The sequence below is a fragment of the Ascidiella aspersa genome, chromosome 3 (genome assembly GCF_963924565.1).
Source record: "Ascidiella aspersa chromosome 3, kaAscAspe10.2, whole genome shotgun sequence".
Taxonomy (NCBI): domain Eukaryota; kingdom Metazoa; phylum Chordata; class Ascidiacea; order Phlebobranchia; family Ascidiidae; genus Ascidiella; species Ascidiella aspersa.
In genome coordinates, this window is record NC_139449.1 from 8,756,940 (window position 1) to 8,815,040 (window position 58,101).

The following is a 58,101-nucleotide window of genomic DNA, read 5'->3' on the forward strand; positions in this document are numbered from 1 at the left end:
CACGTAAATATAGCATCCGCATGAAAATAAGTCGTTACGTTTGATCCGCAAAAAGCTTTATCCGGTCCCTCGCCATATAATGCGAGTGACGTCATCTAAAAAATGCTTAACTTATGTTTATGATCGAACATCTTCCGTCATCGTACAATAAAACGATAAACGCCTAAGAAGGAGATTAAAAACAAAGGGTAATAAGGTTTAGGAATGTCCGACTTCCGAACCTTAAATTAAAGGTGAACCTAATCCTACAACGATACTGAATAATTCATAATTTAACTCATTAATCTCGTCCTCGGTGAGGAATTGTCAGATCCGATAGCAATTGTTCCATTACTAATATAAACTATATATAAATAACCAAATCTGAGCGCTAGAATATCATAATTATTAAACCAACGCACAATATTTGGGTGAGGGTGTGAGTTAGCGTTTGGGTGTGGGTGGGTAAAGCATTAGTGTATTCATTATATAATAATAATACTTAACCCACCCTAACTCAAATCGCTTACCCGCACCCTAACCCAAATAATGTGCGCTGTGGTAGGATTCTAGACCAGCGCCCCAAATCTGTATGCGGGAGACATGTAAAAAGAAATAAGTTATTTTTTAGAGTAAACTTACCGTTTTGTTAATCAAAATATTAAATTTGTCTCAAGAAAAAACACTACCGGTACATCGACCTATACAATGTTTGGTATTACTTCTGACCTGTTACCCTTGTATATTACTAATTAGGTCTACTTTTTACGGCGTCTAATCGTTTCGACTGACTATAAACCAAACAACCTCAGTTCTCAATATTATTTTGATGAAAATTTCGTAATTAAGTCGAATCAACCAAACCAATTTACCTTGGTGGTGTTAAAAATGCGGTACGTTCGCATCCAAGTGGAACGGCTTAAAATTGAAGCAAACGTAAACATTCAGCCGACTGAATCACGTCTCTGACTGACACAACGAACGATTAATTATCTCTTGTAGTAATTATGTAGCGTTTTTCGCTGATTTTTCTTTTAAAAATATAACCCGACAGGCGTTCATGTCACGAGCTAATGGTAAGCAAAATAGAAAACAATGGAAAAATCCCGTGCGATACATCACTCATTACGCTTTTGCAGGCTTGCCAAAATTCAACTGAACATATGTTCGCGGTGGTTAATACGCTTGGCTACATGCACTAAAAACAAACAGCCCTAAGACCCTAAACCAGTGGTTCTCAACCTTTTTTTTTCGTGGCCCACTAACGTTTCAAAAAAATTCTGTGGCCCAATAAATTTTTATAAAAGAATAACTGTAAACGCATTTCAAAACAGATTATTTATTCAACCGTGCATTAGTGAGATACTTGCGGATGAACAATAAATTTACATTCCTTTTTAAATCCTCCCCAAGCCATTATTCCTGTAAAATGAAATATAGTGACACAAATGAAACTTAATCTAGCTTTTTTAAATTGGTCTGTGGCCCACCAGTGAACCATAGCCCCTGGTGGAAAACGGTTGCCCTAAACGGTCCGTGAGTGTTGTACAAGTTGTAGTATGACAAAGCGGGCTTTACATTATCGTTGTTTCTCGGTTAAGTTGAAAAGTGTAAACATTACTTAAGCTTTCTAAATATACTAAGGATATCACAAATAAAAAACAAACTCAATACGGACATTGTAATATTGCAAAAGATACATTCACTATCACGGTTAAGAATTACCGTAACAGATTGACAAACGCAACGGTTCAAAAACTCGAACCATCTTAACCAACACGCTACGATTGTACTTAGAAATAAAACACTTTGACCTGCAGTATATTACTTTACGTTTATCAAGCGCCCATAAAACAGCCCACTGCATGCGCTGTCGCAGACGCTTGTCTTTATTGACCATCCGCTGCATCTGCGTCAATTAAACCTATAATATAATGAGCCAAAGCGCAATAATAAGTTCGTCTAGGTTTCTCTACAACGCTATGGAGATTACTCCTTGTAACCAACGACGCAAATAGAAAGTACGGACCCCGAGGGCAGAATATTGACATTGAACTTGTTGCTTTGTGCGTGACATCGGCTGGAAACCGATATTATCGCGTCTTGGCCACCGCAATAGTTTTAAAATGTGTCAGGCTGCCAACAAGTAGACGACGACACGTTTTCCCAGCTATATCATTTTGCTGCAAACGGCTTGCGAAACGTGTACTTAGTCGCCCATTTGGCTTCTTTTTCGAATTCGGGGTATATTAAGTCGGGGCGTTGTCGACTTGGAAGTTTACTTTATATTTGCCATTTTAATTTGCAGAATACAGTTGCATACTGGCTAAATTGCCTTGAAACACGTTATATCTTCCATCTTTTAATGCTATCATTTAGTAGACGACTATTAATGCTGTACTTACATGTGTTATTGGGAATGAACCTTCTAAAGCGGTACAGTTTCCACTGCACTTATATGTCTATTGCTAAGGAAAAATAGATTTTTGTAAATAGTTTAATGTGTTTTACAAAGGAATCATAACGGATTACAACAATGCCAAAATAATAAGAATGTATTACAATTATTGTAAAATATATGTACAACACAATTTTCGATTTTACTTGAATTTTAAGGTTTGTTTTACAGCATCCAATACAACGCAACCAATTCGAGGATTTGGAAACCGCTTCGTTTCCAGGAAATGCTCCATAGAAATTTATTTGCCTGGGTGATTCATTTTTCCAAGAAACCTGGCACTGCAAAATAACCCACGACTCCATTCAACTGCTATTCGTGCGATGCACGCAGACAGATTTGAAAGTGTTTGATAAACGTTGTCAACACGTTATCGGCAGTAAGCGATTCTTTTTTCGAGGTCACTATCCGCGATAACGTTAAGCAAACGTTTATGGTACGGGTGGGAAATTACGCAAATCATGCGACCAGACTTATAAATCCAGTTTTAATTTAAATTAATTGGAGCAACATTTGACTAATTTTAATTCTAATATAATTTGTGAATTGACTGTGTGCTCTAATTCAAGTTCGTATCTAATTCAGCTGCGATTTAAACTAAATTGATTGTGAATAATTAAAATAATTCCAGTTCAAATTTTAGTTTATACTTAGTTTTTTCAAAAATTCAGTAATTCTAATTCTAATCTAATTTGGGAAAATTCTGAAGGATCTAATTTTAATCCTAATCTAGTTTTGAAAAACCGACATGATCTAATTGTACTTCCAATCTAATTTTAAACAGCTAAAATGAATCTAGTTGTCCAAGTCTGCATATGGCCCGCAACCAATTTTACAAACTGAGCACGAGGCCATTCTTCACATTTTTTTTCGACTATTTCAACTACGTAAAAGTAAAACAAATTATGGATTGCGCAAATCTTGTTCCTGCATCGAGTGTGGCATGTAGTTAGATCCTTTTTATTTCAAAACCGCCTTAGTTTTATCCCTGTTTAACAGTCGTTGCAGTTGTTATAATAAGATGCGTACACAGGTAAAAATTGAACGGCCCGCAGAAACCTTTATGAATTTGATTTTGGCCCGCGACTAGAAAAAGGTTTACCACCCCTGGTTTATTGCATACCAGCGTATTATATTTACTCGAATATAATTGTCATAGTGAAAAAAACTATTTAATCAGTGGTTCCGAACCTTTTTGGCTTACGATTATATAGGGGTGCGGGTGTCCGATAAAATCGGATCGGAGCCCTTACCCGATACCAAGTGATAGTATCGGTACTCGTCCGATAATAGGTTGGTAACGCTGCCGATTCGATACCAAATCTATATCGAAATTCAAGTCATGAGTGGCGATGCGATTTCTACCTAAAAGGTAAAATTGTCAAAAATCAATAGGTTGGAAGTAACTTAACTTCTTACCACTTAAGCAAAGTTTTGCCTAAAAACAACAAATAAGAAATACATATGGTGTTGCTACCAGGCATAGTATATTTAAAATAGGTTCCTCTGGCATATATTTCTTTAACCAACGTTTCGGCTTACTATCCGGCAAGCCTTCGTCAGGGACTAACACACAAAGCCAACGGGGCGCAAAGTAAAATCACACAAAGCCTGCAGGCGTTAACACGGTATTAATTTTGATGGGGGCACTGTTGTTGCAAGAGAGAGCGACTACCGAAAACGTCTGTTTAGGGAATCCTGGCATATCCACTATAGGCCGGATACGATGAACATTAAAACGGACGTTTTGCTTCCAGCGCCGTACCGACAGGTGCTAAAAGATAGCCACTAAATTGCGCGTTGTCTTATCGCTTTACATATTGAACGTTGTTTCATCGCCGTACATTTTGAACGCGTCTCGCACATTTTTATCTCCTTTTTTTTGTGATTTTACTTTGCGCCCTGCTGCCTTTGTGTGTTAGCCCCTGACGAAGGCTTTTTGGTTAAAGAAATATATGCCAGAGGAACCTATTTTAAATATAAAATAAAAAATACGTTTGAAGGTTTCAATCCAACTGTTTTTTTTTGTTTGAGCACAGTTATGACGTCATCTGGTACCGAATCCCAAACATATCGTAACGATATTGGAAATAAATGTTGAGTATTGAGCATCCCTAAAGGACAATGAACCAACGAATGGCTGTCAGTTAATACATTTCTATAATACGAAATTTGCTCACTTTGGCTTAAGTTTTATATTGTCATTCATGATTTGATGCTCATCTTTGTAATGACAATAATATATTTTTTTTAATAATCATTATTATATTTAAAATTTTAGTTTGCTTTTTTTGCGAAGCTCCTTGTAATAAATGATGAGTTATGTTATTTGAACAGGCGTATTGTAGCTTTACGTGGTTACTTGGTGCCGACGAGCATTTTACTGGTGATCTCTATAATGTAAACAACAATTGTTTCACTAACAAATAAGTCAAAACTTAGAATCCTAAAGTAAAGCACCCAAAGTACTTCTTGGCACCTTTGAGCGTTAAGAAGGAAACAATCAAGGAAGTAATCCCTGTTTGAATGTTAAACAGGCTAATATGTATTTAACTATCCAGTTCAGCACTGTTGTTTAATTCTTAAGCCGCCGTTATTTTTAGGTACTTGACATGTTACACTTTTCATGGTTTTTAGAATATATAGAGATGTCATACTTTTCTAATAAATGTTTTTCCCCACGTATTTTCAAGTAAACTAGCTATTTAAAACACTTTAAATGTTCATTAAAAAAGGAAAACAAAAAAATAAACCAACACTTTGGCTACTCCACTTGAATACGATTAAAAGAGCAAAAATTAACGAAGGCGATATCATACCCTGAAAAAGCTATTTTGTCATCATGCTAATCAACTAGGGCGTTGTATCATGTCTGTTAAGCTGAAGACTAAACCTTGACTAAACGTTGTGAACCAGCAGGACGAGAGAAAAAATCGAAGAACGCAAGAGAGAAGAAACAGAGATGAAAAAATGCACACCGAAATGCACACCGCGAGCAATGAAGGCACCTTACCTAGGCTAGGGAGACATATGGAACGAAAAAATCCGCGCATCCTTATAGACTAGTGGTTCTCAACCGGGGTTCCTCGGCACACTGGGTGCCATTTGTAATGCCCAAGAGTGCCGAGAGATATTTGAGAATCTGATTTTTGCTCAACTTAACATTTTTTTTGTAAAGATTAGAGTGGAATAAATTCAATTATAACTTTCTGCGTTGTGTAGGGTTGATGTATGTTGTTCCAGTTCCGATTATTGTAACATTCTAGTTAATTACCTACGGAAAAATCTTGTATCGCAAATCTGTTTGTTATTTCTGAGTGGTGCCACTAGCCATGAAAGGTTAAGAAACAATGTTATAAAACTTAAAAAGCATTGAATTAGGTTTGCCATTGCCACAAACGGAATACACAAGAGTCGTCTCATGAAAACGAGCAGCGCTGAACATCTAATGTGGCTGTCCACGGTAAAAACAGCTTGAGAAATGTTTGCCTTGTAAAATATTGTTGACGAATTGGTGACAAGTACATATAGTTTGCAAACTGTGCGTGCCAAAACTGTTAAAGGTTTTACAATACACACCTTGAGATATAGGGATCGTATATTTTACTTTATTCCGATCTTATTGCATAGTATTTGTGGCCAAAAAATACCAGCGATTCAAATTTAAACTATACTAAGTTCAATATATATTATATCGATATTAAACATTTTTTTACTAGGTGTGTGCTCCAGCGTTGATAGGCGTATAGAATGATTTGTTAACTATATATCTTGTCGAGAAATTTACGTTTTAGGGTGGTCAACGTTGCGCTTGATCGCAAATTAAGGTTCAAAGTTTGCTTGTTTGGCACTTTACTGGCAACAATATTACCCCGGCATCTGCCGACTATATACCAATAATAACATATGGTATCTGGTATCGAGTGAAAAGGTTGTCATTAGGTCTATAAAAATTTGTCAAAATTCACAAAAAAGGTTGTCATTAGGTCCATAAAAATATGTCAAAATTTACCGTGCAGTCCAAATCAAAATTATTTCAAGTCAAAATCGTCGACAAAAATAACAAAACCGGTTTTGCGCTTTTTACAATTGTGGTTCAGTTTATTATAGTACAAAAAATGGAAAAAAATTCAAGTTTTAGGTAAAAATTTCTCATTTTCAGGTCAGAAAACAAACGCCGTATAAAGACTAATAAGATTTAAGAAAGTGGGTTATCAAAATAGTTCAAACTTGATGTAACGCAATTCGCTTGAGGCACGATAAAAATTGTGATAATTCCTATTTATTTATATTTTCAATTTTATAGAGCCGCTCCGGCGGCAAAATTAAAGTGTCTGATGACCCTGAAAATCCCGAAAAAAGTCGGTCTGTATAGTGTATATTATATATAGAGTAGATCATACAGAACAGGCATATGGATCATCGTTAAATTTTGGCCCAACATTTCTGCACAAGATCGGCAATTCAATCCAAGAATCGAAACACGATTTTTAGAAAAGATTTGAAACACGACAATACGCCGGACGAAAAGGCAGCACGCACGTATACACAACATAAAGCACAGAAGCGATCACGGGTTTCCGGTTAAAGGGAGATCTCTAAATGCGAACCCCCCCAAAACGCCTCACGGCGACACGCGATGCGCATAATCGTGCCCGAATTGCAAAAGTCACAGGAGATCTTCGACATTAGATGCACATCAGAAGCGGCATTGTGTTGTGGTAGAGCTGAGGGTAAATTGCTGTTGTCTCGTTTCAGATTGCAGTCGCTGGTAAATTGAGTAATCTAGGCCCGAACCTATAAAACGCCCTTACCCCAGGGCTTCAAATGATTGAAGCCGTTTCGGTGGCCCGAGAGTCGTCAACAGAACGCATTGCGTCAGATCTTGAATGCGCTGCGCTTGAACCCTTTGCATTAAGTGTCAGTCATTGCAACAGGTTTGCGATTTTTACGACGAGCACAGCATGAAGTGTTTACCGCCGGCGACGTGTCTCTGCTTTACCACGGCGACCCTTGTGCTTCTTTTCGCGCAACAAACTCTAGCAGCCAACAACTCTGCTTCGGATGTTGAGGGTAAGCCGCTTTACTATAAGAAAAGGTTTTGATTTTTTTTTGTTCTTTGACAAAACAATTGTTTGTTAATATTTGGGAAAAAGGCGAACGCTAGTATACAGGCATATAGAAAGGATCCAAGAAGTTCGTTGCTTTAAGGTACATTGCACCAATACTATAGGTCAGCGCTTACAGTTCTATTAGATTTAGTGCAGTGCTTTCCAAGCTTTTGTAGTTAGCGGCCCACAATGAGATGTGACCAAACGACAAAGTTAGATAAAACCTGCATTTTTTACTACTAGCGTACGTATTGAAATAGTTAATGTGACACAACACATCTACTTGTTATAAGTATTTATGATATTGTTGCATAACTATTACGTAATAATGCAATTACTTCCCGATCTAATAGAAAACTGTAACAGTTAGAAATGCTTCGCAACTCACCTGAAATAGCTTTGCGAATGGGTCGCGACCCACTGGCTGGGAAGCACTGATTTAGTTCATCCATTTCAGACATTTTTGTTGTAATTTGTAAGCAACAATATATTAATGCGATTCGTGCATTCAAGCAGGTGTTGCCATACTCTAAATGTGCGTTTCATCGCTAAGATTTCTAATTTGCTTTGCGATTTCCCGGTTTGTAAAAAAAAGTATTTTTAAGTAGGCCTACTGCTTCATTTCTTCACCTTATCAAACTGTAAGACTACCCTTTGACGTTGTTTTGACAGGTTGACAATAATATCGCAATTGTCTGTTCAGCGTAAAAAAACGTTTTTTCGCGATACACTAATTTGCAGATACATATTTCGATTGGTTTTGCCATGTCATTGTTTTGCTTATGCTTGGCGTATTTTAGCCATACTATATCGTTCAAAATGCGTGCTTTGTTCGATTAACAGGAAAGTCTAACAGCACTGTGGGTAATTGTGTGTATTTTACTTAAACAAAACGCCTATAAAAATACCGCGTTTGTATGCCTTTGGGTACAAAGTATTAGCGGCGCAGTTTTAATTCACCTTTTTTAAACTGTTTTCAGAGCGCTAGACGAGTAATGTTAAATGTCACACCATCATTTGGGAAAATTGTAAAATACGATACTTTTAAGCCACTATAGCAGCGGTGACATTGATTGATGCGAAGCGGCCTCATCTCTATATAGCTCAATGTACTTTATAACCTACTAATATGTTTTTATATTTTTCCTGTACAGGTGGAATCGCTTTTTTGAAACGCAAACTATGGCGAATTTTTTTATAATAAATTGGGATCACTGATAGAACCCTAGTATCGAGCAAGAACCAATCGTATACTACTTGGCATCGGCTCCGATCCTATATTGTCGGACAGCCGAATCCAGAACATTACGTAAAATCGACATTATTATTTCGAAAGTTTCGCCATCATAACGATGACAAACTGCCGTAACGTTTAAGAAAAAACACAAAATGTCGAGTAAATCGATATCATCTTGATTAGGACGTTTCGATACGAGCCACACATTAACTGAAAATGGTACAAGCTCGTATCGAAACGTCTCAAGATGATTTCCGATCTACTCGACCTTTTTGGCTTTGTAATTACTAATAAAACAAAAAGGTTTGTAAAACTTATCCAATGCAAAAACACATATCTAATTCCCATAGGTCAGCTGGAGAACTGTACGCTCTACACAGGCGAGCCGATAACCACCGCTCACCTATTACCCCAATGCTGCAACTCTACCTTCGAAAGGCAAAGATACCTTTGGCGCGCCGCCGGGCGCAACTTGGTCGATTACCTGGCGCGGCTCCGGGCCGCCCAATGTACCCAGTTCTTCAGGCAAGAATGCCAGCAGAGAACCTACCAGTTTACCGAGTACACGGCGAGGGTGTACGACCTGTTCTGCAATCGGACTTTGTTCGAGGCAAGATGTCGCGAGGTTGTCGCCAATAACGCAGTCGGACTTCAGGCCAACGCGACTTGGTCGCAGTTGCTGCGAGGTTTGCGCGAAGCCGACTTGACAGCCAAACAGCTGAGCAAACCTTGTATCCAGGTAAATACCAGTGTTGTAAAACTTTTTTTTAATTTTAATTTTTTTTTTGATTTTTTTTAAGCTTTTTTAAAAAAAATAGTCCAGTCGAATCACTAATTATTAGATCAAGACATCTCTAAGTCAAGCCAATAATTTCTTGTTATAAATGGTAAAGTTTGTTCGTCAGTCGCTTGTCGCCAGCATATTTTCCAATAAAGAAACAGACAGAGCAACGTCGCTCCGTCTAAACTTTAAAGCCTCTCTTTCTATGAGAGAAAAACGGATAAACGAGGGCGGGTCTTAAGCTAGAGTCGTTGTAATACTCTTAAACATGGTTAATTTTACTTTTAAATGGACACTGGATGAAAGTTTATTCACTTCTTACAGTGTGTTTCACCGAGCAAAATTTAGAGTTCGCAAGAAATGGCGTTTAATGCAGAAGTTTTAACAATAGGCAATGTTTATTTCGATTAAAGTCATCGCTTTTGCGAAGTTAAGACTTTTGTGCTCAGTGCTTTGAGTACAATTTTGAAATTATTAAGTGTATTCAGTAAATTTGCGGATTAGTATGCAAATTTGCGGATAAGTTTAGGTTTATTTCAAAGGCTTATAAAACACTGTTTTAGAAAACTTACTGTTGAATTATGTTAAATTTTCATTCACACAACGTGTTACCGACCAAAAAATGTTAACAGGTTTTCGTTACTTAAAGATGTATGGCATGCCTAGCCAAGTGTTGTGTGCTATAGTCGATTATTTAGTCGTTCCATTTCAAAAAATATCACACAGCATTGCAAAAATATCACACAATATTTTCATTGCATGTTAAATTGTCACAATATTTGTAAACCATCGGCTGTAACATGCGGCTTGAAATTTTTATACCACGCCAGTCGATTAGATACCGCTTCCACACAGGTTGTATCCTTATAAGTGTAATTCTCATATTCGCTTATATATCTGTTTAATAATGTAGGCTACATGTTCTCCAATCACTGCGAAATGCGCAAAAAACATCATAGGTTATTAAATTTTTATATAGACGAAGAGGTTTGTGTTCAGTGTGTGCTCCTGGTGCGCTTCAGTATAGGCTGTTTGCTTTTCGACTTGGAAGTAAATCGTCGCAGTACAATAAGAGCGCCGACTTCTCGCAAAACCTCTTGACGAAAAAAACCTCTTGTGTTTTTACAATTAAAGCACAATAACCTGCGCTACCGTAAAAATCAAGTCAAGTACATTGCTTTGGTAAAAATACAATTCATGTGGCAAAGTTTAGTTAAACCCTTCCATACACAATCAGCGGCCAACAGTCTAGGGACAACCATCCCCATTTTTGTTTTACAATGCCCTGTTCTCCCATCACCGCCAAAAATACGCATATGTTTTTAAATTTTTGCTAACCTAAAATGTGTAAGTTTTTGTTAATCGCAAGGTAAAAATAAACTGTATGTTAGTTAAATATATATATATATATATATATTTTTTATTCTGTTCTCTAACCTTTTATCTTTGTATACATGTAGAAATAAACTAAACAATACAAACATATAAACTGTTTAATACCAAAATAAGTAAAAAAATGTGTATCCAAGTATTAATATTTTTCATATGGGATAAAAAATGTTGTTGCTTTTCCCTAATTTATTTTCAAAGGGCGATTTGTTAGAATTTGTATAATAAATTTTGTCAAAAAAATTTAAATTATAGGTCTGTTGTGTGTAAATGGTATTTGTTTCTCTTAAAGGTAGATTTTATTCCTTAAAAATATTTATAATGCTATACTTTAAGCTAAGCCAATTCCTTTAAATTGCGAAGTACATTTCATTTGAAAGAGTCCTTCTAGCTAAAAGAGTGTACTAACGGTTATGTGATATTATGCTATATTGTACACCACTTTGTGGGCCCGTATATTCAACAATATGTTTTATATTACCACCAGCGTTTTTTAAATCTGTGACGGTTTGAAGTTTATGTTAAAAAAACAACCACACGACCACTTGATGAATTAGGAATGGAATAAGTCAAATCAAATTGTCACTCCCTAATCGGTCGGTGATATTTTATTACTGCCAGTCAGCGGAACAAGATACGATTAGTCTATTTTGATGAATCATTGGCTATTTCATAGATCTGGTAATGGTAGGACCTTTTACTGTTACGTAACAATCGTTTGAACTCAAATGAACATGACGCTACTCTACGTCACAAATGGCTACTATGTCAATGTCGCAATTTTAGAATGTACCGACGTAAAAATATTGGATGTAAATTGCAAGGGTTAATTTGCCTTTTTTCGCATGAAAGTTGAATGAAAAGAATTGATACCTTGCCATAATTTTGTGCATTACCCCTAAAATAATTAGTATTTAAACCAGCCTTTCTTAACCTTGGGTAGATTTTCCACAGGGGGTGAATTTCCTTGTTTTACGGGTAAATGAGCTATCATAAAGAAATATCCACATTAGTTGACGGGACCGAAAAATTGTGCCAGCTCAATTTACTTGTTTTTATTATTATTTTGTATTGATAGGCTACTTTACTGTACTTCAGATTAATTGCTTATTCAAAGCTAACCTAATGCCCATTGATTCATTATCGTCTATAGCAGGGGTCGGCCAACGTTATGGTTCGCTAATTGACATTTTTTTAGTTTATTGGCAACATCCTTATTATTTAGTTACTTTAATTGTCTTTGACAAAAACCAAGGGCAGCCGTCGCATTGAATAAAACTGATGTAATTTAATTTGTTACTTTCGATTTTCATCAAATGAGCACCATTTTATATATTGGGGGTAAATCTGATTTTTATCTTGTTTAAAAGGTTACAACATACAAAAAGGTTAAGAAACCCTCGTTTACACAAATAACATAAACCAACAGGTTGCACTGTACGATGCGGTGAGCAAGGCCCGGGGAAGCGAGTTCGGTTATTTCGTCGAAGTGAAACGCCTCTTTCTGCCCTTTTGCGACTTCGTGTGGTGCGGTGTCGACGCGCAGAACAGCAACGAGATAGCGCTGTCGTCCTGGACCTGCATGCCGCAAAGGTATGGCTGGTGTCCTATACAAGTAGTTTGAAATAAACCAAGTACCAGTTAATTCATTCGTTACATGCAAAGTCAAGGTATTTCCTAAAAATAGCAAGCCAACTCGTAAGGTTGTCGGATCCTGAGGAATATTTTAATTATGAAACAACAACACCTAACATATAGCAAGCAAACCGTTCTACAAGAAGCAATTTTGTTAAAATAACATAATTTACTAAAAATGATTCGACGAAAACACTTAAGCCCATGTCAAGTCAATTGTCTAAAACTCTAAAGGACTTGAGTCAAGTCAAGTCATTTAACTCGAAATACTTAAGTCAAGCCGAGTCAGTTAAAATAGTAACTTATAAATGCAGTTGAAACCAAATCAAGTAATTTACTTAGGTCATTACAACTCTGCGTGGAACTATACTTAGACTTCAGGGCATTGGCCATTGGCCTAATAGGTTAAGTTGTTTATATAAACTGTAAATATAGTGTTACTTGGCAAATTTGAGGCTAGATATATCTATCAAACGCCCAACTTACTTTGGTTTTATTTCACTATAACTGTGTCCAACTAACACCTTTCGGTTTCCGATGACTTTAAAAAACAGTTTAATACTATCAGAGAATTTTGTGAAAAAAGTGCAATACGATTTTTATATTTTATTTCCGCTAAGAGCATAAAACGGCATTCTTTTGGGATTAATTTACCTCGCTGAAAATGAAGCGGGGTTACCGCTCTCTACCGTAGCCCTTGGTCCAGTGGCTCTTAACCGGGATGCCACGACGCCCTGGTGTGCCATTTCTAATGCTCAAGGCTTCCGATAGATACTTGAGATTTTTTAAGAATCCGATTTTTGCTTAATTGGTAAGTTTCTTGATACAACTATTTGTGTACGATTAGAGACCGATTAAATCAAATGACATTTTCGTACATGTTTTAAGTTGATTGTGTTGTTCCAGTTTCACTTATAGTGACATTTCAGTGAAATACTCCACGAAAATTCCAATCGGGGTGCCGAAAACTATTTATTCTTTTTGAGGAATGCCGTAAGCCGTAAATAGTTGAGCGTCACTCATTCATTCCATATAATGTCCTCCTTCTGTTCCGCTCAGCTGCCGCACCAGCATCATCCTTTGCACGGTCTTCTGCGGCATCCTGGGCTTCCTCATAATGGCGACCAACGCAACTGTGATCGTGGTATTCGCCAACAGTAAGAAGCTGAGAAACAGTCAAGGCGTATATAAGATCTCGCTCTCGATGAGTGACTTCCTAATCGGAGCCGTCGTTCTGCCTACCTTCGCGTCTAGCCTTTATAATTTGGCCAACAGGCGAGCCGAAATGGGTGAAGCCTACTTGGACGATCGCTTTACTGCTGCTGCGAACGACACGGAAGGCTCCGGCGAAGCTAACGCCTTCGGCAGCAGGTTAATAATTAAACTATATGTTGAACTTTACAAACGATGTTTTTTTCCTAAAAATTAATGTCAAAAGCCAGACAGGTCGAGTGACTTGACTTCATCTTGAAAAGATGGTTCGATACGCACTTGAATTATTATTAGTTACTGTGAGTGAAATCTATTCCAACCTCAGTTTTTTGCAAATTGTTGATCGAAAAATATTTTTTAAGCTGGATTTACCTGACCTATTTGGCGTTGATATTCAACTGTTAGGAAAAACATCTTCCGTAAGGCATCCCATAAATAACCGAGAGTGCTTTTCCACTAAAAACAATAAATGTTTAAACAAAACTTAAATCATTTGAAAACTGTGACTTAAGTGCACTTAAGTCAAGCCATTGAATAAAGTTATTACAATACTAATAACACGGCGTTTATGTTCGTTAATACGATTTATTAAGTGGCTGATGGTTTAAGTTGCCCGCGACAGTCAGGCTTTGTATTTGTCCGGCCCTTTATGGGAAAAGTTTGGTGACTCGTTAAATAAAGCATTCGTAATTAAGAGAATCTAATAAAATAGAGCACTCGTGTTTTCACCCTAAAAAAACTACAGGCGTGCACATTTAAAAAAAATCCTATTTGTTTTTCAGCATCAACGAGTCACGATTTGACGCTGTGCCGCGCAGCCCGTCGTCCACACCTCCCATGGACAGTTGTTATCTCGGCTTCGTAGGTTTCTTCACCACCTTATCCCTACTCATCTCAATTTACACTCTAACAGTGGCCAGCTTCGATAGGCTGGCGGTCGTGCGCAAACCGCTGAAGTACTCGCGCAGCGCTGCGCGTAAACTGGCAGTGAAGGCTTGCGCCGCGATCTGGGCTTTATCGATCGTCTTCGCCTGTATTCCCTTCTTCGGTGCCGGCCTTTCGTACAACCTAGTAGCGTCGGTGCTTGTTTCGATGACCGGCTCCGCGGCGCTGTACATTTACGCGATCGCCTTGGCTCTACCGCTTCTGGTCATGTGGCTGGTGTCGCTGGCCACGATGGTAGTAACGCGGTACCACAGCAAGCAGCGCAAGAGCTTACAGCAGGCTCGACAGCGCAGTCAGCAGGGCAAGCGCGTCTCCACTGAGCTGAGACTGGCCAAGACTCTACTCATGATGGTCGGAGTGTTCACTTTGAGCCTGCTACCCACTATTGCAGCGTTGGTGGCGCCATTATTTATGCCCAACCTCATTTACTCGCGCCCTGAGCTATTAGACGAATCAGTATCAAGCGCCTTCACTGCGTTTGAGTTTATTGCGGTCGTGGTGCTGGTCGCCAACAGCCTGTGGAACATTTTCATCTACAACAGCCGCAACCCGGACTTTCGCGCCGCCACCCTTGATACGTTCGGCGCCTGCTGCCGATCCTGTGGCTCCAAGTTCCGGCGCATTTTGAGGCGCGGCCGATCGCGTTTGGCGTCGGCCACCAATACCTCGAGCGCGCCGGTCAGCTCCAAGAAGACCACGACAACGTCGGGCGACACGCAAAGGAGCAGCGGGGTTTGACTGGTCACAAGAGTGGCGCTGACTAGGATGGACTGGACTTAACATGGTGAAATCTCTAAATGATATGATTCAAAAAACTTTAGATTCAACCTCTCCTGCTGGGAATACACAACTTCAGTGCACTTGAGTCAAATCATAGATGTTATGTTGCTTTTCTGACTTTTGTATTTTATGTTATTAGCGACACGCAAAGGAGCAGCTGGGTTTGACTGGTCACAAGTTTGACGTCAGTGCTGTAAACAGGTCATTTTGGAATGACATAAGTCCCAGTTAGGTCAAGTCGTTTTTAAAAATAACGTTTTTAAAAATAAAGTCATCGTTTACCCAAGTTGAGTTCCAGTCAGGTGATTATTAGGGTGAAATCACTGATATAAACATAAAACGATAAACTATTAAAATTGGTAAACTCGAAAGATTTTTAGCAATAAGTCAACTAACAAAATAACCCAAATAACACCTAGCAATATAACCGTTTTACGTACAAGGCTACAGATAAACAAACAAATTTTATAACCAAATGGTAAATGAAAATGTTAAATTTCAACCTTTTAACTTCAAAGTCATTTAAAAACAAATCAATTTTTTGTCCAATAAAACTTGAGTTAAGTCACACCAAGTCATTTTGCCATAACGCCTTATGTCAAGTCATTCAAAAACTCAGAATTAGGTGCACTTGGGTCAAATCATAGACTTGTTATGTTACTTTTCTGACTTTTGTATGTTATGTTATTCGCCTTTTAACGATTTTGAAGATGACCTCGATAATGCAAACCATTTTTGGTTTTATTCCAAATTAAGTCAAGTCAATTTCACCAACAGTCTTGTCCATTTAATGGACGTCCATCAACTATCGTGCGATCTCTTGAAAGATGGGAACATTTCCCACTGAAGTACATCATTTAATCCTATCAGTTGTTCAGTACCATATCAAAACATGTCGTTTGGAGAATGACACAGAATTCTTTTAAATAGATCACACTCAATTCCCTTTATATTCAAGCAATTTTTGTTTAAATTTAAATTTATTTTTTCTTAAATTTTAAGTAGTTTACTATATTTCCCAAGGGTATAAATCACCTTTCAATATATTTCTAAATTAAAAAAACTAACCTAAAGAAATCGCCACAAAGACCATGTACTTAACCCATCGCATTTATTAACCAATTAACTTGAACATATCTCCAAAGATGCTCAAATGGTTGTCGCCTACCGAAAAACTCAGCATGCCTATGGTCTCTTTAAAAAGTATTGCAGACAAATATCCAATTTGTATGTTTCGTCTTTCCTTAACTGACCGTGAATACAACGCCAATCATACATGCAATAAATGTAAATGTTATTTATATGCTGCATGTGTTTGTTACCATACCAATAAAGAAGGCAGCAAATTTAGGACAAAATACTTTTTTTTCTTTTCATAATGAAACGTTTCCGGAATAATTGAGTTCAAATAAAAACGCAAGTTTTTAAACCTAAGGATTAGCATTTTAGCGATGAAACTTTGGCTTTACTCTGAAAACTAGGTTGTTTTCATTAAGCACGTTTTAATTTCAACAATTTGGTTTTTGTTGTAACAGTAATGACGTTATTAGTTATAGGATCGGACTGCCGTAGCTTTCTCCCTAAACCTGAAGCATCGGTATTGGAATACACTACAAAGGACATACCTAGTCTTGTTATAAGTTTTTACTTGTGTCGGGAAAACAACTTAGTTTGTCCTTTTTGTATAGTAGAAAATCGTAACGCGTTTGCACTTACAAAAGTTAATCTTTTAAGTGTCTGGTCTGTCATGACATGTGCCTATTATGCCCGACAAAACGCATCAAAAATGTTGCCTAGTTTGATAGCGTAATGCAAATCTATATTGATGCTAAAGTGTTGTGCACTAACCTGTGTCTTAATTGTAACTTAATTTGTCTACTCAGATTCGCTAAACCCATAGTTGGAAGCTTCGGAGCATATTATGTAAGAGGTTGTAGTAAGACTTAGTAAGAATATGAAAAGACCGCATGCTGAAGCACAGTAGATAGCAATTTGAACGTTTCGAATATTTCTTTATTCTTTTTGGAAATGAAAAAGGAGTTATTTGAAACGTTTAAAATGTTACCTGCTTCAGTATAGGCTTTGATATGCTTCTATAGTTAGAAACCACTTAATTAAGTCATTGACAAAAGAGGGGTAACAGGTGTTGACGGTTCACTGACACCGGCAGGCTGTTAGCAAATCGTCACGCAGGTTACACTTCGATAAGTGTCGCTGGCCCGGCGCGTGTTCATTAGATTAAGTGGATGTTTGTACTTCGCCCGGGTAGCGCTTTGTGATTCGAAAGGTTACGAGCCGCGCGAAGACAAGCCGCGAACGAGGTTTTGTCTTGTCAGCGTGATCGTTTTATAGCTATAGTTATCAACTGCGCCTATTTAGCTGTTAAGTCACAAAGAGTGCAAGACCTTGCGTTAGTTTCGTACGACGTGGTATTGCAATATGCTGAATACGCCATATTGGCGGGCGGCTAGCCAAAATGTACAGCGGCCACACTGAGGATTTGCTGTCCTTTATAATTCCGATATGGATCTTGTTTCATAAAATGATTGCAGTTTACACTGAGAACAAAAGGCAAAAACATAGTGGGCAACATAGCCACGTGTTGCACTATGCTAGCCGAGTAAGTTTTTGTTTAGACGCCTGAATTGCTGTCAATGTTTAAGCAGCCTTTGAGTGGCAATTTTTACTCAGACTACTGCTGTATAGTTCCCTCGGAGAAAGCTTTATGCTGAAGATTCGTTTGTTTTTGTTAGCAAGATTATTTTAACGCCAAGTTAGCCTTAGTAAGTCAAATGCAAATGCTACTTTTTTTGCAATAATTACACATTTAATTCACATAACTTTTCCGTGCTTTTGTGCTTTTACAATGTTATTATTACACTTTGTCTCTTTTAAGAAAATATAATCAAACTTTAAAAAAGTCAAAAAAAAAAATTTTCATGTGCGCAAATAGCAAATTTAAAAAATATTTTCATGTGCGCAAATAGCAAATTTTAGTGCTCGTATTTCCGACGGTGCTGCATTTACACAGTTGCGCATCTGAAAGGAAATAATGATTCATTGGTACCAGTTGAAACTCCCATGCACTTCGTTTGTGGTTATAAGGCTAGGGCAGACAATTATACAGCTACTGCCTGATTACACAAGCTTATCGCACATAGGCGAGGTAAGGGTAAATATAAACGACAAATATAGACGTCACGTCACGTTCAGTATCGCAGTTAAACACTACTTTAAGCTTAAAAGATTTATGTTTGTTGTTCCTATATAGCAGGGATGGCGAACCACTGCCCTCCAACACAGATTTTTAATGACCCCATTGTTTCTCTCGAAATATCGAAATGTTTTCAATCATTTTCACGAAAGGATAAATGTAGAAAAACAGTTTGTTAAATAGCATTATGATTATACTGTTTAAATCAGGGCTGGCAAATCTGTGGGTTGTTCAAGTGTTTTACGGTTGACGAGTAGGCCATCATTCACTTCAACAAAAAAAACTCCAGTAATTTCTTTAAAAAATACTGCAGCATTTCTTAACTCTTTAGCTTCTTAATATTTGTGGGAATCCGAATTTGGAAATCATTGCAAAACCTTGAATTACCAAACCAGACAACCATACTTAAAACCCTGCAGCAGCAAATTTTCGCATAAAATTAGTAAACAATTAAATGTATGACCCACTTGTGCATTTTGTAAGGATTAAGGTCGTGTTTTTGACCCGCGCGACGAAAAGGTTCGCCATCCATGCTATATAGCTGGTGTGGGAAAACTGCGGCTCTCCGGCATGTGTTTTGTGGCTCTTCTAGTCGAATCGCAAAATTTTAAAAAAATTGTAAAGGTTACCAAGAGTACCGTTTATAAACGTTTCTCTCTTTTTATTTTCTTTATTTAGGCCAGTATTTCGTTTATGACGTTACACGAGACATAGAGTCCAAAGAGTTAGTTGACAAAATACTGATATTAATAAATATTGTGCGTGTTATTTTGCTATTACCGTTATTACTGTGTTGATTATTACCGTTTTGTTATATTGCAATTCTGTTATTACTGCGGCTGGCATTATTTACCGTTTTTGTATTGAAATAATTTTGAGGCTCTTTGGTGCTGGTATTTTGTGCAAATGGCTCTTCCTTTGAATACATTTGCCCACTCCTGCTATATAGCACATAATATAGCCAGCAAACTTCTTACTAATCAGCTCAAAGAAGTTTGAAAAACTGCCGATTTCTGTGTGCTGTTTTGCTAAGTCATTCGTACAATTGTAGGTGTTGGTAAAGGTGTGAAAGTGTGAAAGTCTGTCCGAAGTACATGCGTCTATTTAGCTAGGTCAGTGGTGTACAACCTGTGGCCCGCAAAGCAAAACTATGTGGCCGCGACAAGCTTTGGTTTTAGGCCCGCGAAACGAATGCTCACTGGATGTTAGGCTTTTATCGACAATCCACCGAGAACACCAGCACTAAAATTTGTTTGATGTGTTCCGTTCACTTGAAATTGTTATATGGCCTAGCAAGGGCAAATTCAGGAGGTCATTTGACCATGGCACCGTAAAACTATACTTTTTGTCAATTTTTACTATGTAAATACAAAAATTGTTTTCGCCTTGTACGAACTTTTATTTGTTTTTATTACCTTTGGTTCGTTTTTACTTCCACATATACTAGGTTATTTGTCCAGCAATTTGATTCAAACACTTAGGCCTATTTTTCCGCCGCTATAAAAGGTTGCTTACTCCTGTAATAGGCTAACTGAATTTACGTTAGTAGCCTAATTATGCAAAAAAGTAGAAGGTTCAACTTACATTTAGTTCTAAATCCTATTTAATCAACGAATTTAAACGAATAAACTTCAAGTCTGGAAAATCACAACTTAGATCGGGGCTTTATATGGTTACGTTATGACATGAAATTTATTTTGAAATTTATAATTAAAACGCGTGCGAAGCCATATATTGCTTACAGGGAAATTTGTCAGCGCACTTGTTTTTTCAAGAGTAACATAATATCACTATAGGGGTAAAGTTTGACAAAAAATAAATTAAAATGAACTAGGTTTTCCGACGCCAGGCTATTTGGTCAGTAAAATTATGTTATCGGTGGTACCAGATCAGAAAAAAGTTCGCTATTTACTGCTTGGAATAATTTCAAGCCGAACCCATGTTGATGCACCACATGTATATTTTACATACCGGATGAAAAGCGCTGATTTATTGAACAGCAGACTGGTTGTTCTTTTTGTCCTAAAACTGGTCTCGCGGCACAATGCGGCTGCTTTCACAACAACACATTCACACACCCCGCATAAGTTGTAATCTAATCTTAGTTTGATACTTGTTTATATATCTAATATGGTTGTGTTTTGCGGGAACATTTACAGCAGGGGTGTCCAACAAGCGGCACGCGTGCCAAATGGTGCACGCGACCTAATAAAAAATGGCACGCACCCTAAAATTACTTAATTTGTTATTCAGCCAATTGTCAAAAAATACCTAACTTTTTATGCATTAAATTGCCATTGTTTAATCACAATATAAAACAATCGCTGCAGGACAATTAACAATGACGTATAATACTATAACATTATATTGTAGTGGAGGCTAGCATTCACATAACTATAAAGTTTGGTGTGAAACAACGAAAAGCAAAAGTCAGCTCACCGACGGACATTTAGATGCAGTAATGCGCACTGCTAACTATACGTTATTATTATTTGTAAAAAAACGCTTTTATTATTAGAAAGAATTAGTTACTAAATTTTGGCACGGGAAGAAGTTATAGGATAAAAATTGGCACGCCGGCATGTTTGAGTTGGACACCCCTGATTTAAAGTGTGAAACCATGCACTCGTTTGAGCCTGGATAAATTTTCAACAATGGAAGTTTCACCAGAAGCGCTTTGTACGAATTCATTGTAGCCAATCGTTTAAATATGAGCATAGCATCAAGAGTTTAACGGCCGTATTCAAATTACATCATAAACTGGAGTACTAGACTATCAATTTTAACTATCGCGTTTTATTTAGACCTTTTAATTGTGTATGACGCTGTGTTGACTTATATTTTAAATCGGACAAACGAATTTTTTTTTTCAACTGCAAAATAATCTCATAGGTCCTACTCTGACTAATAGTTGTTGTAGTAAAGTGCTTAAAAAACTATTCGTTTCAACGGGGTAGAATTTAATAGGGCCCGCCGAGACCGTTATGTGAGCTGTTCCGGTTTTCAAACGTGAAAAGATTTATCATTTAAGGGCATAGGAAATCAACTATACGCTCCTGTGCATAGTGTTACCCAGGGTGGTCCAAGGTTGACAGCATCGCGGGCCACAGTATTTTGCTAATATTATTCACGGGTCACATGTACTAGGATACATGCGTGTACGGGCGACAGGGCTTGTCAACGATTTTCGTTTGGTTGGGGGCCGGGTCATAAAATTTTCAAAAATGACGTCACAAAATTTCGTCAAAAAGTAACCTAAAAAAACACACAATATCAGGTTGTGTGCAAATATGCAAACGACATTGAAATGACTATTAAAAATCGTGCGCGCAATGCGCGAAAATTTTGTTTTTTGTTATACACGAGATGTTTAGCAAAAGAGTTGTGAGAGCCATTGACCCCATAACTGTAAGGTTGAAAACATCGCGGGCTAAACGAACCGTGAGTTGTTTATCTTTTTTTTTAATAATGAATAAAATGACGAATAAAAGCACAAGAAAAACAAATTAAAATAGAAAAGCTGTCGGGCAGCTAACGACCATTTACCTTGTGTATCGCCATATTTTCTCTTTTTAAAGCCGAATATTGCTCGGGAGTTCGCACAGAACATAACATTGCGAAAAAGCGTAACATAGCCGGGGCACTTTCGGCATATTTACATTGCCTTGCCCATAAAAGGACGCAACTTACAAATGTTTTGCTCTGTTTATCGTTGTGCACTCCGAAGAGTAATTGCTCGGGGGAAATAACGATATCAGTAGTTTATCTTGTTAAAACTTAAGTCAGGGATGTTGCATACTATACGCTTTCACTAAATTGACGTGTTCGATACGCGCAAAAAAATGTTTTAACTAGATTAATTTGGCTGAAATTCCATCTTGGAAAGAGTCGGGACACTATAGAGATAGTTACACAGAAAACCTGTATAAAAACTTTCCAGAACTTTGATATGTTGTATCGTTCATTAGTTTAAAGTGACAAAAAAAGTAATTTAAATAGATTTGTACTTTCCATGTTATGTTTATATTAAAAAGATGGAAAACAATTACGTGCTGCAGAAAAAATGCAAATATACCATATAAGTTCGCAAAACAGTCATTTAAGTAAGTGCTATAGGACGAACATGCGCCTTCCATCGAAGCCGGTCTAACACATAGCCTATACTAAATACTAGGCCTTCTGCCCTCTATATCCGAACTGTTGTGCGATTGAAACCCGGTTAATTTATAAGTGTAACTGGCAAAACGCAATCTTGAACTGCTGAATGATTCACCCTTTTGCTACGTTTAGCAATAGTCCGTGTATATTTATATAATTATGTTCGCCATCGGGCGTTGACTGTAATAAGCGAAGATATACACTGTAACAAACATTGGTTATTGACTTGTAAATTAAACCTTAAAGGTGTAACTTGGTGTTTTTTGACTTTTTATTGGTTAACTTGTGTTATGTTATTATCAAGGGACTGCAGCTATACTTTTTATTAAAAATCGGGTAAACTTTTTTCAAGTTATTATCAGGGACATTTGGGATAACGATACAAATGTCTAACAAACAGTCGAGTAGAACAGTGTTTCCTAAACAATTTACTGTAACTTTTGTTAAACCCAGTCACAAATGTCAACATTCCATTGACCCAAATGGAAAAATCATAGGTCTGTAATATCCTAACGATACATAGCGAGTTTGAATCAGTGAAATTCGAGATCACAAAACCCACGGGCATTGCAACAAGCAAAACATTACACAATAATAGTAAAAATGATTACTGCAGAAATCAGTTTACAACTAGTGATAAGACGGTAGCATAAGACTTGTTTTTTAAATCAAGCTTTTTTAAGCGACAAAATTTTATTTTTCTAGAGTTGACAGATTTTAGTGTTTCCAGTTTTTTGTAAAACTATATTGTGATATACATTTGGTTTACCAGATGTAATGTTGAGCTTGTGACAATTATAATATTGAGGTAAATCATACAGCAGTTCAATAAACACCGGATTAATACCATTCTTGAAAAATAACTTTATAACAAAGCATTTTTCCAGTCTAATTCTTCTATACAATATTTTATTTAAAGTTCTCGAGCATTTGCCAATGTAACGTAATTTTGCAATTTGTTTTTAAGCCTGATGAATTAACGGTCTATTATATTTTACGGCTTTCCTGTACTTTTAACGCAAAGAGATTTTTACGCATATAATCGGTCGAAAGGATTTCCTGAACCGCCCACGAAGCTTTTATTATTTGGCAGTTTTTTTTTTAAACTAACTTTATCAATACTGCATGGTTTGATAAGCCAACAATGCAGACAACCTTGTGGTTGGTGTCCTGCCTTTTAGACACCGGGGAAAGGACAGTTGTTGGTGAATTTGTGTCTGTTTTCCGTGAAAAGTTAAGTTATTGTTGATGTATTATGTTGCAATAGGGCTGCTCTTTAGAGGCGATTGGCGTTCACATCGATATTTGCTGCATTTACATTTTTAACAGGTTTTGCTCGTAAAGTAAGTATTGGTTTACATTTGGGTTTGGGACACATAGCTGGTTGTTGAAGTGCGATCAGAAAAAATACAAACAAACTATCTATGCCGTTGAACGAATCTGCTAAAATCGTTTCCTAAAACTTTGATTGAAAAACTATGGTTTTACCTAAATTAGATTGTTTAGTTGACAGATGCCCGGTAACGTATTGCAGTCTATAGACCAGTGATTTTCAACATTTGAAAGAACCATTCGAACTTTGTTATTTTTTGAAAATTTTCATCCGCACGAAACAAGCACAGTAAGTTTTGCAAAGTTTTTCCCATTTGAGAAATAACAATGAAAGGGTTTGTGTATCAAAACCGTGAGTCTTAACCGACATAAAATAGAATGAGTAAGCTGCAATGAACCACTGAGATACCACACTACTGTACGTGTAATGCATAAGTAGGCGCACCAGCTTATAGGATTACTGCAATACACAATAATATGCACCACATTCATCCGCGCGATGATTATCATCCGCACAAGTGCGTATACCTTCCCACGGGTTGAAAAGCACTGCTATAGGCTAAGTATATAATGTATAACAGCAGATCTCGCAAAGCTAGAAATTTAGGTCAGACATTATTTATAGATTTTAAAAGATAGATATAGGCCTATATTCCGCCGGCAAAGAAGGCATTGTCAGAATATCTGAATAAAAAAAACGTAACACTGCAAGTATTAGATAGAAGCTTTCATTTTGCTATAAATATACACTATTTTGCTGTTACTGATCAGGAGTTTAGGTCGACATTCGTCTGGCAATGGTCGAGGTGATTTCCTATATCACATATTCAGTGCAACACATTTAAAACAGTTTAACCAAATAAAATCTTTGTAAAAAATTAAGATACCAAAATTTCGACCAAAATAGGATGTTCGTTACATCATTTGAACATTTAGTTGGTGTTTCAACTTTTAAGACGAAGCAACGAAATGTTATTTTGAACAATAAAATAAGAGCACTCTTAGTTGTTTCATACCTTTGCTTTTAGGTCTTATTGTGTGTTCCCCGACAATGTAAGCTTATTTCTTCTTTATTAAACTTTGACATATGTTGTGATTTTTATACAGTTATGTTTCACTAAAGGTCCACTTGTCAGTGGTATAATGTCATAGGTGACACCCTGGACCTCATAAAGCTATTTTCCTTTCAAACTCGTGGTGCTAAAGAAGAGCTGTCGACCATATATTTGTGTAATAACGACTTCGCGAACGTTGATTTTAAAAAAAACAGCTGACTGCACGTTTTTGTCAGGGTTCAATGCTGAACTTTGCATTGTCAACATATACGTCAGAACCGTAAACACCTAAGCCGATAAGTTAACAACCGGCAGACGAAAATACTACGTCAGTCTGCACGTACAGTAGGCTACTACTGCACGCGTACTCCAGGCTTGCAGAGGCAGCTTTGGACGACTGTACAGCACTGCTAGTCACCATGGCCTCCATCACCAGCAGCAGCAGTAGCATCAGTAAGGACATGAACAGCAGCACACACAGTAGCAATGAACCGGCGCCTTATTTGGACGGACGATGGGGCTGGGTGATAGCTTCGAGCGGCATGTTCGTCACATCAATGTACGCAGCCGCCCAGCGCTGCTTCTCTGTCTTCTACGCTGTCCTTATGGCCGAGTTCGGCGTCACCTACGGCCAGGTGTCCTGGCTCAACGGAGTTTTCTTGATCGGATACGGAAGCGGAAGTATACATCGTTTTGTTTCGTTGCACATACTTGTACAGTAGCACACAGTTATGGTTTCACACAGTAGCACCTCAAATTTGTATTTCGTTGGGATTATTTTCATTTCTAAAAAATCCTAAGTATAATTATTATGTTTTTTTGCGTCTAATTGCGTTTCAAACAAACGTAAAAATTCATGTCATTCGGTACGTAGCAACAAGTCAAACCAACCTTTCAAAAGGCGTGGCAAGAAAAAAAGTATAAGAACCACTTGAATAAGGGCGCGTTCATGACTCATGCAATAAAAAAGTTTCGACATCCCTGTAATATATCTGAAAAGTTTGTTTCTGCTCGTTTGCTTTGGGTGTTTGTTGAAATATTTCGGTGGGATTATTTTCAATTCTAAAAAACTGAAAAATAAATTTGGCAACCATGGTAAATCTTACATGATTTCCAAAGTCAAACGTATTGCGTTCAAGTTAAACAATTTTTTTAAACTATACCTACAAAACAAATGAAGTCCTTGTCGGCGAAAATACGCATATTATATCAAATAAACGCAAACAGTATGCCTTATTGTAAACAATTCATTTCGATTGATTAACAAAATCAGACGAGTTTTGGTCGAATTTCGAAGACTAACTTTTATGCTTTTGGTGTTTGAGATTTAGCCAACCAGCTATTTGTGTTTTAAAGTTAATGGCCTTACCGGCCTGCTGGCAAGCGTTAAATTAAGAAGTATTCATAAGTATTTCAACAGAGGCTTAATCTACAGAACATGACATCTTCTAAACCAGCGTTTGCTGCAACAAAGCCCTGTTGTCTACTGTAGCAAAACACACCTTGTTCTAATAAAAACGACCTTTTTGTTTTAGGTATCTTTATCCCGTACATATACAGACGGGTGAGCTACCGAACCGGCGTAATGTGGGCGGGGCTGCTCTCTTGCGCCGCTGTGTTCGCCGCCTCGCATTTGGACAACTTCGCGGCGATTGTCATTCTCATGGGTCTTGTGCCAGGTACAGGCATTTTTTCTGTATTATTCTTTGTAAATGCTGTTTTGAAACTAGTCTTTTAAAGAAGACAGGTTGTATAGATTACATCTTAAATAAAATCGAAAAAAATTGCTTTTAAAGTTACATCTTACTAAAATCGAAAAATTTCCATTTAAAGTTATCTGTTCGCAAGTCAAGTTCCATCCAAGTTCTTGGGTATATCATCCTAATAAAAAGATTGTTTAAAACTCTATTTTGATTCTGCCTAAACGGCAATGGTTTAGGGCAGGGATGTCCAACCTGCGGCCCGCCTGAAATTTTTGTGCGGCCCGCTAGTCACAAGTAGTATTTTAAACTTGGAATATTAGCCTATTGAAAATGTACCATTCAGCTTTTAGGTGCGCAGTAATAGTATAGTAGGGGTAAAAAAGATAACTTTAAAGGCCCGTTTACAATACTTTTTCTTGAAACCTAATAGGTCCTGCGGCCCATTGAATCATTTTACGGCATTTTAGTCTCTCAGTCAAAACAAACAATTTGATTGAAACTCTTTGGTCGTAAAGACTTGTATCTAAATTTTACAGTCTAAAATGCTTAATATGCCATGCTAAAAGGCATAAAATTAGCACACAAATATTCTTATAAGAATAATTCGCGATTTAAATGAAATTGATTGTGAATATTCAAATGTCTTCTAGTTGAAATTCGTTTTTTTAACAATTCGGTAATTCTAATTATAATCCAATTGAAAAAAACTAAAACGATCTAATTCTAATTGTAATCTAATTTTGAAAAACTAAAATGATCTAATCTACTTTTTTTTAAAGTTAAAATATATCTAGTTGTCCAGGACTGGCCTAGGGCAGTGATTTTGCTTCGTGGGTTAATTATCGCGCAAAGCCGCACTTAACACTTTTCTTTCCAGTGTTGTAAACAAGTCATTTTGAATTGACTTCAGTCCCAGTTAAGTTTTTTATAAAATAACTCAAATCCAAGTCAAGACTTTTTGAATAAATAACAAGTCAAGTCGCAGTCCAAGTCATCAGTTGCGCAAGTCAAGTCCACGCCCAAGTCATAATTCGAGCAAGTCAACTTTAAGTCACGTCCTTGACGTAAAAATAAAACGATAAACTATTAGAATTTTTAAATCCGTACGATAATGAGAAATAACTGAACTAAACAATAGGAAAAACGTAACATGTAGCAAGGTATTTGTTTTATGTGCAAAGATTTGAATGAATAGCTCAATTTGATAAAAAATACGTATATAGAAAACACTTCATTTCAACCCAAGTCATTTGCCCAAAAGCCTTAAGTCAAGTCAAGTCATTTTGTTGCCCAAATAACTTAAGTCAAGTCAAGTCATTTAAAAACAGTAAGTGCTCTTAAGTCAAGTCATTGGGTCATTGACTTAAGTCATAACAACTTCTATGCAGGTCTCTGCACTGCCGCCAACACAGTCGGCATGTTTTCGACGGTCAACCGCTACTTTCGCCGACGCCGTAACACCGCCATGCAAGTTCTGTGCTCGGGGGTTTCCCTCGGAGCTTTCGCCTACTGCCCGCTCTTTCAGGTTCTTATCGACGCCTTGGCGTGGAAGGGAGCGCTACAGGTATGGGACGAAAAAAATGTTGGACAAAGTTAGGCTACCGTGTGTTGTCGTTTTTTTCCTTTTTTGAAACTGGTAAATGGTTCGCCTACGCCTACTGCAGAGGTTGATTATGAGCAAGATTTCTCGCATACTTGATAAAAAGTTGCTTACCAATATGAAGACGTGGCTCATTTGATCAAAATTAGGCTACAATGTGTTGTTTTTCTTCCTTTTTTTGAACTTAAAAATGGTTCGCCGACTGCAGAGATTTTAAGATTGATTCTGAGTAAAATTTCTCCAATACTCGATAAAAAAGATTGCTTACCCCATACGAAGATGTAGCTCATTTTTGGAAATTAGACCACCATGTGTCGTTAGGCCTATGTTTATTTAACTAGGGTATGTGTTTCTCAACCAATTTAGGTCACGACCCAAAATTGGCTCACCGTTTGATTTGGTTGGGTAGCCGACTGCAAATACATTTAGGTTGATTCTGAGCAAGATTTCTCCAATTCGTGATAACAAATTGCGTACTCAATACGACGACGTGGATCGTTTTCAATAAATTTAAATTTGGTCTGCCAATGTCTTATGTTTCATTCGCTCATAAAAGTTTATCGAAGAGAGTTGGATCGCCATTGAATTTGATTGGGTCTCCGACTCATGCAGAAGTTAACCTGGTTAGATAAATTAGGGTTGGTTCTGAACAAGATTTCTCTTCAAGTTTGAATCTGTTTAAGGCAATGTCTTATTACATCGCCCAGGCGAAAAGAGACAACTTTAATAATCATGCATGCTTTTGATTTCAAACAACTGAATGTTTCGTTAACATTCTGCTGCTTACGCTACTTTACACCAGCGCCTTTTGCGTTTCCGCAGACTATATTAGACAGCGGCGGGCTACTTTTTCTGTTCCATTTTACTTCTAATTTATTTAACCTAGCCATGGATGCTTGGATTACGCAAACAAAGGGTCTAAAGATATTTTTTAAGCTACGTGAAAAAGCTACTTTTTGCAATAAATCTATCTAACCACCTTAATCTATTGTATTTTTATCGATTTATTTTATGTGGATTGTTTAATGAACGAGTAAAATTATTTGAACAAACCTGTGAGTTAACTTACGATTTTGCTTAGTCCCTTCGTAGAAAAAGCGATAACACAGTTATTTCTTTAACCAGTGTTATTTGTAAAACTCACTAAGTCTTAAAAACTCTAAAACAATTGTAAACGACAGGTCTAGTTTTATAGGCCTTTATGTAAAAGCGCAATACTTTCTTTAAAATCGCTAGTATACTTTGAAAATAGCGGTACTTTCGCAGAAAAAAGGCCTCTCCGTATGACGCCGAAAAGGTTAACCGTAAGCGACCGATATCGCTCTTTGAACAACATCTGTTCGCTTCAAACATCTATTAACACACACCGTTGCTGAACTGTTCAGGTGATCGCCGGTCTCTATCTCAACGTATCGGTGGTTGGTGCTTTGCTGCGGCCTTTACCGAAACACAAAGAAGCAAAGTAAGATGATTCTCCTTTTCGAAATGAACCATTTTTCAAAATAACGCACGTATTACCTTTGCCTATGGTCAAAGTAACTGGTCAATTTAGCTAAGAATCCTAGTTTAATGGCTCTAGCACTCCAATTTGATTTACTCCTTTTCGAAATCAACCATTTGTTAAATAACCCATGTATTACCTTTGCCTATGGTCACAGTAACTGGTCAATTTAGCTAAAATTCCTAGTTTAATGGTTTTGGCACTTCAATTTGATTTACTCCTCTTCGAAATCAACCATTTGTTAAATAACCCATGTATTACCTTCGCCTATGGTCACAGTAACTGGTCAATTTAGCTAAGAATCCTAGTTTAATGGTTTTGGAACTCCGGTTCGATTTACTTCTTTCCGAAATCAACCATTGTAAAATAACGTATGTATTACTTTTGCTTATGAAAAAAGCCAATTTAACATATTTCTGTAGGTTCCTTTACATTGGTTGGGTGCTAAGATTTATTTTGATCTCACATTTCACGTGTTTTAAAAATCAAACAAATCTTGCGATGCCGCTATAGATCTATGATCCTTTCGACAGCCGTGTTTAAAATTACTCGTGTTTTCCTTTGGCTTTTGACGTCAATTAACTGGTCAGTCTAGCAAATTTCTATTGGTTATTTTATATTGGTTGGGTGCCACACCTTACACTCGATAGAACACAAATTCGATATTATTAACTAAAAGTTGTAGGCCTGCACACAACTTTGTGTCTTGTTGCGCTAAGTTAATTTCGTTTCGTTTCTAAGTTAATTTCGTCGGCCATGTGCACAATTGTTATACGTTTTTCCTCCTTAACCCCAAATGACTTTTAAAGTTCTCTAACACCAAATGATATTTTTGTCATAATAAGAATATCAAAGGCCATACAGAAGTAGGTATCATCTTGAACGTTTCGAATACCTCTTTATTCATTTTCAACATGTTGACTCCATGTGTGTGTGTGCGCTAGCACATCAGTGGTGATTTCATGCCTTGTTAGAATACAGAAAGGACATTAAAACTACTGTTGGAATCGCTTTAAACTTGTCGTATTTACGTTCATATACTTACAGTGACGAGTTAGTCCCAACTGAAATGGACAACAAAGTTAATTCGTCAAAAATGCCTGACAAACTTGACCAAATGAGCAGCGACAGTTCTAACAGCGATGTTGAGGTCGCCGGTCCTACAACCAGACAAAAAATGGCGGCCCTGTGCAAGCAAGCAGACGTCGACATCTTGTTCGATATTCGCTTCGAGGCTTACTCATGGGCCTGGGTCTTTTTCTCGGCGGCCTACTACTCGTCGTTAACCTATCTCGTCCCTTTCGGCAAGACTGGTGAGTAGGGCGAGATTAGTATTTGCGTTTCTTTTTAATTATTACGGGCAAGGTTTTCATTCATTTGCCAGGTTAAACGTGAAATGACTTGATTTGGCTGAAATGACTTGATTTGACTTAAGTCGTTCGGTAAAAAGACTTGAATGGGCACATCTTTTGGGAAAACGACTTGACTTGGACTCGAGTCATTCAGTCAAATGACTCGGTTTAAAATTTGCTTCTTATGTTTCCTTTTTGTTATATTTCAGTTGAGTTAGTGCCCATTTATTCCAATAAGTTTAAATTTTGAACGTTAATTTTTTTAATAGTTTAACGTTTTATTTTATGCCAATTATACTTGACTTGGTATTGACTTGCTTTACTAATTACTTGATTTAGGCAATTAATGATCTAAACAGGGACTTGACTTCCTACATTTTTTGAAAATACCTTACTTGGACCTAAGTTACTTTACAAATTACTTAACTGGGACTTGTCACTTTAGAATGACTTTTGTATAACACAGACTTGTGATATTTATTTAAGTTTTTGAAGAACTTAAAGTTACTATATTGCCAACAAACCAAGGTGGCCACATCCTCATTAGTGCTGTCCGGTATATTTTCGGTTAACTGAACCAGGATGCATATTTTTAGACGTGTTTTAAAGCGGCACTCATGTAATAAAAATATGCCAGCCAAAAATGTACTCCAAATGCACATTTCTTTCTGTCACAAAAGCTACTTGTATAACATTAGAGCATGTATATCTCTTTTCCTTTAATTTTTTTTTTAGTGTATATTTTTTGTATTACTGGAAATATTATTACAACATAGGCGGACATCACCCTGCTTAAGCCTATTAGTGAGGGCTTGACATGCCTGTCGACCTACTGACGCATGACCCTAGGATATATACAAGGGACAAAAGTTAACAACTCACCTAAACGTTTTACTTCAATAGTTCGTTTTATACAAATGGCCCACGAGATAAGGACACACCGCCCTGCTAATATTATAGACCCCTAGGGGCACCGACTGCCAAGAGATATTGGGGAATTTATAGGAATCTGAATTTTGACAATGTGGTAAGCCTCTTGATATAACCCTTTGTGTACGATTAGAGTACAACAAATTAAATTGAGTTCTCCTAGATTGTGTAGGGTTGAAGTACCGTTTATTATGACATTATAGTAAATTACCAAACGAAAATGCTATTAGGGGTGCCACAAGCCATAAAATGCTGGGAACCACTGCCCTAACCCTAAACATTAAACTCACAACTGTTTAAAACAGGGGTTCTTAAACTGCGGTCAATGGACCCCTTGGGAGTCCGGGAAAAAATTTAAGAAGCCCTGATCTAAACTAACGGAGGTACTTATTTCCTTGCAGAGATGCGATTTTCCGACGTGGATTCGGCGATGTTAATATCAGCTGTGTCGTTCGGCGAAATCGGATCGCGAGCGCTTTTTGGCATCTTTTTCGACAAATTTAACAAATCGCGTCGCATGGCGATTGTGGTGAGTTCTGGTATTGTATATACCTAATGTATTTTTTGCGCACACTATTTAATTTGTATAAAATGGCGTATATCTTAAAGGAATCAAAAACCATGGTTCGGCTTGTCGATCACTGTTCCGCTAACGCGCTTATTAACAATAAAACTCAAAGTTGAAAAACCAGAGTAAAACCAGGTTTAGATACTTGGAATATATATTTCGCCTATACTGGCATCGTCACCTTCTAAATTCGCATGAAAATTTGGTAATGCCCTGAAAAAAAAAAAAACGCTAACAAATCGCGTATTTCGAATATACGATAAAAGCTAAAACAAGATGAACTAATTAAACCAATATGAAACAAGTATTAGCACGGCAACTCATAGCATATTGTGTTTCTAGGGAACACTACGCAAACATTATTGTCGCACTAGATGCTAGCAATCTTTGTCTACGCCAGTGGTATCCATGTACCCAACCTATTTTTTATATTGCGGCACCCGAAAGAAATTATAAATTGTTTGTGACAGTGTTACTAGCATTTTTGCTAATTGGCTTTAACGTTACTAAAACGAAATTGTTATCATCAATGTGCACTATAAGTTGACCAAACGTTTTAATTTATTGCACTCTTCACGTTCACAAAAATTCTATCAAGAAACTTACTGAGCAAAACTTGAAATCTAAAATTATTTTGGAAATCTCTCGTCCCACTGAATGTTTTGCACTTCGGTTGGGAAACTCTGGCCTACATTATTGCGCATTATCGTTAAAACAAGCATTGCCATATTTTGTTGATAAATAAGTACCTCGTTGATAAATTTGGTTTGGCACCGCATGACTTCAAGATATCTATTTTTCACTGAGTTATTGTGAACCATACTAGTCTCAGCGTACATCACTAAATTACAGCTACATGTTTCCTATGTAACTGAATAAATATGACCTATATTAGAATTTTTGATATCTTATGCAATAAATGGCGCACTGGTATATTTATAGTTTGACAATTCTTTAGGAAATCGCATTTTGTTCGCACAGGACTATTAGTTATACCAGTGTTTCTAACCGTGACACACTTAAGATTTAATTTCTAACGGTAAATTTTGCCAAGGGATTTTCGGAATTCGACAAAATTCTATTTTTGCTCTTTTTAGTCATTTGTTTGTGCCCGTTCATAGAGTGCAATAAATTAAGAATTATGACTTTACATTGTGCATACTTGATGTTTGTTGTTCCGGTATTAGAGCAATACAATGAATCATACGTAAGTACCAATAACGGTGCCCCATCTATTTATATTTCTGTAAAGTTCCTTAAAGGACAATGTTGTGAACTTTACTGCATTACATCCCAACTTCACATCCACTCTGCAACTTTCCCTTTTCTATCCAGATGTTGATCAACGTTTTTCTGGCCTGCTTGTTTTTCCTGCTCACTTTTGTAACCAACTACTGGGCGCTGCTGGCCATCTGCGCGCTCCTGGGATCGGCCGGCGGTGGCCTGGACGCCGTCTACGCTGTTTTCATCGTCGACATATTCGGTCTTGGCCTTTTCGATATCGTGTGCGGCTACAGCAGTGTTATCGCCTTCCTAATGGGATCTCTTACCACTGTGCTTATGGGTGGGTAAATATAGTCATTCGTTAGGTCCTGTGTTCGAATTTGCCATTATTTAGGCCAGTGGTTCTTAACCGGGTTGACGCGGCACCCTGGTGTGCCATTTCTAATGACCAAGGGTGCCGATAGGTATTTGAGATTTATTAGGAATATGATTTTTGTTCAATTGGTCAACTTCCTGAAATATCTACATGTGTACGATTATAGAGACCATTATGTTAATTTACATTTTCATAGCTTAAGTTGTTGTGTTGCTTCAGTTCAATTTATAGTGACATTTTAGTAGAATACTTAACGAAAACTCCAGTCGGGGTGCCGAAAATCTATTTATTATTTTTGAGGGTGCCGCTAGCCATAAAAGGCTGAGAAACACTGGGTTGAGGTCTTAAACTCACAAACGTCTGTGTGTGCCATGGTTCTCGTTGATTTGTCACAACTGCGCTTATGAGTGGCTATAAACTGCCAATATATTTAGTTATGAATTTAAGTAATTTTTAGGAGGTCAAGTCTTTAACGGTATTCAATTTACCGTTGTTACATAACAGACCCAGTGACATTGCTTCTCTATCACTCAAATACCACTAGATTGCTTAACACATGGTTGAAGGTCGTTTTACTAACAAATGCAGATCTATAAATCAAATCTCACCACAGTGGTTTCCTTCGTATTATTCAGTCAAACTCAATTTGTTTATCACTTCTGTAATGCTGTTTGATGAACGTGCAATCACTACAGTTACACCCTTATTTAGGTTTTAACTTCGAATCGCAGTGAATTCTGTTTCTGGTGTTATATTCTCTAGCACTTAAACCGTCAAAAAAATCGTTAAACGCGTTTCGCTAGCTTTCTCATTCTACTTAATGTTACTCGTAATATCAAGGGTAATTTACTGTTTTTTCGGGTATTGTTATTGTTCGGGTTAAGTTCGGGTATTGCTATTGTTCGGGTAAACAACTACGTTATTATGAATAGAGAATGGGTTGAATCCGAAAACAATAAAATCATTTTTATAAAGGTTTATCATAGCGTTACTACCTGGGTTTTATTTTAATTCAAGGGATTTCTATAGCCTTGTCTTGTTTTCATAAAAATCTAAAATTGTAGCGGGTCTATTTCGGTCAAACACTCCCCTCTCCAGGGCAGCATGATGTACCCCTAATAGTTTTATGTGCCGTAGTCGCTGAACAGTACTACTTGATTACAGATATACACATACACTTGTATGATTTAGTTGCCATCTTCCTTAATCTTGTTTTATGTTTCAGGTCTGGCCATCGACAGTATCGGCTACATCACGATTGTGTTTTACATCGGCATCGGCTCACTCCTGGTTTCATCGGTGCTGATGTTTATCGTTTTGTATTTTGTTCGCAAATCTTCATGAACCGCGCCCTGTGGTTTTAAAAACAGTGGAAACACCATAGAAATTTCGACCTGAGTTTTGGGATTAAAGAATCAGTTTAACGTCAAACTACAATAAGACTTGGGAAAGAAGTTGCGACCTCGATAAACCACATTTTTTATTGTGTACAGCCTCCACAAAACCACCAAAACCAATAACAATATGCCTTTGCCTTTACGAAGTTATTATAGAAGCAAAAAGCTGTTTGTATTCTTAGTGACCGATGTTTATCCAGACTAACACAACAAACGAATGTATTCACAAAATTTTCGATTAAATTCACGGATGAGACTCTTACAGAGACAAAAAAACAAACTCCAAATCCCCCCCAAGGCAGCTTTAGAACTGCTCACGTACTTGATTTTAGTTTTTGCTATCGTTCACAAAGATAACATGCGTTCAGCATTAGAAACACAACCACGCAGTTCAAGACTTGCTTCGGAGATGCATCAGAAGAAATCGCCTTACAATAAACGTGTCATAAAGCAATTTAGTGTTGTCTGTTACTTTACTCAACATAAGGTGCACTAGCCAGGTAGTTATACTGAATTATTGAAAATAACTAAAAGCAAATATTGCACTAGAAAAATGTAAGTGTCCGGTATTAGCCTACTTCATGCATAAAAAGGGGCCTTAAAGCATAAATAGTGGCCACGGATACAAAAAGGTTGAGATTAAACGTTGCGTTCACTAAGTTACTGATTTTATTTTGAATAGTTCCGTTATGGTGCTGCTGTTTGGACACCAGACTAGTTTCTCTTGTTTATAGGGTTAGGGTCGGTTTATGGATTGGGTAAGAATTTGCGAATAGGTTAAAGTTACTGGGGGATTAGTGGTGATGTCAGGGTTGGGTTTAAACTTCTTTAAAGTAACGTAAATTGTTGTTCAGATCTTGCTGACCGTTTATAACAGCGGTTTCCAAACTTTAAAAAAATTTTTGCCTGGTGGACCCGTTTCAATAAAAAGCACTCCTTCGCTCTGATGAATTAAAAACTGACATTTTATAAATTAACAACAGTTTTCTGTGTTTTATCAAATGATACTAGGGCGAGTTGCGACGAAAAGACAAACCGTAGTACAATATATTATTATTACCAACATTTTTGTGGAAAATGAACGAAATACAATTTGTTTTGACCATCAATTTTAAAACTATTTAAAACAGTCTACCCCATTAACTCTACACCGGGAAAACAATATTTCATTATTTGACAAGCAAGAGGGCTTGTAACAGGTTTTAAGAAGCTGCTATAGCGCCTTCAAGCGGTTGTAATTCGAGGCCTTGCATTGCCACAGCGGGCGCCCTTCAGATTTTTCAGGTCTAAATGCGCTCCATCGCTATCGTAGCAAGGCCTTTGCTTTATGGACGGTTCTGTGCAAGGGTGAGTTTTTCGTTTGGGGCAGAACGCCGCAGCCAAATGCAGACAGTAGTATGACGCAAGCGACCGCCAGAGTGAAAACCAGCAGATTGTTGTCGTCTTCGCCGATGTGTAACTCGTACACAAAATTATTGAATGTTATTTACAACAATATTGTCAACAACGAGTGTTCAGAACGTGTAACTTGTGTTGACAAAAAATACCGTAAGCTGTTTAAACGCGTTCTTGGCATGGCCTTTAACGATTCGGTGCAACATCAAGCGGCTGTAGTTCCACATTTTAAGGTTCCACGGAGTGGTTCTCGTCAGAATTTTCAGGTTTAAATGGGCACCATCGCTTTCGTGGCAATGCCTTTGCTTCATGGACTGTATTTGGCAATGGTGTGTTTTTCGTTTCGGGCAGAAATGCGCAGCCAAACGCGGACAGCAGAATTACGCAAGCGACCGCCAGAGTGGAAACCACATTGTTGCCGTCTTCGCCAACGTAAAGCAGAAACGGCGCTAGAATTGCTCCAATCCTCGATAAAGAAGTGGCCAGGAACAGCACCGTTTGCCTCGTTCTAGTCGGAAAAATTTCCATGACGTGGACGAACACAATGGCGAACGAAGCGGCCACCGTAAGCTTACCAAGCATGTTAAGCGAAATGAGAAAAGCGACTTGGCTTTCTGGCACGACACAAGTCAAAATCAGCGAGAGTCCTAAGAGCGTTGTTGGCAGAATGTAGGTGAGGACCCTGCCCATCTTACGTTCGCACAATAGGAAAAGGAGACCCCCGCAAACGTCTACCACACCGGACAGAAATATGTTGACGAATCTGTTTCCGCTTAAGTTATTTGTGCCATAGGCAAGAACGTAATAAGTCATTCCCAAGGTAAACCACATTAAAGCCGTAATGGCAAACCACAGCAGTAGAATGCGTTCTTTTCCGACACTGACTAGGGTTTGAATGGTAGACAAGGGTCGCAGTGCTTCTTCTTTCTCTATTTTAAAGAACTCATCTGTTTTATAAGAGAGGCCGTTTAATTTGGCGATCTTTCTTAAAACTGATTCAGCTTCTTCTGCTTTGCCAGAGGAAAACAACCAATATGGAGTCTCGTCGATTAACCAGTAGTAAGGAATGTAAAGAAGCCCAATTAAACCGCTGAATCGCAGGAACCAGCGCCAATTGGGAAACAGATACGTAAGCGGTGACATCATCAAGTAGCCGACCGAATAGCCCATTAGGAGACTAAAGTACATCCACAGGCGGTATTTTTGCGTCGTCATTTCGGAGCCAATAACAGACGCCACCCCGTAATTCACCATACTAACGAGTCCACAAACAGTAAAAAGAACCGCGTAGGACCAAACGTCGGGCGCGAAACTCAATAAGGTAACTGTGATAAACTGGCAAGTTGTGGCTAAGAGAAACACAGGACGCCTTCCGAATCTGTCGGCGAGGTATCCGCTTGGAATACTTCCGATGATCATCCCAACGAACAACAAGGAAGAAAGAAGCGGCCTTATCCACGCTCGTTCGCAGACGAGGTCGAATTCGGTGACAGTGGATACCGAGGAGCCTTCGTAGAACATCGTGTCGCAAGCAATCTTGCTTCGATTTTCCTCGGAACTGTTAAATGGTGGATCGAACTGTAAACACTTGCTTCTAAACTGCCTTCCATCGCCGGTACTTTCCCACGGTATCGCCAAGTCAAGAATTCGTTCGTCAAATGTAACTCCACTAACGTTTTCTGGTCCCGCCAAGTGCTGAATAGTCGAGTTTCCTTGCAGTTCAATGTAGCAGCGATGTTCAGGTGTAAAGTGCAAGATCAACACTTGCATGGTAGAGAATGCGTTTGGAATCGTCGCCAGAAACAGTAGAAATGAAAGCCGCTTCTCATAGTAGGACAGCTTACTCGGTTCTGTCATGCTCTATATTTGCTAAACATAAAAAAAAAAAAAAAAAAAAAAAAAAAAAAAAAAAGCGGTTACCGAAAACGACAGGCGTGAATTATATTCGATAGTTAAAAGTACGAGTGTCCGATAATATTGAATCGCAAACGATACTCGATGCCAAGGAATAGTATCGATTGTCGTCCGGTAAATTGTTTAGTCATTCACTTAAGGTATTACAACAGTGATGTGAGGTAAACATGTGATTAAACATATTAATGCCATTTTGTTTCATATCTATGAACAATATAAACATACTACCAAAAGTCATAATGCAAATTAAATCATTCAAGAAAGCTTTGACTAGAACTGATTTGTTTTGTTTAAGACAAGATTAAAACATTACTATCTTTATTTTGACTTTTATGTGTTCTAATATAACTCGTTATGATTAGGCATGATTTTATTGTCTACTAGAAATTAAAGCTTAGTGTCACAAGCGGATTCAATAAAAGACGAGACATAGGTACGACAGTGGTTCTTAAACTTTTTTAGCTTGCGGCACACTAAACTAAAAAATATTTAGCAATTCCCGGCACACCTTTTACAGAACAACAATGTAGTAACTTTACAATTATCCTTAACACACGACAAACTATATGTAGATGTCTTAATATGTTTTGATTTTTGTAATGGATAGTGAGTAATTAAGTCTAAAATTCTTGCGTGTATGCCTATAGTTGTAACTCAAATAACTCGTTTTCTAAAAATACAAAACTTTTACGGCACACTTTAGAGGCAAACAGTTTAGAAATCACTAACAAACGACCTTATCAAGTAATACATAATCTGAACCAGTACAACTATTCATGTCCCAGGTCTGGTAAAACACTTCCGTCAGCATTTTGCAACACGTTCTGACATATTTGAACGCGGGACGTGTCAATTTGATTTGTTAGGACGACATCGTTTCATAAAATTGTACTACAGAATCCTTATTTTTAATTTGCCCTAATGTGACTTATTATATATTCACAAAACATACTAATAAATCGTTTTGGGGTGATTAGGTCTATTAAAGTTATTGTGTTTGGGCTGAAACCCCACCGGTTAGACAAAAACGCTTTAAAGCAGACTGATCGCGACTAATGAGATGGAACGCTATTTCTTTTGTTTACGCGTCTCCACCGACCAGACTTGATGCAAATCTTACGCACAGCAGACAGACACGACTAAACGCGTTTTTAGCGAGATAGCGCGTGCACTACTTTTTTACCGTGTCTGAAGATGCTTTTCGATAGAAACCATTGTTTTTTTACGGGGTTTTGTAGGTTTTATATTAGGAATGTTATTTTAAAAGGTTAAGCAGTTTATTTTTTTAATTTCAATAAAAATGTATTTCTGGAAATGTCGAAAAGCCTTTTAATTCGTATCTTTCTTTTCCATGTATGATTTTACCAGCTTGACTAGTTAAAAAAAACAATTTTGAAGACGCCCTTGCGTACTTTTAAAACTTATCTTCATGTTTTAATAAAGTGCGAGAAAGTAAATGGAAATAAAACTCTCTATACCCTTTTTTCACAAATAGAGTATACCCACTACTTGTGTTGTCGTATAAACTGCTGGTTACATTTCCAAATACATATTTCTTCCAAAATTTACATGTTATTTGCCTCCGCTATGATCACAACTGAATTACATCGCCTAGCTTTGACCAATTGAAGTTTCGCGCGCTTCGTCGGTGGGGATTGGACAGAGTCGCTTTCAGGCACGACGCGACAAGTCAACCGACAGACATGTTTCGTCGCGTCGTGTCTGAGGTCCGGTGGGGATCCAGCCAGACGTTTCGATACGAGCTTGTATCATCTTCAGTTAATGTGACTGAGAAGCAATTCAAGCATCACTTATAAGAGAAGGGACGCAATTTGCTTTGAACTCAGTCACATTAACTGAACATGATACAAGCTCGTATCGAAACGTCTTAATAATCAAGATGATGTCGATCTACTCGACCTTTTTGGCTTTGCAATTTATTATCAAGCACTTTATTGATATAGTTTTGTTCAATGTACAATTGTATCAGTTTGATTTATTTTACTGTGACATATTTCGCCAATTTAAGTAAACACCAAATCCAATAATTTTTGTGTGTCTTTGCATATTTTTTGATTTTCTGCATTTTTCCGATTTCACGTTTTTTGATATACGGTAGCTAAAATTGATCCAAATTTATATGCAAAATACTGTATACCTTTGCTATAGAAGCACTAAATAATCTCTCCAGTATACATGCAAATAGGCAACTTTGCCATTGCTTAACGGAAACTAATGAAATCAAATTAATTGTACAAAGATGTGCTTTTCTGAATGAATTTTAGGAAAGAATGAAAAATATCGCGACTGCTATAAACTTTTTATAAACGTTCTAAATACCGTTTAAAAAAAATATTAAAAATCACTACACAAAACAATAGAAAAAGATAAACTGTTGTTGAAAGGCTGACAAAAAAAAGGTCGTCAAAACGGTAAAGAACAAAAATAACTACCAAAGGAGCAGTTTTCGTTGAATCTACTCTTTTACCACGTCTGTCTGTAGGGATTTGCCAACTTATTTTCCTTATATTTACTTAATTTTTTTACTTCCATGTTCGCATTTCTAAGGCACGAAACAATTTGGTGATAAGAAAAATATCTCTGACTAGGAATTTTCTCTGACTTGAGTCAGACAGAAAATTCTCGTGTTACTTTCTAGCTGTCGTCCAACTATAAGTTTGTCGATCAAACCGATATGTTCTACCGCTACATGACACTTGTTCTGGACATCAACGGAAAATAACTTTCAACAAGCTCGTCTTTCGGTAATATACTACGTTAGTATGTTAACCGCTAACCCTAACCATCCCTATGAGCATGATGTTGCTACGTGTTTGGAAACAGTGCTACGTGTACAAAACTCTCAAAGTTATGCCTGGGCGCTTTTTGCGGTTGGCTAGCTTGCTGGGAAAAATATTTCAAAGCAGCGATGACCAACCAGACCAATAGCGATAACCTGTGTTACTGCAAGGGTTGCCAACCACATGGAGGCGGAGATGCGAACAATAATTGCACGATGTGCGCAAAAAATGTCTAACTCTAACTCTAACTCTAATTCAAAACTGTGCGCACATTGTTAAAAGCATTTTGAAATGTGCATATAATTCTGAAAACAGTGCGCAACTCTAACTCTAACTCTAATTCAAAACTGTGCGCACATTGTTAAAAGCATTTTGAAATGTGCATATAATTCTGAAAACAGTGCGCAACTCTAACTCTATCTCTAATTCAAAAATGTGCGCACATTGTTAAAAGCATTTTGAAAAGCGCATGTAAATCTAAAAACAGTGCGCACGTTTTTATAAGCATTTGAACATGTGCGCACACTTTCTGCACATTTTGGCGTGCACATTTTTGCGACATTGTAGCAAACAACGACGTCCCCTGTTGCCGACTAAAAAGGACAGTCGAAAAATAAATTTTCATAATAAACTAAACACAAGTTTTTAAACAAATCTTTGAATTTATATGAGCAATGACACTTTACGAAATATGCTACTTTGCCTCAAAAGCAATTTTGTTCTCTCACTCGAAACAAGTAATTTGAAATAATGTTCTTTGGTCAGAACGACTTGTAGGTATTTTCTATTGTCAGAAAAGCATAAGTCATGCTAAAACGCATACAAATTAGTAATTTAGTAATTCTAGTTCTAATCTAATTTTAAAGAAGCTAAAATAAATCTAGTTGTTCATGTCTGCAGAACTCATTCTCTTATAAACTCTCTGCCGCTCTCAAATAATGATTTACATACTGACCAATACAGTAGTTTAAATTGTGTTAAATTAGACTATAAGCTGTATCGCTTCCCAGGTTATGCTTTGGTTGATTTTCATTTATCACTCTTAACACAACATACACAATCATTGCATTTCTATGTTTATTTATGATTTCTGGCATGACAGACTTCTCTTTGATGTTTTGATATTATTATTTACGAAGTATTGCGCTTTAGGATCTCAAAAAATCTCGGTGTAAAAATATTGAAGTTTTGGTAATTGTTGAAAATAAAACAAAATAAAGACTTGAGTCAAAACGAAGGACATTTCTTAAAAATGAGGACAATCCTTTTTCTAGCACATTAGCTTTCGAAATAACGACAAATCTTAGAAATACGGACAGTATTGCAACCCTGGTTATAGACAATGCTAGTACTGTAATGACTTAAGTCAATGACTTGATTTATGTGCACTGGAGTCACTGTTTTTAAATGACTTGACTTGACTTAACTCTTTTGAACAAATGACTTGGGTTGAAATAAAGTATTTCTTTAAGTATTTTTTTTTAATTAAGCTATTTGTCCGAATGTTTGCACAAAAAAACAAATCGCTTGCTATATGTTTCGTTTTTCTTATTTTTTAGTTCAGTTATTGTTCATAATCGTTTAAGTTTAAAAATTGTAATATTTAATGTTTTATTTTGATGACAAGGACATGGCTTGAAGTTGACTTTTATCATGACTTGATTGGGACTTGACTTGCGCAACTGATGACTTGGACTGGGACTTGACTTGTTATTTATTTGAAATTACTTGACTTGGACTTAAGTCAATTCAAAATGCCTTGTTTACAACACTGGGCAATAGTGTTAGTTTGTCACCTGCATAATAAATCTAGCTCAGTGGTCTCAACCTTTTTTCTTTCGCGTCCCATTTTCGTTGCACAAAAATTCTGTGGTCGAATAAACTTTAGGAAAGAACAAACTATAAAAAAGTTTTGGAACAAAAAGTAGTGGAGCATATATCAAAACAGATTATTTGTTTAACCGTACATTAGTGAGGTACTTGCTTCTGAACCGTAAATTTACTTTTTATTCACATTCCTTCTTAATTCCCACCCTCCTAATTAGGTATAGTGACACAAATGAGACTAAATATTTCAATAAATCTAGCTATTTTAAATTGGTCTGTGGCCCACCTATAAAGTTTCCATGGCCCACCAGTGAGCCATGGCCCACTGGTTGAGAACCGCTGATCTAGCTAATGTATGAAAACAAAAGCGTTATATTCATTTCTTCCCATGTGTAAGGTGTCGCTCTTTGTGGTTCACCAAGCAAGGAATGCCGCCGTTGGTCTCTGGCTGGTTGGCTATGGGTGCATTAAAAGAATTTTCGCAGCAAGTTAGCCAACCGCGAAATGCGCCCATGCAAAACTTTGAAAGTTTGGTAGCAACATCGCGCTCCCTAGTTAAGTTTTGTAGTTATCGTACAACCTTAACGCTGAATGTTACCGAAGGTCTAGTTCGCCGAAAGTCATTTTCCGTTGTTACCAAGAAAAAGTTTAACTCAACGGTAAAACAGTGCAGTTTGACCGACACGGTTTTATACTTAAACGGCAATTGCAGAAATGTAACAAGAGAATTTTCAGTCTGATTAAAGTCAAAGAAAAACAAGAGATATTTTTTTCTTACCTCCTAATAGTCGCATGTTGTACAAATGCAAATACTACTACCTTATTAAAATATAAAATAAATTTGCAATTACCTACAGTCAAACGTCGGCAATGGAATGGCTTAGTTAATTGTGCGTTGGAGTAGATTCAAAGAAAATTGCTACTTTGGTAGTTATTTTTGTTCTTTCACGTTTGGACGACTTGTTTTCGACATGCACTGTACGTAGTGATGCACGAGCGTTACGTAGTGATGCACGATTCACCCTAAAGAAGGCGGCTGTAGGTTAAGTCTGAATCCGTGCTTCCCCCAACCTTTTTTAGGTTTCGACTCAGTTTTAATGCAAGTTTTATTGTGTGACCCACAATGAGATGAGGCCACTAAATAAAACGTGCATCTTTACTCATGGCGTACGTACTGGAATTGGTAATGTGACAAAACACATTTAATTGTTACGTATTTGTGATATTGTTGGAGAAATGTTACGTAATGGTAATGTAATAATTTTTCTATTTTGTAGAAAACTGCAATATTTCGAAATGCTTCGCGACCTACCTGAAATGCTTTGCGACCAACTGGTTAAAAAGCACTGGTCTCAATGTTTGAGTAGAAAGTAAATACGAAAGGAGCTATTTTAATGATTTTTGTAAGCCTGGTAGCAATATAGTTTACATAAATTTTTCTATTTTTTTGTGGAATAAATTTTGTTATTTTGTTTAACCGGTCGTCAATTAGTATCAGCGCACTTATTTTCAAGTAAGTGTCAAATTGAGCGAATAATTTGATTTGATTGGTTTTGGATTAGCAAAAATTGCCTATTTGTCTATTTTCTTGTACATTTGAGTCGTTTGTGCATTGTTTTTTATAACTTTATTAAGCCTTTTGTTAGGACTTTTAGAAGGGGGTCATTTACAATATATTGTTAGCGCACTCCTATTCAAGTAAGTGTCAAATTGTACATTTATTTTTATTGTAGCAAAGGTATAGTATTTTTTGCATCTAAATTTTGATAAATACCAGCCATATCGAAAGGTGTGAAATGCGCATAGATATAGCAAATCGTGGAATATGAAAAGAACCACCAACATCACTGTATTCGATGTTTACATAAAGTCACAATGAAACAAGTTTAGGTGATGCCCTTGTATAGGTTTTAGCAAATTCCATTAATAACGAGATTAGCCTTTGATTTGCTGGATTTATTTTTGTTATCATTTTTAAATACCGATACAAAAACAAAACTGTAGCAAACTGGAATAGTGTCTCCCAAAAACGATTTGCAAGTAAATTTGAGAAATATAGAATCAAAACATTAGGGTCAGAATGAGCGTTGTTGGCAGAATGTAGTTGAGGACTCTACTCATCTTACGTTCGCACAATAGGAAAAGGAGGCCCCCGCAAACGTCCACCAAGCCGGACAAAAATATGTTGACGAATCTGTTTCCGCTAGGCTGTTTGTGCCATAGGCAAGAACGTAGTAAGTCATTCCCAAGGTAAACCACATTAAAGCCGTAATGGTAAACCACAGCAATAAAATGCGTTCTTTTCCGACACTGACTAGGGTTTGAATGGCAGACAAAGGTCACAGTGCTGCTGCTTTTTCCTTTTAAAGAACTCATCAGTTTTATAAGAGAGCTTTCGCTTCTTCCGCTTTGCCAAAGGAAAACAACCAATATGGAGTCTCGTCGATTAACCAGTAGTAAGGAATGTAAAGAAGCCCAATTAAACCGCTGAATCGCAGGAACCAGCACCAATTGGGAAACAGATACGTAAGCGGTGACATTTTTGCGTCGTCATTTCGGAGCCAATAACAGACGCCATCCTGTAATTCACCATGTTTACGAGTCCGCACAACGTGAAAAGAACCGCGAAGGATCAAACATCGGGCGCGAAACTCAATAAGGTAACTGTGATAAACTGGCAAGCTGTGGCTAAGAGAAACACAGGACGCCTTCCGAATCTGTCGGCGAGATATCCGCTCGGAATACTTCCGATGATCATTCCAATGAACAACAGAGAGGAAAGAAGCGGCCTTATCCACGCTCGTTCGCAGACGAGGTCGAATTCGGTGACAGCGGATACCAAGGAGCCTTCGTAAAACATCGTGTTGCAAGCAACCGTGCTTCGATTTTCTTGGGAACTGTTATAAGGTGGATCGAACTGTAAACACTTGCTTCTAAACTGCTTTCCATCGAAGGTACTTTCCCACGGTATCGCCAAGTCAAGAGCTCGCTCGTCAAATTTAACTCCACTAACGTTTTCGGATCCCACCTGGTACTGAATAGTCGAGTTTCCCTGCAGTTCAATGCCGCAGCGATGTTCAGGTGTAAAGTGCAAGATCAACATTTGCAATGTCACGAATGCGTTTGGAATTGTTGCAAGGAACAGAAGCAATGAAAGGCGCTTCTCATAGCAGGACAGCTTGGCGGATTGTTCCATGTTGTACATTACTTTTGTTGGTTTTAAAGAAAAAAACAAAAACAAAGAAAAACTTACGAATGTAAAAAAAGGAAAATAGTTAAATTTGATTAACAGGAAGCCTTGGTTGGTTTACTAGAACTCAGTCGATCTTAAAGGTTTCTCTCGGCTACAAAAGAACCCAAATAAATTTTGCAGTTACAACTTATAGGCCAGTCAATAGGTTGGAAAACGGCGTAAACATAAAACTAATTAGAACAGAAGGTATTTTTGCCAATTTATTACGTGAAAGGTGCCAACATCTACCCGAGGTAGTCCCCAGCTAAAATATCGTATAAAAAGTTAATATTCCTTATAAGCTACAAATTCACACACCAATGATAAAATAATCGGTATACGGGTAATGTACAGGTCAATTGTACCAAATCGATTAATCCAAGTTATAACGTCAATAAATGCATCAGCAACTATTATTTGCTATAGAATTACTGAAATGCGTATATACAATAGACATATGCGTATGTACAATAGCGACTATAACGTATATGCAGTAATGCAGTGTTTTCCAATATTTAAAACTGATCACCATCGTCACATAATTTTTTTGCTGCACCATACTGGCATTTTAAAACCAAGTTGGTAGTAAGTTAACAACTCTATATTACTTAGCGCTTGCTCACACCATTATTTCGTTTATTCGTATTGCAAGCATGTCGTCTTACCTACTTGAGACGTACTGCACAAGGTGACCAAAATTACAACTAAGGAACAAAGTGCTTCGTAAGACATCATATTATTTACGGGCATAACTTTCAAGCTAGGTCATGGTATTATAAAAGTTCTGCCGTTTCCGATATAATTTCTTACTGCCTAACTGATATAATTTATTCGTTTTATTGCGGAAAGTTTGGATTAACGCCGCCTATCGCTGGGGCGAAACAATTTCTGTGCTGCTTCAAATGCAGCCATATATGTGGCGATAGCGCTTTTTGGGGGCGGCCAGGTACTGACCGATAACGTTCCGACTTATCATTGTCTGTCAAATAATTTCAATAATCATTAGGATTCGCAATTCTGGATTCGTTACTCTAGATTCGAAACCTAATATTGTAGAATTCTTTTGGATTCTAGGCCTACTTTGCAGATCCCTACTCGCCAGTTTAATATTCTAGAAATATTGCTAGAAGTATTATGGGTAGTTTATCGCAGAAAAGTTCAAACCTTTGATTGGCCTAAAAACGTCAGGCCTTATAAAATATAGACTTTCACTTTCAGTACTGCAGAGAAGCTGCCACATAATAACAAAAGTAATAACTCCAGTTTTCTGTGTCTATTCGAGATTCGTACTCACTACTCAGCAAGAAGGTCGTCATAATGTGCGCTTAGTTCGCAACTATAACTATCTTCGCGAAGCTGGATTTTCCGATTTTGCGTGAATAAAACGGAATGGCCCAAAACAAAACAGAGTCGAATGAAAAAAACCTTGCCGGAGTACAAGAATGAGCTTAGCAATGACTACTGACTTCGTTAATTTAATCTGAATTACCAGATTTGACAAACTATTAAAAAGTAAGTAAGTTTATTCGTTAGACTTCGTTTAATTGTTTGTTCCTGACACGGAGAAGTAAAACACGTAAATGCAATGCTAGTTGTTTTTGTAAGCAGGGGGGCCAAGAGGGTTGAGACCCTTTCAAATGGGGCCACGAAGCATAAAAGGTTGAAAACCACTGCCCTAACCAAACAACAAACCAGCCGAACAACCGTTGAAGCTAATAGGCTTACGATCAACATATGCCGCCTGGTGGCGACCAAAGGGTCAGAGCCAATTTATCTGTTTAGGTTGAAGCACGCCCATTAGAGATTGGCGCTCCTAGAGCACGGAGCAAAATGAGCGAAAAAACTAGTTATGCACAAGTGGCAGGCGAAAGTGCAGTGAGTGCACTGAAAAGGCCTAACTGTTTAAGCTTTAGAGGCGCTATGCAGCTTAAAAGAGAAGACTTATGGAATTTAATGAAAGAGGTTGATTTTCCACTGAAAAAAATTATGGGAATTGCTGAAATGAAAGGGACGCTAGTAGACGTGACGTGTACGACCAGTGAAAATGTACTTGACCTTCATAGAAGACTACTAAATGTGTCATACATTCGTAATGTTCGTCTTTACAAGTCCGATGTGATTAATGTGGGAATTGGTTGGGTACCAATCCCACTCCCGAATGAAGCTATTGAAAGCCGGATTGAAGAACAGTTTGAAGAAGTCAAAAAAAATGACACACAGAAACGACAAAAAAGGGTGATTAACTGGAATGCGAATTGCAACAATGAACAAAGCGGATGTAGAAAAAAATCCAATACCAAGCTATGTAAGAATGAACGGTTGTGATTTTATATAACCTACCACGGACAAAAGATTACTTGCAAGTATAGTGGCGAAACTGGCCACAAACAAGCTGATTGCGCGAAGCGGAAAGCTGATTTTCCACAGCTTCACAGTAAAGCAAACCAATCAGCAATTGCGCCAGGCCAGATTACCAGCTCATCAACGCCTCTACGCTCAAAAGCGGGTGACAAAACTGCAGTGCAAACGCTCGAGAATAGAAACGAATCACTGCCCGGGGTTGATGCAATCCCCGTTGATAACCAAAACAACGCAGAATCTCCGAGCTTACAACCACAAACATCCCGAAAGCGATTCCGCACCAGTCCACCTTTTCTCCCTGACAGTAAATCAAGAAGCATGAGCGAAGTTACCGTCTCACTGGATTGCCCAAATTGTCACACGGACAGTCTTCTGGATCCCCAATGCCGTCATTTTTACTGCTGCAAATGCAAACAAGAATATAGAGTTACCAACGCATGCTGTGATGACACCGTCTTGTTTTTGGTGCACTTGGAGGAAACAGTGGCCAACTGCCCCAAGTGCCAGGCCAAAATGAGACTTATGCCCTGCTGTGCGGAAATACAACCGGAGTTCCGAATGGACGGCGATATGTTCGAGTGCATCCAATGAAAAAGGTACGCAATAACTTGTGTGTGTAACACTGTAAATGCCCTTCCAAACATTACCATGTCCAAGGAATGTGTAAATCATCTATGCAAATATAAAGTGATACACTGCAGTTGCGGGAAAAAGTCCACCGAGGTTATTGAACCGAGCCGGCCATATAATTGCAGTTGCGGGTTCCAATATGAATGGGATATCGAACTAGGAGTACAGATGCACAATTAAATGTATTATGGTAACTATTTTGGTGTCTATTTTTTGTTGTTGTATAATGAGCTTCAATATTGCATCATTTAATGTGGGGGGTATTCAAAATCCGTGCAAACGAAAGCCAATATTTAACTTTCTTAGAGAAAAAAACTTTAATACTGTCCTTTTGCAGGAAACACACTCCTCAGTAAGGGACAAAAAATTATGGGAAATGGAGTGGGGATCTAAAATATTATGGGCACATGGCTCTACTCGCAGTAAAGGAGTTTCCATTCTATTGACAAAAAATACCTCGATGTCGATTAAGGAGCTAGAAATAGTCCCCGAAGGGAGGTATCTAGTTGCCTCGTTAACGGTTGAAGGCAAAGAGTTTAAATTGTGCAACGTTTACGCCCCAAACAACGACGATCCTAAGTTTTTTGATCGACTATTTGCGAAACTGGCATCTATTGACAACTCGGAGTTAATTTTGGGGGGTGATTTTAATACGATTTTGCAGGGTAACTTAGATAAAAAACAGGGTCCCTCTCATTCTAACCGAAACTCTCGTGCCAGAGTTGTATCGCACATGCAATCCTACAAGTTAAGTGATGCGTTTCGATATTTGCACCCAGCAGCCCGCCAATACTCAAGGTTTCAGGTGAACCCCTTGACCGCGACGCGTATTGATTTCTTTTTAATATCGGAGTCATTATTAAATTACCTAAATTCCGCAAATATCACACCAGGCATTAAATCAGATCATAAAATAGTAACCCTTTCGATGACAGTCTCGAGTTATCCTCGTGGCAAAGGATACTGGAAGCTAAACACAAAGCTCTTGCTCAACAACGAATACATAAAAAACACGAGGCGCACAATACGTGATTATGTGGCCAACAATCCTAAACTTGAGGTGAATCCACACATTCGGTGGGATGCTCTTAAAGCAGTAATCCGTGGGGATTCTATTAAACACAGCGCGAAAGTAAAACGAGCAAACTACAGCCAACAGCAATATTTAGAACGGGCGATAAGACATTGAACGAGAATTAACGCTGACAAATCAACCCAACACGGTTCAAAGCGATAAGTTGGCCAAATTAAAATTGGAGTTAGATAACTTGATTGAAAGACGTACACAAGGTGCTATTATTAGAAGCAGAGCGCGCTGGGCAGAGATGGGTGAAAAAAACACAAAGTACTTTCTAAACTTAGAGAAACGCCACGTCCAACAATCAACCGCCTAAAAGTGGGTGATCAAATCCAAACAGATCCAAAGAACATTCTAAAAGAACTGGCCAATTTTATTGAAAGTCTATACAAACGATGCGATGCTAAATATACTAAGACACAAATTAACATACACTTATCGACATTAAATCTGCCGAGGCTAGACGCAATGCAGAAAGAATCGACCGAGCGCCCAATCACGCTTGAGGAAATTCTAGCGGCAATTAACACTATGCCGAGGAATAAATCCCCGTGCCTTGATGGATTGCCGGTGGAATTTTATCTGATTTTTTGTCATGAAATAAAAACCTTGTTTTACGACGCTTGGATGTATACTGAAGAAACGGGTAAATTTAGTCAAAGTCAAGCGCAAGGTGTAGTAACACTGATCCCCAAGGCACATAAAGATCCTTCGATGATAACTAATCACCGCCCCATCTCTTTGCTTAATGTGGACTATAAAATTATGTCAAAAGTTATAAACAACAGGTTAAAATCCAATATCGAGTTCCTAATCAGTGGAGACCAAAATGACTTTATGAAGGGTAGATATATTGGGGATAATCTTCGCCTGCTCTTTGATATTATCGATTCCTCCGATTTTTATAAAATTCCGGGTTCCATACTATCTTTGGACATGTACAAAGCGTTTGGCACTGTTAGTTGGGATTTTATTTACGCAGCATTAGGAAATTTTGGCTTCGGACATAACTTAATAAACTGGATAAAATGTTGTTATGCGGAACCCAAAATTTCCTAATGTAAAATAACCAACAACAACTTTTTGTCGCGCGAATTTAAAATCGAAAGAGGTGTCCGGCAAGGAGACCCATTATCTCCGACGCTTTTTTTGCTATGTATCGAATGTCTAGCAACGGCGTTGCGAAAAGACGAATTTGTAGGAATACAACTGAATAACGACGAATTTAAAGTATCTCTACATGCTGATGATACGTTAGTCTTTTTAAGAAGCGAACAGAAAGATTTCGAACGAATATTTGGTGTGCTAGATAAATTTGGAGACATGTCCGGATGTAAAATCAATATGCAAAAATCGCTTGCATTTCATGTAGGAGCCAATCGCTCTTCGACAAAAAAACCTTACTCGAGCAAAGGCCTCGAGTGGCCAGAACACTCATTTAAGTACTTAGGTGTAAAAATTCCACTAAAAAAACCCAAAGGAACTGTTTCCGCTTAACTTTGGTGAAGTTATAAATAAAATTAGTGCAGTCATAAAAATTTGGTCCGCTGGGGGGCTAACTCTGCTGGGACGAATTTGTATCCTAAAAAGCTTAGTGATTCCCACACTAATTTACAAAATTATTGTTCTTCTGGTCAACCTGACCGAAGCATGGATGCGTAAACTAAAAACTAAATTATTTCAGTTTATATGGGGGTCTAGATGGGAGAGAGTTAAGCGAACAAAAATATGCGCAAATACTGAACACGGAGGAGCAAATGTGTTGGACGTTGACGCATATATTATGTCGCTGAATATTAAATGGGTGTCAAAACTTTTTGACGACGAGTATAATGCACCGTGGAAAACGCTTGAAAACGGCGTTCTAACAGACAAAGAACTCGAATGCTGGCTGCGAGGAGACTTATCTGTCGCATCGAGGCAATGTGCTAAACTAATACCTTTACGCACTACTAGAAAGGCAATATACGACTGTAGGAAGTATATGACAATAACACAATTGCAAACACTCAAGGCCCGTCCTTTATGGTTAAACAAAAACGTCCGACGCAAGACAGAAACGTTTTATGCAAAGCCACTTATCAATGCGGGAGTTTTTGACCACAATAATGTACTAAACGACTCGGGATACTATATGACCTATGACCAACTGGCAGTTAAGTACAAATTTCACCCAAACAAAATAGATTTTAAAACCTTTATTAAAATGATCGCTGCTCTCCCACCTGAGTGTGACCACTCCACGGCAGGATCTCCACCCGATACTAAACTAGTCACCACTTTAAGGCAGGTACTTCAAGTACATAACTCATCAAAAACTTTATACAATGAGATAAAAACATACACTACTGATCGTCCCCATAAAGAACAAAGCAAGTGGAAACGGGATTTAAATCTTGTACCGAACACAACTCCTTTGGACAGGTTATATAAAAACACTTGTAAAGCCACAATTGAAACTAAACTGCGATCCTTTCAGATTAAACTAAATCTTCGTGAGATTGTGACCAATGATGCGCTATTCTCTTTTGATATAACTAAAACCAACCGGTGTGTTTTTTGCAATTTAAATGTTCAAACAATTTCTCATGTGTTTTTCTATTGCGAACATGTTGTAAAGTTTTGGGAAGAAGTCACTGCTTGAATTTCAGCAAAACTTTTTATATCCCTACAAACCATTCCAGTAACTGTTCTGTTTGGTATTGTAAATGAGGATGATTTGCTAAACTGTTTACTCATTTGTGCTCGCTTTGTGATTCATCGATGTAAATACGCCAAAACTTTTCCTTCTTTATTAATGTTCAAGAACATGGTAAAAATAGTGAAAAAATCAGAATACCATATTGCGCTAGGAAATAAGAATCTTGCTGCTTTTCGAGTTAAATGGTCCAGTCTGTAAACGTATACCTGTCGCTTCTTATTAAGTGCTATCCATCTTTTATCTCTCGTGCGTCATTTTCTTCCGCCGTGTTCCGCCATATGAATGGGCTTACACCTGCTTGAATTTGCGTGTCAGCGAATTTTCTTTGCCCGATGAGAAACCAGACATCGCTCACAAAACTCACCAAAGAATTAACATGGATCTCTAAACTCGTAACTTCTTAACTCGTTAATACAACCAGTCCCAAAAAAACGCATTACCTAGGTGACAAAGTTGTAACCCATGGTACCAGCTGTGATTGCTCTGCGATAGTTAACTCGACGTTTGTGATCTGTCGTATTTGAGACATCGTCCATATTGCAAGGAATCCTCCAAATTTTATGGAACGCCAATTATATCGCGCATTGTTCAATTTCAACCTATAGAAATACAGAATTATCCAAGCAGATAAAGAAACTTGCCAGAACTTCACAGTGCTAATTTATGAAGAAGAATAGTGCTGGGAAATTATAACAAAGGCAGACAGAGGATTTTGGTCTTTCACGAAAGAGAAAAAACACAAATCCTAGATAATTTTAGCACAGTTTATTACTTTTTGCTGTTGTAGTTGAGCCTAGACAACAAAAAAAAGCTTTTTTCGGGCATACTGCAGATGCAAACAAAAAAAAAACGAGCACGAACTCGAAAACAACCCATGCGTGTAAATCAGCGGCATATGGTTTTACGACTTGCGAATTGTCAGATTGAAAACTCTGAAAGCTACGGCTATTGTCAAATCTTATTTTGGGGGACTTCAAAACTGGCCGATGCCAACAGTGGTAGTTAAGGCGTTTATGATTTCTCAATTTTTGCAGCAAACTCTAACTCTCGTACAATGACTGTTGTTTGTACTATTGCTTGTGTGTGAACTCACATTTAATAGTTTGGGCAGCTACAGGTTAACAATTTAATGCACAGCCTCAAACCAGAGATTTATTTTAATTTGACAAACACCACAAATGTCACCGATTCCAGACAGCTCCAACTTTATCGTGACATATTTTCCTTGAAACAAAATACTCCTTTAAAAAGCGCGAGTTGACACAATCCCGACAATTCACACAAGGCTTCGTGACACACAAGACTGAAGGCAAAATCGTGTGTCACTAGAGTTCCATGCGCTTTTTCGAATAAATTCCCAAAAACTAAACAAACTTCCACCAGTGTAAAACTTTTGGTGTTACTGCCGCTGCAAGCCACATTGAGCTCTGCACAAAAAGAGAAATGGTAAACTTTGCGATGGATTTAAGTGTTAGCATGTTATTGCTTGAAGTGGTGCGTTACGCAGTAGGCCTATTTATGACAAATAATGACACCTTTTGTGTAATTTGAAACATGTTGTTTTACAAAATCCAAAAATGCTATTGAGGCTTTTATATTTCTTTGTGACAAATATCAGTGATATATACTATCATATTTTTAAAATGCAAATATTTTGCCTTTGTTTACCAGAAATGGACCAATGTTTGGATACATTATGCACGGATCTGTAATGTAGCTTGATAACGAATTGCAAAGCCATAGCAAAAAGATCGTCGAGTAGATCGACATAATCTTAATTAAGACGTTTCGATGCGAAATCGTATAACCTTTAGTTAATGTGACTGAGAAGTAAATCAAAGCATCACTTATAGAAGTTGGGACGCAATTGTTCCCATTCTGAGTTTCTATATAGTCGGACCATTAATCAGCACCTTCAGGTGTTGAACAGGTACAGCGGCGTTAATAAGGTGTCAACGTTAAATTCGGGGCTACATTTTTGGATAGATAACGACTATTTTTTCTGTTTATTTAATTGGTTTTATTGTACGTGCTTTAACTGTATGACAATTACCTTATTTTGAGATAGGAATGATTTGTTTTGTTGCCAACCAGCATTAATTTCTTTAATGAGATGCAAATATAAACCTATTTATGCGAAAGTTTTGTCAATTAAGACATGGCTCAATCCAGCCAATCTATCTGTTGGTTAGTTTCTGATCCGGGCTGAAATAACTGTCTATAGCTAAACATTTTATTAATTCACGAACGCTGTCACCGGCGCATTTAGAGCGGGCTAGAATCAAAAGTGTTTTGTAAAACAACATGTTTCAAATTACACAAAAGGTGTCATAATTTGTCATAAATAGGCCTACTGCGTGACGCAACACTTCAAGACATAACATGCTAACACTTATATCTGCAGCGTCATAAGTAATAATTAATGTAGGCCTATAATCACATGTTATGGAATTTATCGTACTGCGTTTTTGAAATGTGTTGCTGTTGCTCGCTTTTTGGCGCTGATAGAAATTGCAAAAACAGCGGCTTGTGACGTGAGACCGCTTACCACAAAACTTTCCGGCGGTAGGATATGAATCACATCCGCAAGCCTACACCCATTTTAAATCTCACCCTGTAAACATTTGATACCAGTTGGTGTCAATTAATACACAGAAAGGTTGTGTGGCTGGCCGGCTTGCATGCTGGCGTGCTAAACACCAGCCATAAAAACTGTGTGGATTTGTAATTAGACTCAGAGGATCTACCTTGAAGGAGTGAGTTTGATTCATTAGGCAATAAGACTTTAATGAGGTGTTAGAGTTTCCTGCAAAAAATGAGAAATCATAAACGCCTTAACTACCACTGTTGGCATCGGCCAGTCTTGAAGTCCCCAAAAATAAGATTTGACAGTAGCCGTAGATTTCAGAGTTTTCAAACTGACAATTCGCAAGTCGTAAAACCATATGCCGCTGTTTTACACGCATGGGTTGTTTTCGAGTTCGTGCTCATGTTTTTTGTTTGCATCTACAATATGCCCGAAAAAAGTTTTTTTTTTGTTGTGTTGGCTCAACTTCAACAACAAAAAGTAATAAACTGTGCTAAAATTATCTAGGATTTTTCTCTTTCGTGAAAGACCAAAATTCTCTGTCTGCCTTTGTAATAATTTCACAGCACTATTCTTCTTCATAAATTAGCACTGTGAAATTCTGGGAAGTTTCTTTGTCTGCTTATAGTAAAATTCAGTATTTCTATAGGTTGAAATTTAACAATGCGCGATGTAATTGGCGTTCCGCAAAATTTGGAGGATTCCTTGCAATATGGACGATTTCTCAAATACGATAGATCACGAACGTCGAGTTAACTATCGTAGAGCAATCAGAGCTGGTGCCATGGGTTACAACTTTTGTCACCTGTGTAATGTGTTTTATGGGATTGGTTGTATTAACGAGTTAAGGTCTTTAAAAGTTACGAGTTTAGAGATCCATGTTACTTCTTTGGTGAGTTTTGTGAGCGATGTCTGGTTTCTCATCGGGCAAAGCAAATTCGCTGACACGCAAATTCAAGCAGGTGTAAGCCCATTCATATACCACTGTCGGTCGGCGTGCTTTAAGCTAAAAAGATATTTTTTTTTGTAAATTGGCGCTGACACTTTGGTCGCCACCACGCGGCATATTTTGATCGTGAGCCCATTAGGTTCAACAGTTGTTCGGCTGATTTGTGGTTTGGTTGGGGCAGTGGTTCTCAACGTTTTATGCTTCGTGGCCCCATTTGATAGGCTCTCAACCCTCGTGGCCCCCTGTTTATAAAATACCTAGCATTGTGTTTACGTGTTTTACTTCTCCACGTCAGGAACAAACAATCAAACGAAGTCTAACAAATAAACTTACTTACTTTTTAATAATTTGTCAAATCTGGTAATTCACTTTAAATTAACGAAGTTAGCAGTCATTGCTGAGCTCATTCTTGTAATCCGCCAAGGTTTTTTTCATTCGACTCTGTTTTGTTTTGGGCCATTCCGTTTTATTCACGCAAGATCAGAAAATCCAGCTTCGCAAAGATAGTTATAGTTGCGAACTAAGCGCACATTACGATGGCCTTCTTGCTGAGTATAGTGAGTACGAATCTCGAATAGACACAAAAAAATGTTGATTGAAATTATTTTGACAGACACCTAATGATAAGTCGGAACGTTATCGGTCAGTAACTGGCCGCCCCAAAAAGCGCTATCGCCACATATATGGCT

At 37.7% G+C, this 58,101-nt stretch overlaps 4 protein-coding genes and 1 pseudogene across 4 annotated transcripts; 3 read left to right on the forward strand and 2 right to left on the reverse strand.

Annotated features, from left to right (window-relative positions):
* Positions 1-7,401: 7,401 nt before the first annotated feature.
* On the forward strand, positions 7,402-15,485 carry LOC146159056 (uncharacterized). Its single transcript, XM_083384843.1, has 5 exons — positions 7,402-7,510; positions 9,136-9,524; positions 12,385-12,548; positions 13,650-13,961; positions 14,585-15,485. The coding sequence occupies exons 1-5, from the start codon at positions 7,402-7,404 to the stop codon at positions 15,483-15,485; spliced, it is 1,875 nt and encodes a 624-aa protein (XP_083240969.1).
* A 9,764-nt stretch (positions 15,486-25,249) lies between these two features.
* LOC146159057 (monocarboxylate transporter 7-like) lies at positions 25,250-36,344 on the forward strand. The gene is made up of 8 exons (XM_083384336.1): positions 25,250-25,967; positions 26,822-26,965; positions 28,378-28,553; positions 29,975-30,051; positions 31,138-31,403; positions 32,774-32,901; positions 34,276-34,504; positions 35,766-36,344. Exons 1-8 carry the CDS (start codon positions 25,706-25,708, stop codon positions 35,882-35,884), a joined length of 1,401 nt encoding a protein of 466 aa, XP_083240462.1. The 5' UTR covers positions 25,250-25,705; the 3' UTR covers positions 35,885-36,344.
* A 1,216-nt stretch (positions 36,345-37,560) lies between these two features.
* LOC146159058 (organic cation transporter protein-like) lies at positions 37,561-39,189 on the reverse strand. The gene has a single exon (XM_083384844.1). The coding sequence runs from the start codon at positions 39,187-39,189 to the stop codon at positions 37,561-37,563; it is 1,629 nt and encodes a 542-aa protein (XP_083240970.1).
* Positions 39,190-46,506: 7,317 nt separating this feature from the next.
* On the reverse strand, positions 46,507-47,070 carry LOC146159059 (solute carrier family 22 member 1-like). Its single transcript, XM_083384845.1, has one exon. The coding sequence runs from the start codon at positions 47,068-47,070 to the stop codon at positions 46,507-46,509; it is 564 nt and encodes a 187-aa protein (XP_083240971.1).
* A 1,866-nt stretch (positions 47,071-48,936) lies between these two features.
* LOC146159060 (uncharacterized) lies at positions 48,937-50,277 on the forward strand (annotated as a pseudogene).
* Positions 50,278-58,101: the final 7,824 nt, after the last annotated feature.

What these genes read in the sequence shown, in the direction of transcription:
- LOC146159058 (XM_083384844.1), bottom strand. Translation starts at nt 39,189, where the DNA reads ATGACAGAACCGAGTAAGCTGTCCTACTATGAGAAGCGGCTTTCATTT.
- LOC146159056 (XM_083384843.1), top strand. Translation starts at nt 7,402, where the DNA reads ATGAAGTGTTTACCGCCGGCGACGTGTCTCTGCTTTACCACGGCGACC. An exon ending in CTCTGCTTCGGATGTTGAGG is followed by an intron (nt 7,511 to 9,135) that starts GTAAGCCGCTTT and finishes TAATTCCCATAG; the next exon opens with GTCAGCTGGAGAACTGTACG. An exon ending in TGAGCAAACCTTGTATCCAG is followed by an intron (nt 9,525 to 12,384) that starts GTAAATACCAGT and finishes ATAAACCAACAG; the next exon opens with GTTGCACTGTACGATGCGGT.
- LOC146159057 (XM_083384336.1), top strand. Translation starts at nt 25,706, where the DNA reads ATGGCCTCCATCACCAGCAGCAGCAGTAGCATCAGTAAGGACATGAAC. An exon ending in TCTCATGGGTCTTGTGCCAG is followed by an intron (nt 26,966 to 28,377) that starts GTACAGGCATTT and finishes ACTTCTATGCAG; the next exon opens with GTCTCTGCACTGCCGCCAAC. An exon ending in CGCGTCGCATGGCGATTGTG is followed by an intron (nt 32,902 to 34,275) that starts GTGAGTTCTGGT and finishes TTTTCTATCCAG; the next exon opens with ATGTTGATCAACGTTTTTCT.
- LOC146159059 (XM_083384845.1), bottom strand. Translation starts at nt 47,070, where the DNA reads ATGGAACAATCCGCCAAGCTGTCCTGCTATGAGAAGCGCCTTTCATTG.